Source organism: Triticum aestivum, chromosome 3A (genome assembly GCF_018294505.1).
Source record: "Triticum aestivum cultivar Chinese Spring chromosome 3A, IWGSC CS RefSeq v2.1, whole genome shotgun sequence".
In the NCBI taxonomy this organism is placed as follows: Eukaryota; Viridiplantae; Streptophyta; class Magnoliopsida; order Poales; family Poaceae; genus Triticum; species Triticum aestivum.
In genome coordinates, this window is record NC_057800.1 from 689,482,329 (window position 1) to 689,554,417 (window position 72,089).

Below are 72,089 nucleotides of genomic sequence, written 5' to 3' on the forward strand. Positions count from 1 at the left end.
TACAGACCGACCACTTGATGACGTCAAGTCGAGGGCAAGCGCTTATAAGCCGCCTTACGAGCCCAAAGTAGCTGCTTGGAATCGGTTCGGCAGGCCATAGCCGGATAACCACATCTTTCATGGCTAGTTCCGCCACCTTATGCAGTTCGATCAGCTGTTTCAGTTGATCGGGAAAAGGCACCGGATAATTCGGTGCCAAATACTGAGACCAAAAAAGCTTGTCGGCGGTGTTCCTTCCTTCGGCCCGGTAGAAGTGAGCGACATCTAATATACTGTGCGGCAGCTCGGCAAATACACCTGAGAAGTCTAGATTCGCAATCAGTAACATAGTTTTCCCTTCAAATATTTTCTTTACATGGGAAAAACTTACCTGCCGCGATCTGCCTTGCCTCTTGGATCCCCTGCAACGCGCTTTGGGTTTCCCCCTGGGCGTCGCTCGTGGCTTGGCGCGTCTTGGTGAGTTCGGACTCTTTCTCCGTTAAACTCTGCTCCAAGGCCTCACATTTACTTACGGCCTCTTGCAACTCTTGCTCAGCTTTAATAACTTTGGCTTCGTGTTTCTCACGAAGAGTCCGCTCCGTGGCCGCCTTTTTCTCGGCCTCGGCAATGGCCCTTTTGAGGGCCTCGACTTCGGTCATAACTCCTAGCACAAATTATGCGGATTATTTCATACCGAACATTTATCTCACAATAAATACACATAATACTGGTGCATACCTTGCTTATCCCTCAACTGCATTTGCAATTGGCCAATTTTTTCTTTGGCCCGCTCCAGACTTTGATTCAGTCCGGCGATCTCCGCAGTATGAGAGGCGGGAGCTGCTACAGGTATCTGCTCGAAACAGGAGAGAAATCAATGTCATTTAGTAAGTCTTCCTGAGATCATGAATTCGATCCCCTGTCCGGTTCTTTCTTTCACCGAACAGTGTATCAGGGGCTACTATCTATACTATAACACTCTTTGATAACTCATATAACATACCTCAAAGCCTTTTATAAGGCTGATACAGGCTTCGTTCAGTACATTCTCGGTCGACTGAATTTTCTTAATCACCGCGCCCATCAGGGCATGGTGTTCATCAACAATGGAGGCATCTCGTAGCGCCACCAGCAAAGCATCCGACACTTCTGGATGGACAGAGGTCGCCGGCGGAATCTTTTTCCCCACGTCTCCGGCCCCTGCGGTTCGACCTCCAGGCGCCGCCTTCACGGTTTTTTCCTTTTATCCTTGGGCAGGGTCCTGTCGAGACGAGGCATCGGTGTTTGGCACCTGTTTGGAGGAAGGGTCCTTCGGGGGCGTCCTGCTCTCCACAGCATTTGAGCTCAGCAAGTCCTCTGATGAGGATTGTTCGGTACGGGACCTCGCCGGACTACAAGAAATATACGGCTTAGGTTAAACTACTAAGCCACGATGAGTCCGGACGCTCAAACGTATTCGGATACTCACGAGTTCACCAGGGGCTGGGCCCTGGGATCCCATGTTGTGCCGTTGTCGGCGGCGGCAGGAGACTCCTCTTGATGAGGAATCTTTCCTCTTTTGGGTAGTTCGGCCTCCAAGGATGCGGAGGCCGTCCTCTTCCTTCTTCCCTCCGCAAGGGATTCATCTCCCTCCTCCTTTTTGTCCTCTTCGAAGGCGGAATGGGCTTCAGAGCCTTCGGGTATTGTGCCTGAAGTGTCGCAACGACGAAGGTCGCCCCAGGTCTTTTTAGCCCCCTTCTTGGTCGTCTTCTTCGGCACCTTGTAAGGCGCCGGGACCAGCATCTTCGTCAGAAGTGGGATGGTCGGGTCTTCGGGCAGCTGGTCCGGACAATGGATCCGCTCCGCCTTCTTCGTCCAGCTCTGGGAAAGTTGAATAAACACGCGTCAAGCGCGTCCATTGGGTCATGCCGATGGAAAAGTTTGATAAACTCACCGAACTTGCAGGGCGGGACAGTTGGTACCCGCGGTGTTCGGCGGAGTCCGGCCATGATTTTCTAGACTTAAAAAGCACCTTCCAAATATCCTCGTGCGACGAGCCGAAGAGCCTTCACAAGGTTTGGTGCCTGGCCGGATCAAACTCCCATAGATTGCGAGTCCGGTGTTGTCAAGGCAGTATCCGGCGGACTAACATCACCTGGACTACGTCCACGAGTTCAATGTTCTTACCCCCCATATCCTTAGCGTGCGCCTGGAGCACCGACAGTTCGTCGAACAAGGACCAATCCAGTCCTTTCTTGACCCATGACGTAAGCTGCAGAGGGACGCCAGATCGAAACTCGGGAGAAGCGGCCCGCTCCTTGCCGCTCGGCTCAGTGATGTAAAACCACTGTTGTTGCCACTCCTTGATAGAATCATTAAAGGTTCTTGTTGGCCATATGACGTTGGGCATCTTGCTCACCATAGCGCCCCCACACTCGGCGTGCTCACCGCCCACCACCTTGGGCTTCACATTAAAGACCTTCAGCCATAGACCGAAGTGTGGCGAAACGCGGAGAAAAGCCTCGCACACGACAATGAATGTCGAGATGTTGAGGAAGGAATTAGGGGACAAATCATGAAGATCGACCCCATAATAGTACATGATACCACGAACGAATGGGTGAAGGGGAAATCCAAGCCCGTGGACAAAGTGAGGGAGGAATACAACCCTCTCGTGGGGTTCTGGAGTGGGGACGATCTGTCCCGCCGTCGGGAGACGGTGGCCGATTTTCTTGGCCAGATACCCGGCCTCCTGAAGCTTTTTGATATCCTTCTCTCGGACAGTAGAGGCCATCCATTTGCCTCCTTCTCCGGATCCAGACATCTTTGGAAGACCTCTTGTCGGTATAGGAGGTGAACGCTCGCGCGTTGGAGCCTAAGCAGAATGGAATGAGTTGGGAAGAAGGTATGGGTGAAGAGGGTGAATTCTTGTCCCTTTATAAGGGCGGAAGAGGCGATGCGCCCCCCCTCGCTTGGTAAAACCTCTTATTCCCCAAGCACCGTAAGTAATGGCACAGTTGGGTTACCCGCGTCCGTATTGATGAGAACCCTGTAATAAGGGGAACATGATCTCTACTTTGACAGAACGTGTCAAGAAAAGCGCCCCATGTTATGTGCGGTGCTGGTTGAGAAAAACGGTTCGAATAATGACCGGGCCATGACGTAATGTCGTGCTATCTAAACACATCAGTAGATTAGATTTGTGGAAATATTATTCTCTCTACGGTGGTATGTGGAAATTATTTTGCAGAGCCGGACACTATTCTGGTGTTCAAAATCTTCTATGGAGTATTCGGAGGAAGAACCCGCCTTGCAATGCCGAAGACAATACTGCGCACCGGACTCATCGTCATTGAAGCCTGGTTCAGGGGCTACTGAGGGAGTCCTGGATTAGGGGGTCTCCGGATAGCCGAACTATATCCTTTGTCCGAACTGTTGGGCTATGAAGATATAAGATTGAAGACTTCGTCCCGTGTCCGGATGGGACTCTCCTTGGCGTGGAAGGCAAGGTAGGCAATACGGATATGTAGATCTCCTCCCTTGTAACCGACTCTGTGTAACCCTAGCCCCCTCCGGTGTCTATATAAACCAGAGGGTTTAGTCCGTAGGACAACAGACAATCATACCATAGGCTAGCTTCTAGGGTTTAGCCTCTACGATCTCGTGGTAGATCAACTCTTCTAATACTCATATCATCAAGAACAATCAAGCAGGACGTAGGGTATTACCTCCTTCAAGAGGGCTCGAACCTGGGTAAACATCGTGTCCCTTGTCTCCTGTTACCATCCGCCTTAGACGCACAGTTCGGGACCACCTACCCGAGATCCCCCGGTTTTGACACCGACAGCTATGAACAAGGGGGCTAAAAAATAAGGCAGAAAAACTAAGGATATGAATTGGACAAACATTTTAGCCACTAGCATAAATCATCAGACAGTTTTAGTTCCTTTTATCACAAACATAAACTTTACTACATGAATGTTCTCAACTCCACTTCAGGAATACACAAACTTCACTGATGCTTGTGTTATAAAAACAGGACAACAAGAACAGGTGAAACTTTGATGATTGCTTATGCATCTTCTATTTTGAAATGTTATAAGCATGACCATTTGTAAAACTCGGCAGCTTCCAGCTTGTGTTATACACAAATTTCTACTATGCATTCAAAGTTGTTGATGAGGACATCAACAAGGTGTTGTGCATATTCTCGGCCGATGGCTACTCGAGAAAAATGTATGAGTTGTATGGTGATTGTTTGAGTTTTGGAACTATGTACAAGATGAACTGTTACAATATGCCATTTCCACCATTTGCTGGCATCGCTCTGACACGGTCCCCTCTCTCGACGTCGCCCCCTATGACAAAACAAAGGTCTTAGTTGCAACCAAGTTAGGAGACATGCAGTTGTGTGCCTAGTGTGGGACATGCAACTGGCCCCATCTTCTCTCGAAGACACCCCCTCCGACAAAAAACAAAGGTCCCCGAGTTGCGTCCAAATTCGAAGACATGCAATTGTGTGCCTGTTGTGGGACATGCAACTGGCCCCATCTCTCTCAACGCCGCCCCTTCCGACAAAAGCAAAGGGCCCTCCAATTGCGACCAAGTTAGAAGACATGCAATTATGTGCCTAGTGTGGGACATGCAACTGGCCTCCTCCGACAAAATAAAGGCCCCCTCTCTATCGACACTGCCCCCTCTGACAAAACAAAGGTCCCAAGTTGTGACCAAGTTAGAAGACATGCGATTGCATGTCCTACTGTGGGACATGCAACTGGCCCCTCTCCTCGTACAAAAAAAATGAAAGTCAAGTTGCGACCAAGTTATAAGACATGCAATTGCGACCATGCTGAAATTAGAAGACATGCAATTGTGTGCCTAGTGTGGGACATGCAACTGACCCCATCTCTCTCGATGCCGCTCCCTCCAACAAAATAAAGGCCCCCAGTTGCGACCAAGTTAGAAGACATGCAGTTGCGTTCCTAGTGTGCGACATGCAACTGGCCCCCTCTCTCTCAACGCCGCCTCCTCCGACAAAACAAAGGTCCCCAGTTGCGACCAAGTTAGAAGACATGCGGTTGTGTGTCCTATTGTGGGACATGCAACTGGCCCCTTTCCCCGTACAAAATAAATGAAACCCGAGTTGCGACAAAGTTATAATACGTACAACTAGCCCCCCCTCTCTCGATGCCACCCCCTCCGACAAATTTTTTCCCTGGTTGCGACCAAGTTAGAAGACATGCAGTTGCGTGCCTGTTGTTGGACAAGCAATTGGTGCCTCTCCATATACAAAAAAAATGGAAGTCGAGTTGCAACCAAGTTACAAGACATGCAGTTGCGATCATGCTGGAAGACATGCAATTGTGCGCCTAGTGTGGGGCGTGCAACTGGCCCCTCTCTCTCAACACCGCCCCCTCCGAGAAAAAAAAGGTCCCCTGTTGCGACCAAGTTAGAAGAGATGCACTTGTGTGCCTATGTGGGACATGCAACTGGCCCCCTCTCTCTCAACGCCGCCCCTCCGACAAAAACAAAGGCCCCCAGTTGTGACCAAGTTAGAAGACATGCAGTTGAGTGCCTTTTGTGGGACATGCAACTGGGCCCATTTCTGTCGACATCGTTCCCTCCGACAAAAATAAAGGTCCCCCAGTTGCGACCAAGTTAGAAGATATGATTTTTCGTGTCCTAGTATGGGACATGCAACTGGCCCCTCTCCTCATGCAGCAGAAAATGAAACTCGAGTTGCGACCAAGTCATAAGACATGCAATTACGACCATGTTGGGAAAAGACATGCAATCAAAGGTCCCTAGTTGCGATCAAGTTAGAAGACATGCAGTTGTGTGCCTATTGTGGGACATGCAACTGGCCCCTCTACCAGTACAACAAAAATAAAGAATCGAGTTGCAACCAGCTTATAAGACATGCAGTTGCGACCATGCTGGAAGACATGCAGTTGCGTGCCTAAAGTTGAGCATGCAACTAGGCCCCTCTCTCCCGATGCCACCCCCTCCGACAAAAACAAAGACTCCCACAGTTACGACCAAGTTAGAAGACATGCAGTTGCAATTCTATGCTTCAATCTTGTACTCTGAACTTAATCCGAATCAAAAAGATCCCCTCATATCTACTAAATCATGCACACAAACATTTCAATCAAGAAAAAAACTTGGACAAAAAATATCCCCTCAGATTCTATGCTTCAATCTAGTAATCATTCTCTTATATTCCAGAAAAACAAAGAGAGTTTCAACTAGAAATATGACAAAAACAAATGAACATGGCCCCTCCTACCTAATGATATATTCAGTAATAAATCTTTCTCTTATTACAGGGGAAAGATTTCAAAATACACGCTACTCATTGAAAAAAGGTTTCCATATAAAAAAATCTAAAAAAACAAAATAAAGATACCACACTCTCTAGTGATAGATTCAATAAATTATCTCTACTGTTTCTAGTAAACTAAAATAGGGTTTCATTAAATCTAAAAAATAAAACAAAAATAACAGACTAAGCCACTCCATTCAACAAAACAAAAAAAACAAAAAAATACTACTGATTTCACAAAAATGCTACTCATTTTGATGGGTTTGGGTTCAGTAATATATATGAGGGGGGGGGGGGGTTCAATAATGTCACAAACATGCTACTGATTAAGAATAGGGTCCCATAACAAAATCTGAAAAACCAAGAATAGATACCCACTCCCCTAATGATAGATTCAGTAAGTATCTCTCTTGATTCCAGTAAAATAAGTAGGGGTTTCATTAAATAATCTAAAAAATAACAAAAAGAACAGACTGAGCCACTCTATTCCACAAACAAAAAAGGAATCCTCAGCCATTCTACTGATTTCACAAAAACATGCTATTGATTTCAGGGGGGTCGGGTTTGGGTTCAGTAACAAAAATGAGGTGGTCTGGGTCAGTAATAATCCTCAACACATACAAAAAAGAGGACACTCTACATATCACTGCTTGAATAAAAACAAGGATCGGTTCTATGCTTCAAATCATGTCTACTGCTCTCGCCCAACAAAAACAAGAAAATGGAACCCAAAACTCCCTCAGATCTACTACTCTCGTCTAACAAATCAAATGAAAAAACAAAGACAGAAAAAAAAGAGGGGGTGGTGGGTAGCACTTACTCCATCAGCAGCGTCCCCCATACTCTAGCTGGACGTTGAGCAGCACCGCAATTCCTTCGTTTGCTGCAGAGATCTTCAGATTTTGACAGAGGTAAAAGTGATAGAGAGAGAAGGGGGGAGAGGGGAATGGATAGAGATGAAATGACTGCGGCTTCCCCTCCTCTAATTTACGAGAGCTCCTCCCTGGCGCCTTCAGCGCCGTTGGCGAACGCAGCGCCCGCTGCGTAGCTTGACTGGGCCTGGCCCAGTAACGCTTGCTCGCTAGCTGGCTCCTCCCGCTCGCTGCCCCGATGGCTCACTCGATCGCTGCCCCCCCCCCCCCCCCCCCCCCCCCCCCCCTCGATCCCTGGCTCCCCTTGATTGTTTTTTTTCTATAGCTAAATTGCTACAGTACGTACTCATTTTCTTAAGGGAAAAAACCAGTTGGCTAGATTAAAAAAACAGTTGGCTACAGTACGTACTCTTGTGCTTAGAAAAAAAGTTCGTCGAATTTGCCAAAAAGTTCATCGAATTCGAAAAAAAATGAATCTGAAAAATAGTTCATCAAATTTCAAAAAAGTTCATCAATATTGAAAAAAAGTTCATCGAATTTGAAAAAAAACTTCGTCAAATTAAAAAAAGTTCATCGAATTTCAAAAAAGTTCATTGAATTTGAAAATAGTTCATTGAATTAAAAAAAGTTCATTGAATTCGAAATAAAGTTCATGAAATCTGAAAAAATAATCAAATTTGAAAAAGGTTCATCGATTTTGAAGAAAAAAGTTCACGAATTTGAGAAAAAAGTTTATCAAATTTGAAAAATGTTCATTAAATTTGAAAAATGTTCATTGAATTTGAAAAAAAGTTCATTCGGTTTGAAAAAGTTTGTTCAATTTGATAAAAGTTCATCAATTTCGTAAAAAGTTATTTTCAATTAGCATTAAGAAAAAAGGAATAAAAAGCCGAACAAAACCATTCCCAACAAAAAAGAACAATGATAAAAGAAAAAGGAAAAGAGAGCAAAGAAAAAAGAAATAGAAAAAAGAAATAGACGGAAGATGAAAAGATGGGAGAAATTTCTATTTGTTTCATGTAAGGTGGACGTAGCAGGGTGGTTAGCGTAGCGAGTATTAACCAGGAGGTCCGCAGTTCGAAACCTGACGCACGCTAGTTTTTGTTTTACAAACAGAAATCAAAGATAGAACGGGCCGGCCCAGCTACAAAAACAAGTGTACAAAGGGGATGTGCGCCCTGTACCAAATGCAAAGCCGAATAGGATTCAGCCTAATTTACCATGGGTGGCCGCTTCCCCTCCCCTGTAACAAACAGACAAACAAAAAAGCTCAGCCCACGAATAAGCAAAACGCTCGGTCCACGTAACTTGAGTGTCCCCAGCTCCTCCCAGGCGTGGCGAGCTCGGGTTTGGCCAGACATCGGATCATATGCAGCGGCGTGTAAGGTGCTGTCCAGCGAGCAACATGTCGCGTGCGTGTGTATTCTCCGCGAATCGGATCAGCGTGTTTACTGTATTTCGCTTGATCTCCAACGGGCGGAATCAATACGTACGTGCGTGTCTCTCCGACGGCTAGAATCAATCCAGCAGCTAGTCTTCTGTTTGCTCATATGAGGATCACGTGGAGCGTCCGTGCATGCTGGGTCGATGATGCCGCGCTCGAACAGACTCTGAGCTCGCGCCATGTAGCACGCACCAACCTTGCCGGTGCACCCGCCGTTGCTCTCTCCCTCTGCCAACGCGCTTCTGTGTTGTACGTGTGCATCCGTGCTGTGTGACTGTGCGTGCTACGTGCATGTGTGTGTCTGCGTGCATCACCGGCGATCCTCGCCGTGCCGCAGCTCGCCGGCCGCCTGCTCCCTGTACGTGCACCGTCGCAAGCTCCATGTCTACCTCCTTCTCATGTTGTTTGGTGTGCGCCAACTGCTAGACAAAATACCTAGCTGAGTTAAAAATGGAAAAGAAGAAGATTGTCACGTGGACAACGATGGGTGAAAACCATGCCAAGTCAGCACTAGTTTTGTTGAATTCAGGTACTAAAGTAATCCGGTTTTAGAAATTGAAGTACTAAAATTTACCCGGTTTTGGAGTTGACCATTTCTATACTTTCGACAGAGATCATGGACCAAAAACCAAAAGTATACTTACCCCTAATTATATGACCAGCTACAACTGTGTTTGCAATATGATTTCTGCCTTATGCTCAATCATTCCCTTAGAAATTTTAATTGGTATATGAGTTATGCCTTATGCTAAATCATTCCCTAGGAAATTATTTTTCCTACATGGCATAGCCACATCTCACCCTTTTCTGTACTACTCCTACCAATCCATTTCATTACTTCGTTTCAAAATGTTTCTTAGATAGAGATACAACACATCCGCGGTCAAACACGAGATAGAAATGCATGTATTTGCGGTATTAAAGCACATACTTTTATATACGAGATATAAATACATGTTATATATCTTACATTCTAATATCAAATATTTGCAGTATTAGAGCACTTGCATTTATACACGAGATACGAATACATGTATATCTGGCATTTTGATATCATGTATTTGTAGTGTTAAAGCACTTGCATTTATAAGATACCAGTATATCCAACACTTTGATATCATGTATTTGCAGTATTAAAGCACTTGCATTTATACACAAGATAGAAATACATGTATATCTGACATTTTGATATCACGTATTTGCAGTATTACAGCACTTGCATTTATACATGAGATAAAAATACATGTATATCCAACACTTTGATATCACGTATTTGTAGTATTAAATCACTTGCATTTATACAAGAGATAGAAATACATGTATATTGACAGTTGTATTCCCACATCGACCCATCTTGGACAGTCAATGCAAGATCAAACGAACATCTATTTAAAGAGCAAGCACATCGGTTACCATCAATCCCATTGTCGGTGTCAAAACCGGCAGATCTCGGGTAGGGGGTCCCGAACTGTGCGTCTAGGCCGGATGGTAACAGGAGGCAGGGAACACTTTGTTTTACCCAGGTTCGGGCCCTCTCGATGAAGGTAATACCCTACTCCTGCTTGATTAATATTGATGATATGGATAGTACAAGAGTAGATCTACCACGAGATCAAGGAGGCTAAACCGTAGAAGCTAGCCTATGGTATGATTGTTGTGTATGGAGTTGATTGCCTACGGACTACAACCCTCCGGTTTATATAGACACCGGATAGGGTTAGGGTTACATAGAGTCGGTTACAATGGTAGGAGATCTTGAATATCCGCATCGCCAAGCTTGCCTTCCACGCCAAGGAAAGTCCCATCCGGACACGGGACGAAGTCTTCAATCTTGTATCTTCATAGTCCAGGAGTCCGGCAGAAGGTATAGTCCGGCTACCCGAACACCCCCTAATCCAGGACTCCCTCAGTAGCCCCCGAACCAGGCTTCAATGACGATGAGTCCGGCGCGCAGATTGTTCGGCATTGCAAGGCGGGTTCTTCTCCAAATCTTGTGTTCCTGTAGGAATAATGTCCGATTTTTGTAATGCAGTGCTCCTCGGCTTCCATGCCCAATAATGGCCGTCTTCCACGTGTTCAAACAAATGCGAAAAGCCGGGGCGTTTTTACATCCACACCCCTAGCCGTATAAACGAGCCGCCTATTTAACAGGATGGGGATTTAGGTCCAAACCACATCTTCTCCTTTCCGCGAGTTATCATCAGAGCGCCTCCAGCAAAGGTCCATTCCAACATGACTAGCCGTCGCAGCTCCTCCCCTTGCCCCTCCGGTCCCAAACCTGGGGACTGGGAGAGTTGCACCATCCCGCATAGCAAGTTAGCGTCACTTCAGGCCAAGGGATTTCTCCCTCAGGCATACATGGTCCCGGTCCGAGCCGGTCTCGCCACCTATAATGGCGGAAAACAAGCAGAAAGCACCCCCAATCCTTCTAAAGGAGAGCGGGTGTGCCTCGTCCCCTATCTAATAAGGGGACTGGGGTTTCCAATTCATCCATTTCTCCGCAGGCTTCTGGAGTTCTACGGCCTCCAGCTGCACAATCTCACGCCCGCCTCCGTATTACATATTGCGGGTTTCGTCGCCCTTTGCGAGCTATTTTTAGGCGTTGAGGCTCATTTCGCGCTGTGGAAGAGGTTATTCTGCCTGGTGCCCCGTTCTCAAAAGGGGTCTATATACCAAGTGGGCGGAGCCGAAGTATGGCGCATCGCCGGGACCGGATACCTATCCGGAACCCCAAAGAAGGCGTCCGAGGAATGGCCTTCGCAATGGTTTTACATAGATGACGTCCCGCTACCGGACCCTATCCGGGTCGGTCTCCCTGAGTTCAACAGTGCTCCATTGAAGAAACGCTTGAGCTGGCATCCGCGAAGCTCTCAGAGAGAAAGCGACAGAGACGTCCTTTACTTGATGGGCCGGATAAGACTGTTGGCTCATTCCGGACTAACCATGATTGGAGTCATGGCCGCATGCATTATGCGGGGGGTGCAGCCACTTCAATATAGAGGCCACCCCATGTGGGATTTCAACGGGGAGGATGACGCCACACGTTATGGTCGTAAGGGGCCGGCCTCAGTTGTCGCCTTAGTAAAGATCTTATCCTCTTTGTACAAGGGAGAAAAGGAGGAATTCCTCCGCGTCAACCCGCGGGCCGGATTCAGTATGCACGATCCTCCAAGTCGGGTAAGTGAACAATTGTGCTTGCCCGTTTGTTTTATACTCCCATGGTTAGATAGGTAGTCTAACAACTTCAATGCAGGAACTGCGATAGGAGGTAAAGGATATAAGCAGCCGCCCTCCACAGCCTGAGGACCCAGAACGGTCCCTCAATCCGGACTCCAAAGAGGATCCGGACATATCGGTGGAGCTTATCGACGGGGTGTTCCATCAGCTAAGCAAGGACAATACCTTGGTAGCCATCACGGCTGATTACCCAGGGTTAATTCCGGCCTCCCAGGTGACAGAAACCGAAGTCTCATTCCCTTGAGAGAGATTCCACTCTCACGTATTCCGGTGTTTCTGACGACAACCGTGTTTTGCAGGGGATATTTTCGAGGCAGGAGGCCAAACCTGCGGCGGCTAGCCAACGAGGGGCCGCAGGGCCCCGTGGGGCAAAAAGGAATGTAGTCCGGACTGAGATGCCAGTGCAAAGGTATAGCGCACCCTCTGTTTCCCTGATGTTATTCTATCAGGGCATATTAACGTTCGTGCTATCTTCAGAACAAAGAGACCTCGCCGGACTACATCCGGAGAGGTTGCCAATCGTGCCTCCACCAGCCAGGCTCCAACGTCTGGCCAGGAAGCGGAGGCGAGCACAAGGCGCGCACCGGACGCTCCTCCGATAGAGGATGCAGACAGGCTGTCTGCCACAAATTCTGAAGTGGAGAGTGCCATGAACCACAGGCGTCGCCGGACATTTCTACGTGACGCTTGTTTCTCCCAAGAGGATTTAGATGCCTTTAATTCGGGAGATGCGTACCTCCGTGCCGCTCAAAATGGTTTAGCCAGAGCCACGAAGCAGTATGTAAAAGACATACGGGTAAGAAAATTTTGGTCAAATATATATATACCAGTAGCCCCCGAGACTTGAAACAGTTAGAGCAACTGATTTAAGGATCATTTAATATGTAGGTTCTTACAGAGAAGAATACTGTACTGTTCCAGGAGCTGGAAAAGTGCAAGGCCCAACTAGAGGCCGCACTAGCCACAGCAGGGGAGCCCAAAGAGACCCTCTCAGGTAAGATACACTTCGAAAGATTAGTATTGTGCGGTGTGGGTGCAAATCTGACGAATCATATTGCAGATGGCGCCGGACTCGATCCGGAAAAGCAACAACTCTTACGCCGGCTAAAGGCCGGTGAGAGTACGTTGACAAAGGCGAGGCGAGAGAAGAATGATCTTCAGGATGCCAACACCAGGCTGGACGTCGAACTTAAAGATGTTCGTGGCCAGCTGTCGGACTCCACGAAGGAGAATCAGCGGCTTCGACGCGGCATATTTAGTAAGTGCTTGAACGAACTTTGAAAAAAGAGTTCGGCGAGGAAGTCGACTAACAGAGTAATGTCTGTAGGTATGCTCACAGGTCGTCCTGCAGAGGAGATGCCCGGTTCTACGGGTGACCTTCTTCCCGAACTCGTGCAACTGCACGAGCGAATTCGGCAGGCGATGCGAGGCGTTGCCCAAGCCTTATGGCCTGCCCACTCCATGCCCGAGGGACTTGGAGAGCTTGCGGAGAAGCTGAAGGGAGCTCATCGGCGCTTCCGGTTGTGGAAGATATCGGCCTGCCGACAAGGTGCTAGGGAAGCCTGGGCCATGGTGAAGACCCATTTTACGAAGTCTGACCCGAACCACATGGCCAAGGTCGGACCAGTGGGGCCTGACGGGAAGGAGATCCCTGTGAGCTTAGTATACGGCCAAGTAGAGTTGGCCGCGAAGTATTCCCAGCAGGACTGTAAATTAGACAGCCTGTTAGATAGTATAGAAGAGGAATACAATCAGTCAGAATGACTATGTAATTTTGAATTGACATGTGTAATGCCTTCTAGCCGGATTGTAGATCGTTTGTCGTTGCCGACCTTTTCGCTTCAACCTCGGGACCTGACGGTCCGAAGTGTGTCCGAATACCATAGCGGTTATATAAGAACCGTGGTATGCGTGGAGACCAGGCGTAGGGGTCATTAGTGTTTTATCAGACAAGTGCCCAACTAGTTATGTTATATTACATGGTTAGTAAGAAACATCTTCCAGAGAGAATAGTTCCGTTAGGGGTTCCTTTCGCTGGGAGGCATGCCCTAAAGTGCATGTCCGGACTGCGTAAAAAGACGCAGAAAAAAGCATCTGGGGGCGCATAAAATGAGTAAAAAGATCATCTTTTATCTCACCGACCGAATATTCCCTTAAGAACGCTAGCTTTCGGCTTCACCCAGTCTGAGGTACACATCCGGCTGACCCGGCAGTAACAATCGCAGAGGTGCTCCCTTTACCGCCTAGCCGAACAATCGGGAATGTAGGGGTAAGCACAGGAGCCAGGCAACCCAGCTTGGCCAAAACTTAAGTCATATCGATGCATACAATGGTGAAGAAAAAGGTACATGCGGAAGTTTGACGCATGTGTTGGGTATAAAGCCCGTATAAATAAGCTTCTGTTAAAGAAGCCCCCAGGTTTAATGAGCGCGAGTGGCGCGTCACTAGATGAGCCTTTAAGGGCTATAAAAGAAAAGAGGGGAAGGAGAGAAATGTAAGACAGAAAAATGCAAAAAATGGACAGAGGAAGGAGACGAACATAGAGTCCGGCGCTAGTCATAGAATCTTCGGAGGCGGGTGGCGTTCCACGGGTTCGGCTCGAGTCGGTTGTCCGACGCATCTCGCAGGCGGTACGCCCCGCCAGTCAGGACTTGGTCGATTATGAATGGACCTTCCCACTTGGGCTTGAGTTTGTCCTTTTTCTTATCCGGCAGGCGTAGAACTAGTTCGCCAACATTGTAATTTTTGGCCCGTACTTCTCTGCTTTGATATCTTCGGGCCTGCTGTTGATAAAATGCAGAACGGGCTTTTGCCACGTCACGCTCCTCCTCCAGGGCGTCCAAGTTGTCCTGCCGATCGAACTCGGCTTCTCTTTCTTCGTACATGCGCACTCTAGGTGAGTCATGAATTATGTTGCAGGGCAGAACTGCCTCTGCGCCGTACACCATGAAAAATGGTGTGTATCCGGTGGTGCGATTTGGCGTGGTCCGCAGCCCCCATAGCACGGAGACGAGCTCCTCTACCCAGTGTGTGTTAGATTCCTTGAGGGACCGCACCAGTCTGGGTTTAATGCCGCTCATGCTAAGACCATTTGCACGTTCGACCTGGCCGTTGGTTTGTGGGTGATAGACGGAAGCATAATCGAGCTTGATGCCCATGTTTTTGCACCAGAGTTTTACCTCGTCGGCGGTAAAGTTTGTACCGTTATCGGTTATGATGCTGTGGGGGACGCCATAACGGTGTACAACCCCGGATATGAAGTCTATCACAGGTCCGGATTCGGCCGTTTTAACAGGCTTGGCTTCTATCCATTTGGTGAATTTATCCTCCATGACCAGTAAGTATTTTTTTCCTATCGGTCCCACCTTTAAGGGGTCCGACCATGTCAAGCCCCCAGACCGCAAAAGGCCAGGTGATGGGTATAGTTTGGAGTGCGGTGGGTGGCATATGGCTTTGGTTGGCAAAAAGTTGGCAACCAGCGCATCGTTGGACTAGGTCCTGAGCGTCTGCCCGGGCCGTCGGCCAATAAAAGCATGTACGGAAAGCCTTGCTAACAAGGGACCGAGCAGCGGCGTGGTGACCACCGAGTCCGGCATGAATTTCAGCCAGAAGGTTCCGCCCTTCCTCTTCGGAGATGCACCTTTGAAGGACTCCGGTAGTGCTTTTCTTATAAAGCTCTCCCTCATGGACTCTATAGGCTTTAGATCGCCGCACTATGCAGTGGGCCTCGTTTTGGTCCTCCGGGAGTTCCTGCCTAGTAAGGTAGGCTAGGAATGGTTCTGTCCACGGGGCGATGACCGCCATTATTACGTGGGCTGAAGGTGTAATTTCATTGGCAGAGCCTCCAATTGTGTCAGATTGTTCGGCGTCGAGTGGTGCGGCTGGATCCGGGCTGTTATTTGCGGGTTCCCCCTCCCATGCTACGGATGGCTTGAACAATCTTTCCAAAAAGATGTTGGGGGGGACTGCATCGCGTTTTGCTCCGATGCGTGCCAGGACGTCCGCTGCTTGATTGTTTTCTCGGGCTGTATGGTGAAACTCCAGCCCTTCGAACCGAGCTGACATTTTTAGGACGGCGTTGCGGTAAGCTGCCATTTTTGGGTCCTTGGCGTCGAAGTCCCCATTTATTTGGGATATCGCGAGGTTTGAATCCCCGCATACCTCTAGGCGTTGGATACCCATGGATACTGCTATCCGGAGACCATGTAGGAGGGCCTCATATTCGGCTGCATTGTTGGAATCCGTGTACATGATCTGGAGCACATATTGGACTGTGTCTCCTGTGGGGGACGTCAGGACGATGCCAGCCCCCAGTCCGGCCAATATTTTGGAGCCGTCGAAATGCATAATCCAGTTTGAATATGTGCCGTACTCTTTAGGGAGCTCAGCCTCCATCCATTCTGCGACGAAGTCGGCCAAAACTTGCGATTTAATAGCTCGCCGTGGCTTATAGGTTATATCGAACGGGAGAAGCTCGATGGCCCATTTTGCAATCCGGCCCATTGCATCACGGTTGTTGATAATATCGTTGAGTGGTACTTCCGAGGCTACTGTTATGGAACACTCTTGAAAGTAGTGTCGTAGCTTTCGGGATGCCATGAATACCGCATATGCAATCTTTTGATAATGCGAGTACCGTGATTTGCATGGAGTGAGGACAGTGGACACGTAGTAGACCGGCCTTTGAAGGGGGAATTTGTGTCCGTCCGTTTCCCGCTCGACAACGAGCACTGCGCCGACAACTTGGTGTGTTGCTGCAATGTACAATAACATTGGTTCGCCGGTGATTGGCGCGGCCAGGACTGGGTTTGTTGCCAATATGGCTTTTATTTCATCAAGTCCGGCCGTGGCGTCATCCGTCCACTTGAAGTGTTCGGTGCGCCGAAGGAGGCGATAAAGGGGTAGTGCCTTTTCTCCCAAGCGGGAGATGAAGCGGCTTAAAGCCGCCACGCATCCGGTTAATTTTTGTATTTGTTTAAGGTCCTTTGGGACATCCAATTGTGACAAAGCTCGGATCTTGGCTGGGTTTGCTTCAATTCCTCTACCGGATATAATGAAGCCCAAGAGCTTTCCGGCTGGAACGCCGAAGATGCATTTTTCTGGGTTGAGCTTGATGTCATATTTTCGGAGGTTATCGAATGTAAGCCTCAAGTCGTCTACTAGAGATTCGACATGTCTTGATTTGATGACCACATCATCCACATACACCTCCACTGTTTTGCCGATATGATTTGCCAGACATGTCTGGATCATGCGCTGATATGTTGCGCCGGCGTTTTTCAGCCCGAAGGGCATTGTGTTGAAGCAGAATGGGCCGTATGGTGTGATGAATGCTGTTGCGGCTTGGTCTGATTCTGCCATCTTGATTTGATGGTACCCGGAGTATGCGTTGAGGAAACACAATGAGTCGTGTCCTGCGGTGGCATTGATAATTTGATCGATACGGGGGAGGGGGAAGGGATCCTTTGGGCAAGCCTTGTTAAGGTCTTTAAAATCGACACACAGGAGCCAGGATTTGTCCTTCTTTGGTACCATCACCAAGTTTGCTAGCCAGTCCGGATGTTTTATGTCTCTAATGAATCCGGCCTCCAATAGCTTGGCTAGCTCCTCTCCCATAGCCTGTCTCTTGGGTTCGGAAAAACGCTGAAGGGCTTGTTTGACAGGTTTGAATCCTTTTAGGATATTTAAGCTGTGTTCGGCCAGCCTGCGTGGGATCCCTGGCATATCTGAAGGGTGCCAGGCGAAAATGTCCCAGTTCTCTCATAGGAACTCTCGCAGTGCGGCGTCTGCATCAGGGTTCAGTCGTGCCCCGATGGAAGCTGTTTTATTAGGGTCCGTTGGACGGACCTGGAATTTGATTATTTTGTCAGCTGGCTTGAAGGATGTGGATTTGGATCTCTTATCGAGTATCACATCATCACTGTTAACCGTGGAGCGCAGCGCAGTCAGTTCCTCGGCCGCTAAGGCTTCGGATAATGCCTCAAGGGCTAATGCGACCGTCTTGTTTTCGGCGTGGAGTGCTATGTCCGGATCACTAGCTAGAGTGATAATTTCATTCGGCCCGGGCATCTTAAGCTTCATGTACCTGTAATGGGGTATTGCTTGGAAAATTGTGAATGCTTCCCGCCCTAGTAAAGCGTGATATCCGCTCTTAAACGGGGCCACCTGAAACGTGACTTCTTCGGACCTGTAATTATCTGGCGTGTCGAACACCACATCTAGTGTGATTTTTCCTGTGCAGCGCGCTTCTCGACTGGGGATTATTCCTCTAAAGGTTGTGCTGCTTCGCTCGACACGGTTCCAGTCTATTTCCATTTTTTGAAGGGTTTCCTCATAAATGAGGTTCAGTCCGCTGCCTCCATCCATGAGCACCTTGGTGAGGCGAAAGTCGTCCACTATGGGACTGAGGACCAATGCGGCTGGTGCTCGGGCTGTTCGGAATCTAGGTTCATAACTTGCGTTGAAGGTAATGGCAGTGTCGCTCCATGGATTTATTGTTGCAACTTGATAGACTTCGGCGAGGCTGCGGAGTGTTCTTTTTCGCTTATTGTTTGATGCAAAAGTCTCGAAGACTATGAGAACAGTACTGGTGTCCTCTGTACTATGAATTCTACAGGGTCCATCAAGCCACCTTTCCAGTACGGTTCCATGCCCTGTAGAGGGTTTTGGTTTTTTGGTGTTTATCCCGGGTGTCCTATGATGATGCACCCTCTTAGTTCGGACGGGATTACTATTCAAGGCCGGATTATCCCAAAATTTTATTTCGGTTTTCCAGGCACTTTCCATCGCACAGTATTTTTGTACTATGGACGCCAAGTCAGCGAAGCGTGTAATATCACGATGACTTACGGTGTTAAGGATTCCCTCGTCCGTGCAATTACTGCAGAAAATAGAGATTGCGTCTCCCTCGCGGCAATCCTTTATCCTGTTCATAACAAGGAGGATCTGGCCCAGTAATGATTGACTGTTTCCTCGGGCCTCTGCCTGATTTGGGAGAGATCGCTTATGTTCGGGTGGGCGGGTGTCATTGAATCTGAAACCTCACCCAATCCAAGGTTCGTAGGCCGAAGAGTTTCCGAACTCTGAAGTTCGGATTCTTGGATGTTGTCCAACGAATCTAGCCCGTTGCCTGATCCTAAGCTCAGGTCTTGAGTTACTTCCTCCTCTCCGCGGGTATCCGGCTTGGAGGACTCGGGAATTCGGACGTAGCTAGTCCTTAAAATAGATGAAGGGTCGCCGTACTGCGCCTCTACCACGGCAACGTGGTGGGTGACTTGGGGAGAGTTAATTTCTCTTAGATCGGGTTTAAGCCCAACCTGGTCATAATCCGTAGCGACCCCCGGGGCGGCGATGCGATCCAAGAGCTCGTTTACGGAAGAGAGCTCCATTGGATCTAGCTGCTCGACGAGCTCCGAGCTGACATGTAGGTTGCTTTTGATGACCCGAGAGGTCACCGTCGGCGCAACAGCCGAACAGGCGGTCATGAGAAAACCACCTAGCTGGAGGGTTTGGCCGACAGCCAAGGCTCCCTTAGCAATGGCGCCGTCTTTGAAGACGGGAGGAAGCATCCTTCCTGATTGTGACGGCACAGAGTAACTCTCAATGAAAGCACCAATGTCGGTGTCAAAACCGGCAGATCTCGGGTAGGGGGTCCCGAACTGTGCGTCTAGGCCGGATGGTAACAGGAGGCAGGGAACACTTTGTTTTACCCTGGTTCGGGCCCTCTCGATGGAGGTAATACCCTACTCCTGCTTGATTAATATTGATGATATGGGTAGTACAAGAGTAGATCTACCACGAGATCAAGGAGGCTAAACCCTAGAAGCTAGCCTATGGTATGATTGTTGTGTATGGAGTTGATTGCCTACGGACTACAACCCTCCGGTTTATATAGACACCGGATAGGGTTAGGGTTACACAGAGTCGGTTACAATGGTAGGAGATCTTGAATATCCGCATCGCCAAGCTTGCCTTCCACGCCAAGGAAAGTCCCATCCGGACACGGGACGAAGTCTTCAATCTTGTATCTTCATAGTCCAGGAGTCCGGCTGAAGGTATAGTCCGGCTACCCGAACACCCCTTAATCCAGGACTCCCTCACCCATCAAAGCACTAATAAAGAAAAGATTAATAGTCTTGGCTATGGCGTTCAATAGAGCACAACTGTTGCTTGTTGCCTTCACTCTGGGTTTGCTCCTCATGTCCCACAGTAAGTTCAAATACTATCATAAGCTCAGCTCAAAAAGAAATACTATCGTAAGCTCATCTCACTAGCTCCAATCTATACATATCATAAGCTCATGGCTACACAATTATATGAAGTTTCTATCAGTGTATACATTTGGCCCATTGACCATGGGGGTATCATGCAATTACGTTTAGTAATACATTTTTGGGTGTTAAATTCTGTATGCAGGTGCTGAGGCTTACCATGGGTTTTGTCACTCCATTAGCAAGACTTACAAAAAAATATGCACTGACAAGGAGGACTGCTCGAAGGCGTGCATACGCGAGAACTTCTATGATGCCTTCTGCTCTGACATTGAGATTGACCATCACGTGTGCGTCTGCCGCACAGAGTGCATGAATGCACTGCCGCCACAATATAACATACCAGAGTTGGCGCCATCCAAAGGGCCATCAGAAGCAAAAGTCATGCCCACAAGAAAAGTCTCCATAGGCATGTACAATTGATTGTGTGGTTAATTTTCATGTTTCAGTAGGAATGTTCAGTTTGTAAGATGAATCACTGAAGAGTAATAATAAGAAGGAAAAACATCTTCAATTTAAGTCGTTGCTTAAGTGAATTGTGGTAAGTTTTTATAATCTCCTTTGTTGTCATGTTTTGAAGTCATTATTACTTTGGTCATCTCTACATCTGCTACAAACACAAGCTATTACTCAATCCAACAATAAACACCAACATGAAAGCCTTTAGGAACCAGACTCAAATCAACGAAACTATCAAACTGAAATTGTGTTGTCAGTCCAACTATTCGTTGATTCTCACAATTCAATAGTATAGATAGTTTGAACAAGGTGGGTGATTGATTTGTAAAAGTAGATCTCGGTTTTGGTCATCCACAATGAGGATGCCTTGTGGGGTGGGGATGGGGTGGGATAGTGGGGGTGAGAGTGAACTTAACTATCGTATCATTAGGGGATGTTTGATTGAGTGTAACATTTTGTCGGGACCCGGGGTCTACGTACGTAGATCTAGCATGTAACAAATCATATAAGCAACACGAGACCTCACACACCATTCAGAACTACTGCCACCTTACCTTGGTTGGACCGTTTGCGTCTTTTGTCTTGAACTTATATGAATATGTCGCTAGAAAATACATGACAAAGATCCCAGTTTGACATGATTAGTTGTAAACCAGGACAGGCTGAATCATAAAGAGGCTGAAGCAGTGCCACTGCAGAAAACATGTTGCTCGAACACTGTGTTCGTGAACCATAGAGAACTACAAGGGCTCATCGAAGCACAACAATACATTACTCTATAAGAAAAAGTGCCAGCGAGTGTACAACTAGGTGTTGAACTCCACACATACCGTGCATTTCAATAATCATACGCACATTATGCATGTGATGTGTTGGTACAACATGGTATGACAACATAACTCTACGACTCAAAAGTATTTATTCAAGGCTCTGAAGAGCCATACATAACAGAGTATTACAAGCAGGGGTCACATGATCCAACACTCAAGCATTCAAGCAACAAGGGCAGCAAAATATGTCTAAGTACAGCCAAGTCTAACAAATGGCTTAAGAAGCCTTGAACTAAACAAACAACCCTAACAAGGGCAGCTTTTATTAACCACAGTTGAAACTTTAGTGTGTTCCTTTATCCTAACAGAGAAAGATGGTTTCTCAGTATAAGCAGAAGGAACAACTGGATCAACATTGTAAAGTATAGTTTCTTCTTTAACTCGTACCGGTTTATTAATTTCTTCTTTAATAGGTGGGTGATATTTAAACCACTTCTCTTTAGGGAGATCAACATGAGTAGCAAATGATTCACAAAAGGAGGCTACTATCTCAGAGTCAAGTCCATATTTAATGCTAAACTTTTGGAAAGTGTCGGTATCCATGAAAGATTTAACACAATCATACTTAAGTTTAATACCAGACTCTTTACCTTCATCGAGTTCCCAATCTTCAGAGTTGCGTTTAATTCTTTTCAAAATATCCCACCGGAATTCAATAGTCTTATTCATAAAAGAACCAACACAAGAGGTATCGAGCATGGTTTGATCATTACGAGAAAGCCGAGCATAAAAGTTCTGAATAATAATTTCTCTTGGGAGCTCATGATTGGGGCATGAATGTAACATTGATTTAAGCCTCCCCCAAGCTAGAGCGATATTTTCTCCTTCACGAGGCCAAAAATTATATATATAATTCCGATCACGATGAACTAGATGCATAGGATAATTTTTTTGATGGAACTCCAATTTGAAACGATTCCAATTCCAAGATCCAATACCATCGCATAGCCTATACCATCACTAGTAGAAAAAAGGGTCAAATGTGAAGCACATTAGTGCCGGTTTGAATTTGAGCCGGCACTAATGTGTGCATTAGTGCAGGTTCCAACGGCTAGCCGGCCGCTCTCATTAGTACCGGTTCGTGGCGAACCTTTAGCACTGGTTCGTGCCATGAACCGGTACTAAAGTGAGTGGTGGCAGGATGTTGTCAGTCCGGGGCCCCTCCGGCACCTTTAGTACCGGGTCGTATCACGAACCGGTACTAAAGGTCGTCCTACATAGACCCTTCGTCCACCCGAGCTCGCTCTGTTCTTCCCCTTTCCCCTCTCCTCTCTGTTCTTTTCCCTCTTCCTCTCAAGCTCATCACACATTTTGCCCAAAATTTGTCAAGATTTGAAGGCCCCCATCCATTCAAATGATCACAAAGGTTAGCAACTTTGTCCTTTCATCTCTCATTGCTAGATTAGCTCGTGCAATGCTTTATATAATGATTGATTCTTGAGTTTAGTAATTTGGGAGGAATTATATATATGTGCTAGTATTTGATTTATATGCAATTTGAGGTCAAAAATAACACTTAGTTTGCATATGTAGGTGTGGTTTACTTAGTACCTTCTAAATATCCGTCATAACCACCGTCGATCACTCGCAACGTCCCGTCGCCAGCACCACCTTGTGGTGAGCCTATTGTTCATGAAGTTTTATATAAAAATTGATGTTTGTGTGATTTGGATATATAGTTACTCGTATAATTATCTTACTCATACGTTGTTTGTTATACATACTGCCATGGTTTTGATATCCGTCCCCATCGGCCCTCGTCTGGGTTATAATTCGGATGTGGTATATTCTCTTTTAAAACTATTCATTGCATTTCGTGTTTATGACAATTTATGCCCATCAAGTTGACATAGATATTTGTATGTAGGAGGTAGTTGAACCGGAAATTCCAACCGACCCTATTGTCGAGAGGTTAAATTTAGTTGAAAGAGAAAACGAGGATTTGAAGGAAAAATAGAAAAGAATTGAGGGGGAGAAGATGGAATTGGAGTTGCATGTTGCCGATGTCGTCGATGATCACAAGATTAAGATGGAGAAAATGCGCTTGAAGATTAGAAAGATTAGAAAATATGCCATTCATAGTGAGGCTTGGTATCATTATGCTGTTGGATCAATTGTTACCTTAGTTGCGATCTTGATCGCATTTGTTGTTGCATTTAAATTCTTTAGCTAGAGAGTTATTTGTTTGTTGCATTTAAGTGTTGTATGATCTTTATGTATGAACTTTATGTATTGTATTAATTTGGTGTTTTCGGTGTTGTGTATTGAAGATGAGCCGGCAATGGATGTACGATGACCGATGCTCTCCCGAGTTCATTAATGGCGTGCGTACTTTTCTGCTTGCGGCTGAGGCAAACAAGCGGGCGGATGGTTTTATGCCTTGTCCATGTGCTGGCTGTAAGAATGGTCACAATTACTCTACATCAAGAACCATTCACGTCCACCTGTTTGAGTCTGGTTTCATGCCCCACTATAATGTTTGGACCAAGCATGGAGAAAGAGGGGTTATGATGGAAGACAATGAAGAAGAAGAGGACGACGACAGCTATCCTGGCCATGGGTTCTCTGAATATGATGATATAACAATGAGGGAAGAAGCTGAGCCGGTAATGCGGGAAGAAGCTGAGCTGGCAATGCGGGAAGAAGCTAAAGAAGAGGCATTGGATGAGCCCGTTGATGATCTAGGTCGGGCCATTGCCGATGCAAAGAGAAACTGCGCAAGTGATTTGGAGAAGAAGAAGTTGCAGCGCATGTTAGAGGATCACAAAAAATTGTTGTACACGAATTGCGTAGGTGACAAGAAAAAGTTGGGCACCACACTGGAATTGCTACAATGGAAGGCAGAGAATGGTGTATCTGACAAGGGATTTGGAAAGTTGCTGGTAATGATAAAGAATATGCTTCCAAAGGACAATGAATTGCCCGAGAGTACGTACGAAGCAAAGAAGACTGTCTGCCCTCTAGGGTTAGAGGTGCAGAAGATACATGCATGCCCTAATGACTGCATCTACCGCGGTGAGTACGAGGATTTGAACGCTTGCCCGGTATGCGGTGCATTGCGCTATAAGATCAGCCGCGATGACCCTGGTGATGTCGAGGGAGAGCGCCCCAGGAAGAAGATTCCTGCCAAGGTGATGTGGTATGCTCCTATAATACCACGTTGAAATGTTTGTTCCAAAGCAAAGAGCATGCCAAGGCGATGCGATGGCACAGAGAAGACCGTAAGAAAGATGGAAAGTTGAGAGTACCCGCTGACGGGTTGCAGTTGAGAAAAATTGTAAGAAAGTACGGGAAGGAGTTTGCAGATGAAGAAGGAACGTATGGTTTGGTCTAAGCGCAGATGGCATTAATCCTTTTGGGGAGCAGAGCAGCAACCATAGCACCTGGCCTGTGACTCTATGTTTGTATAACCTTCCTCCTTGGTTGTGCATGAAGCGGAAGTTCATTATGATGCCAGTGCTCATCCAAGGCCCTAAGCAACCCGGCAACGACATTGATGTGTACCTAAGGCCATTAGTTGAAGAACTCTTACAACTGTGGAATGGAACAGGTGTACGTGCGTGGGATGAGCATATGGGGGAAGAATTTGACCTAAAGGCGTTGCTGTTCGTTACCATCAATTATTGGCCTGCTCTTAGTAACCTTTCAGGACAGACAAACAAGGGATACCGCGCATGCATGCACTGTTTGGACGGTACCGACAGTATATATTTGGCTAATTGTAAGAAGAATGTGTACCTAGGACATCGTCGATTTCTTCCGAGCAGGAATCCCGTAAGAAAGAAAGGCAAGAATTTTAAAGGTGAGGCGGATCACCGGACGAAGCCTCGCCACCGTACTGGTGCTGATGTACATGATATGGTCAAGGATTTGAAGGTGGTATTTGGAAAGGGTCCTGGTGGACAACCTGTTCCGAATGACACTGACGGACGCGCACCCATGTGGAAGAAGAAATCTATATTTTGGGACCTGCCCTATTGGAAAGACCTAGAGGTCCGCTCCGCAATCGACGTGATGCACGTGACGAAGAATCTTTGTGTGACCCTGCTTGGCTTCTTGGGCGTGTATGGGAAGACAAAAGATACACCTGAGGCACGGGAGGACAGCAACGTATGCACGGGAAAGACGGCATACATCAGGGTCATGCAAGCTACGCTCTTACCAAAGAAGAGAAGGAAATCTTCTTTGAATGCCTGCTCAGTATTAAGGTACCGTCTGGCTTCTCGTCGAATATAAAGGGAATAATAAACATGGCAGAGAAAAAGTTCCAGAACCTAAAGTCTCATGACTGCCACGTGATTATGACGCAACTGCTTCCGGTTGCATCGAGGGGGCTTCTACCGGAAAACGTTCGATTAGCCATTGTGAAGCTATGTGCATTCCTCAATGCAATCTCTTAGAAGGTAATCGATCCAGAAATCATACCAAGGTTAGAGAATGATTTTGTGCAATGTCTTGTCAGTTTCGAGTTGGTGTTCCCACCATCCTTCTTCAACATCATGACGCACGTCCTAATTCACCTATGTGAAGAGATTAACGTTTTGGGTCCTGTATTTCTACACAATATGTTCCCCTTTGAGAGGTTCATGGGAGTCTTAAAGAAATATGTTCATAACCATGCTAGGCCAGAAGGAAGCATCTCCAAGGGCCATGAAAATGAGGAGGTCATTGAGTTTTGTGTTGACTTTATTCCTGACCTTAAGCCGATTGGTGTTCCTGAATCGCGGCATAAGGGCAGACTGGATGGAAAAGGCATGCTAGGAGGGGAACAAATAATATGTATGGACGGACATTCTCTCACTGAAGCACACTACACAGTTCTACAGAATTCCACCTTGGTGGCTCCGTATATGGATGAACACAAGAATTTGCTACGCTCCAAACACCCGGAGCGGTCTGATCACTGGATTACACGTGAACAAACCAGGAGTTTCGCCAGCTGGTTGCAGACACGTACCATGCATGATGCCTCTATTGAAGATGACATATACTTGCTGTCCCAGTTACCATCTTCGAATATAATGACTTTCAAAGGGTACGAGATAAATGGTAATACATTTTACACGATCGCCCAAGATAAGAAGAGCACCAACCAAAACAGTGGTGTCCTCTTTGATGCAGAAACCAAGACGGGAAAGGAAACATATTTTGGTTATATACAGGACATATGGGAACTTGACTATCGACGTGGTTTGAAGGTCCCTTTGTTTCGGTGCAAATGGGTCAATATGACACGAGGCGAGGTAACGAAAGACCCGCAGTACGGAATGACAATAGTGGATCTCAACAATCTTGCGTATGCAGACGAACCATTCGTCCTAGCCAATGATGTGGCACAGGTTTTCTATGTGAAGGACATGTCTACCAAGCCGAGAAAAAGAAAAGATAAGGAAGCGAATGCATCGTACGATGAGCCAAAGCGGCACATAGTTCTTTCTGGGAAGAGAAACATCATGGGAGTGGATGACAAGACAGACATGTCAGGAGATTATGAAAAGTTTGATGAAATTGCTCCATTCACAGTGAATATTGACCCGAGCATCTAGTTAAATGATGAAGATTTTCCATGGCTACGGCGCAAAGGGACACACGAGAAGAAAAAGTTTCACACCCAAAGATCTGGGATGTGATCGGCTTCACTATCATCACTTTCTTCTGTGTTTCACACCCAGGAGGGAATCTATGTAATAGTTAGGGTAGCTAGTTATGTGTTTTGGCATTTGAAACGCGAAGAAATTTTATGTGCAAGCAAATTTTTTCATGCATTTACCGATTTTTTCAGCTAAATGACCCTGAAATTGAAAAGCATTTCAAATGAACTCATAAAAGGTTGAAAGTTGGCATGGTATCATAATTTCACCCACATAGCATGTGCAAAAAAGTAGAGAGGGTTACCGCAAAAACTGGATGCACTTCGTATACAAAATGGACAATCTCTTTCGAAGTATCAGGGTTTTGGATGAAAACTCATCCGTTACAAAGGCATTTCTTTTTTTAAATAACCTAAGCATTACCAAATTGAATATAATGATAAAACACACTAATATTAAACATAAAAAAAAGAATCACTGAAAAATCTATTTTCAAAGTTAAGTTATTCACAAACTAGTGATTCACACAAATTTCAAATAATTCAAAATTTAAACTATTCAAATTTGTAAACTACCGGTACTAACAGAAAGTTTGTAATTTTTTGTACCTAAAGCAAAAATATTCACAAAGAAACTCTAAATACAGCAAAAAAACAACTCAAAAATAAATAAAAGAAAAATAAATAAAGCAAAACATAAGAAAAAAAAAGCCCACCTACTGCGCCACAGCGGCCTGCATACGACTAGAAACCCAACCTGTTGTTAGGCCAGGATGCAGGCCCACAAAGGCCCAATAGGACCACAGGGCAGCACAGAACATTTAGGCCCAGTAGGCCTGTTTTGGAGAGGAGCTCAAGGGAGCTACCGCACTGGGGCTTATAAACCAGTGCGAACACCACTCGGCTAGCAAGGTGGGACTAAACATTTCGCACCGCACCTGCGCCAGCGCACCCCCTTTAGTACTGGGTGGTGGCTCAAACCAGTACTAAAGGGGGGGTCTTTAGTACCGGTTGGAGCCACCACCCGGTACTAAAGGGGTGCCGTTCCCGCCACTTGGCCTAGCCAAAACAGACCTTTAGTACCGGTTGGTGGCACCAACCGGTACTAAAGGTTGTTCTATATAAGAAAACACTTCAAAAAATTGTCAGTTTCTCATCTCTCCCTCTGCTTCTTTCTCCTATACGCCGTCGCCACCGCCCCTCGTCGCTGACCCCGTCGCCGTCCGTCGCTGTCGCCGTCGCCGTCGCCGTCCCCGTCATCCTCGTCGCCACGCCGCGCCCCGTCCTCCCGTCATCCTTGCCCGGCCCGTCGCCGCCCCGTCCCCGTCGTCGCCGCCTCGTCCCCGTCGCCGTCTCCGTCTCTGTCCCCGTCGCCGCCCCCCGTCGTCGCGCCTCGCCGGTGAGCTCCTGCCCCGGCCGCCATGTACCGCACACACACACACACACAATCTTTCTGTTTTTTAGTTATAGAATTATTAGAAATGTTAGTTATATAGAAATGTTTTTTAGTTATAGAAATATTAGAAATGTTAGTTATGTAGAAATGTTAGTTATATAGAAATGTTAGAAATGTTAGTTATATAGAAATGTTAGTTATATTAGAAATGTTAGTTATATAGAAATGTTTTTTTAGTTATAGAAATATTAGAAATGTTAGTTTTAGTTGTAGAAATATTAGAAATGTTAGTTTTAGTTATAAAATTTAGAATTTGCATATATGAAATCACAATCCATCATTTAAAAAATGTTACTTTACTTTTGCGGCATATAGTATTTGTTGTCGACGATGCCCCGCATCCTCGCCGTCGACCCGTTCGCGACGACGTCCTGCTTCAGAGGACCCATGTCCGGGACTGGGCTCCGCCGGCTGGCACTGGGAGGTGCTACCTTCAGGGGCGCGACGCTTGGTGAGGAACCCGGCCCCGGGTCCCGTCGTCGACCCTCATCTCCTTTGGTGGCATTCGCGTGGGCCACTTTCGGTGCGGAGGGAGCCGGCCCCGCCGGAGGTGGTACGTCGCCGTGTCAGGGAGGAGGACGAGCACGTCCATCGCTACATGGCTGCTATGGACGCCAGGTTCTCCAATACCTGGCAGGTTCTTTGGGGAGATCACCCGAGCTATGATCCAGTGATGGTTCCTTCACTTTGGTTGTCCACCGCATAGATTACTCTCTAGTATTCGATCTTTATTAGCTAGCTAGCTAGCTAGTGATGTATTCAACATATAATATTCGAGATGATTTATTCGAGATTATATATATTATTCAAGACGATGTATTCGAGATTATGTCTATTATTCGGGATGATGTATTCGAGATTATATTTGATGATGCTTATTATGTACTATGATTGATTTAGTTTTTCCTTTGGTCGAGCCAGACGAGGTCAAGAAGCTCCCAACGAGATGTATGAATTGCATCAATGGTACATGGACATTACCAAGATTTTCAATCGAGAGTCCCTCATGGTGAATGTCAGGAAGGATCATTACTACCATGAGAAAGTTGTGTCCGTTGAGTATTCAGAACTATTTCAGCTATACAATCAAGACGCACTCGACAAATCTATCGTCAGTTGCTATTGTCTGTAAGTGATTTCTTTCTGTAATTTAAGTCTCAAGCTAGTTGTAGTGATCATTTTGATCAATCATTACCTGTAATTATCCTCACTATATTCTTTTCTGTGGTATTATGCAGGATGAAGATTTATGAAATGAAAAAAGGTGGACGCTATGGCATTGGGTTCATTGACCCAAATACCATTAATGAATACACATGGAAATTAGATCCATATTACGAAAAAAGTGTAGAGGAAAGCATACTAGAGTTCTTCAAGCGCCTCAAATACAATGAAGATATACTACTTCCTTACAACTTCGAGTGAGTCACACTGTCTTGTACTACAAATTCTGTTTTTGCCTACTAGCTAGCTACAAACGTGTGTGCATGCAGATTTCACTGGATCTTGTTAATCATTAGAGTTGATGAAGGAACAGTTGAAGTACTAGACTCACTACTTAAGAAACCAACTGACTACACCATCGTGAAGGGGGTAGTCAACAGGTAATTTCAATCATTATTAACTATATCTCGGCCTATTTAATTAGTTCATCATTTCCTGATAACAACTATTTAATAACCCATTTATTCATTTTCTTTGTCGGTGGGAGGGGCTTGGGAAAAGTTCATCAGGGCCACTCCAGGCCCATGGAAACAAATTTTGAAATGGTATCGACCCCAGGTAAGTAATTAGGTAGTACTAGCTAGCTGCCATCTCTTTAATTATCATGCTTGATTTAATTATTATCTGATCAAATTCCATTCTCGTAAAGGCACTGAAGCAAGCGCCGGGGAATAACCTGTGTGCATACTACGTTTGCGAGAACATTCGCATGATGGCGTCTGAAAGGAGCAGATCTCAAAGACGGGAGTGGGTACGTTTGTCAGAACACTATTCACAATTTTTACACCATTATCGATATCTAGTCACACAACTAATACACATGCATATTGATCTCCTTCTTAACAGTTCAAAGAGGTGCGGGAGAAGCTCCTACCAGAGGACCGCATAGAAGCAATTCAAGAGGAAATAGCGGGATTTTTGCTCGACCAGGTCATAGATCCCAAAGGAGAATACTATTACCCGCTACCGCCCCCGTGAACCACTTCCTATTGTTATCGTGCTCCGAAGGCACCAATTAGGCTAATGCCACTAGCTCCGAAGGCACCAATTAGGAGAAATTGTATATATATATATATATATATATATATATGTGTGTGTGTGTGTGTGTGTGTGTGTGTGTGTGTGTGTGTGTGTGTGTGTGTGTGTGTGTGTGTGTTGATCGGTTCTACTAGAAATTCTATTTATATATATCCATAACGTGTACAATATGTAATATCGTAAAATACCAGCAAACGAAAAAGAATTAAATGGAAAACACAAAATTAAATGAAAAAAAAATCATAAACCCAACCCCCCCCAACCTTTTAATACCGGTTGGTGTCACCAACCGGTACTAAAGGGCTCCCTGCCCCCGAAGCTGGCTCGTGCCACGTGGTTGACCTTTGGCACCGGTTCGTGTTGAACCGGTACTAAAGGGGGGGCCTTTAGTGCCCACACTTTAGTGCCGGTTACCGAACCGGCACTAAAGGGCCTTACGAACCGGTGCTATTGCCCGGTTCTGCACTAGTGCATGCCAATGCTTTTCCCTTCAAAGATAAAGGGAAAACCTTCTTCATAACTTCATCTTCGGGTAAACCTGCAACCTTGAACCATCCACAAATTTGTTCTACATATATCAAGTGCATATCAGGATGTTCGGTTCCATCTCCTGCATAATGATTAGCTAGCTGTTGTTCTATCATACCCGAAGGAATTTCATATTCAATATTTTCAGTAGGTGCAGTAGGTTGAGGGGTAGCTAATAGTGGTTCTGGTCGAGGTGAAGATACCCCGAACAAACCCCTGAAAGGATTATTTTCCATAGTAACAAATAACAATAAATTCTAGCACACTATATAAATGTTTCCTTACCAAATTCCACTTACCAAAGGCGCTTCACTCCCTCGCAACGGTGCCAGAAAATAGAATTGATAACCCACAAGTATAGGGGATCAATTGTAGCTCTTTTCGATAAGTAAGAGTGTCAAACCCAACGAGGAGCAGAAGGAAATGACAAGTGGTTTTCAGTAAGGTAGCGTCTGCAAGTGCTGAAATTGTAAGTAGCAGAGTAGTTTGATAGCAAGATAATTTGTAATGAGCAAGTAACGATAGTAGCAATAAAAGTGCAGTAAGGTAGCTCAATCCTTTTGAGGCAAAGGACATGTGAAAACGGTTTCTTATGATAAGTAAAGCGTTCTTGAGGGTACACGGGAATTTCATCTAGTCACTTTCACCATGTTGGTTCGATTTGTGTTTGCTACTTTGATAATTTGATATGTGGGTGGACCGGTGCTTAGGTGATGTTCTTACTTGAACAAACCTCCTACTTATGATTAGCCCTCCCACAAGTATCTGCCACTACGAGAAAAGTATTAAGAATAAATTCTAACCATAGCATTAAACTTTTGGATCCAATCGGTCCCTTACGGAATAACGCATAAACTGGGATTTAAGCTTCTGTCACTCTCACAACACATCATCTAATTGCTACTCCACAATGCATTCCCTTAGGCCAAGTGTCATGTAGTCGACGTTCACATGACACCACTAAGGGAATCACAACATACACACTATCAAAATATCGAACACATATCAAGTTCACATGATTACTTGCAACATGATTTCCCCCGTGACCTCAAGAACAAAAGTAACTACTCACAATGATAATCATGCTAAAGATCAGAGGGGTATTAAATAGCCTATTAGATCTGAACATATAATCTTCCACCAAATAAACCATATAGTAATCAACTACAAGATATAATCAACACTACTAGTCACCCACAAGCACCAATCTGTAGTTCCGGTAACAAGATTGAACACAAAAGATGAACTAGGGTTTGAGGAAATGGTGTTGTTGAAGATGTTGATGGAGATTACCCTCCCCAAGATGGGAGAGTTGTTGGTGATGATGATGATGACGACGATGATTTCCCCCTCCGGGAGGGAAGTTCCCCCGACGGAATCGCTCCGTCGGAGGACAAAAGTGCTCCTGCCTCAAGACGGCGGCGCTCCGTCCCGAAAGTCCTCTCCTTATTTTTTCTAGATCAAAATTACTTATATACCAAAAGATGGGCACCGGAGGTGGGCCTGGGTGAGCACAACCCACCAGGGCGCGCATGGGCTCCCTGGTGCGCCCAGGTGGGTTGTGCCCACCTGGTGGGGCCCTCTGGTAGTTATTTGTTCCAATATTCTTCATATATTTGATAAAAAATCTCCGTGAAGTTTCAGCTTGTTTGGAGTTATGGAGAATAGGTGGCCTGACGTAGCTTTTCTAGGTCCAGATTTCCAGTTGCCGGAGTTCTCCCTCTTTGCGTAAACCTTGCATATTATGAGAGAAAAGGCAATAGAATTACTCCAAAAAGCATTATTATGGATAAAAACATCATAAACAACAGTAAGAAAACATGATGCAAAATGGACGTTTCAACAAGATCTATCTATGTAGAGATAGATCCCATCGTTTTATCCTTAGTATCAATGATACATACGTGTCGGTTCCCCTTTTGTCACTGGGATCAAGCACCGTAAGATCGAACCCACTACAAAGCACCTCTTCCCATTGCAAGATAAATAAATCAAGTTGGCCAAACAAAAGCCAAATATCGGAGAACAAATACGAGGCTATAAGAAATCATGCATACAAGAGATCAAAGAAACTCAAATAACTTTCATGGATATAAAAAGATATATCTGATCATAAACTCAAAGTTCATCCGATCCAACAAACACACTGCAAAAAGAGTTACATCATATGGATCTCTAAGAGACCATTGTATTGAGAATCAAACAAGAGAGAGGAAGCCATCTGGCTACTAACTATGCACCCGAAGGTCTACAAAGAACTACTCACGCATCATCACACAGGCACCAATGGAAGTGGTGAATCCTTCCGTGATGGTGTCTAGATTGGATCTGGTGGTTCTGGACTCTGCGGCGGTTGGAATTGATTTTCGTCGACTCCCCTAGGGTTTCTGGAATATAGGGGTATTTATAGAGCAAAGAGGTGGTCTGAGGGGCACCCGAGGTGGGCACAACCCACCAGGGCGCGCCTGGGCCTCCTGGCCCGCCCTGGTGGGTTGTGCTCCCCTCGGAGCACCCCCAGGCGCTGCCTTGGCCCATTGGGTGTCTTCTAGTCCATAAAAAATCTCCGTGAAGTTTCGTTGCATTTGGACTCCAGCTGGTATTGATTTCCTGCGATGTAAAAAACATGCAGAAAATGGCAACTAGCACTTGGCACTATGTCAATAGTTTAGTACCAAAAAATGATATAAAATGACTATAAAATGATTATAAAGCATCCAAGATTGATAATATAACAACATGGAACAACAAAAAAATATAGATATGTTGGAGACGTATCAGGGCTGAAGCCGACGACTAGCAATCTTTCAGAATTAAAACGACCGCACGGGAGGAAAAATAACTCTAGATAAAGGCATAAAATATATTACAAGTTTTGGTCCACAAAGCGAAGTTATAACAGCCCTGATACATCTACTCAAAAATAACATCCTCCGAGCATTGGCCCTCTGCTATTCGGGCACCCGCCAGGATGTCTTCGAAGTATCTCTTCGGCTTGCAGTGGTCCTTGCCTTCGGGTGGGCCCCACTACAACAAATATGTCAACTTGCGACTATCATTATTGGTCACTAAAAGGTCATTGTTTTTTATTTGCGACCTTTTTGTGACCAAAAACAGAAGGTCAAAAGCTGGCAGTCGTAAACTGAAATTAACAACCTTCTCTGTGAGAGGGTCGTGGAATTCCACGAACAAAACAAAAGGTCGTTGATCCTATGACCTTCTATTTTGGTCGCTAGCTCACTGCCCAGGCCACGTCGGATCCGACGTGGCTAGCTGATGTGGCAAAATTGCGACCAAATGAAAAGGTCGTTGACAAAAATCAGCCCAGTCCAATTCGGCATTTTACATGGGCCAAGCCCAACAATTCAGCCTATTTGTGTTTTTCTCATATTAATTTTGGTCTGATAGATGGGCCAAGCCCAACATTTCAACCTCGTTATGTTTGGGCCTCGGCCTTTTTATTTTCTTGGCCTTCACCTTTTCACAAATGATTTTTAAGCGATTTTGTACATTTTCCCTGAATTGTTTGATTTGTGGCCTTTTTAGGGCCCAAATAGTATTTGATTCATTTCTAATGTATCAACAATAAATGATTATCACCTCAAAAAAACAATAAATGATCAATATTTCTAGTATTTCAATCACACAAATTTTCACAAATGACGACCAAAATGAGTATATTATATATATTACAATCATGCCATAGTTTACATCATCTAGGAATTTAGAACACCCATGAACACCCAGGAAGTGATGCCATGAAGTTATGAAGTACAACACCCAGGAACATAAAACTAGCTACAAAGATGAAGCGTTCCCTTCTTTTAACTTCTTCAGCCTAGAGCTCCTGTAGAAGAATGAAAATGATCGTTATCATGGCTGTCAATTCAGAATGAAAGCAATATCTTCCAACAGAGAACAACTAGGAAAAGAATAATGAACAAAATGATCAACAGATACACAAGCATCTAGGAGTCGATCCTGAAGCATGAGGGCATGGAACAGTAGCAACCATGAGGAGTAAATATTAGCAAATATTATATTGGTGGAAAAGGTAAATACCAACAAGCTCTAAGTAGACTCCTAGAACTTGATGGCTCATACGATCATGTTTCGATAACAAATACTACTAGAATTAAGGCACTGAACATATTCTAAGAAGTATCAACATCATGGTAGTAACAATTAATAGTACCAGCTAGCAGGACATCATTTGAACAATCGAGACAACAAGTTACAGAACAAGCATGTATTGACAGGATAGTTATCAATAGTATAGAATAGAACTAAATCGAACAGAACTAAATATGCAAACGACAAGTGTACAAAAGTTGTATATACTGATACATACATGCTAACTGATTTCTGTTTGGCCTTTAAAGCATTAGTACGCTTGTTACTCTTTTTAGAGAGACAGGTATGTATATGGTCCTTCTTGCGCCTGTGGTTGCAAGCATATGCAGAAGAAGCAACTGCCGGACGACACTTATATGTGTACATTCAAAAGTAAGTACAAAATGGCTTTAGCTTCAAAACAAGAGAACCAGATGCATGCTCCGTGCAGTATTTAAGTTCAGGCAAGTGGGTGCAAACACCAAGCATAACCAGGTTTATTTCTTCTGAAGATAAAACAATTCAGCAGGGTAATTTGTACGGAGAGGTGAACTTACTCTTCTTCAAAGGCAAGATAAAACCGCACAGAGTAATAAGCCTACACAGATTACATGATCATAGTGTACTAAGCTAAATCAACAAGGGGGGCATTTCCAGGACCAAAAACAGCACCAAACAGATCATGCGATTCTAGCTACGCAAGTCCCCAAGTTGTACAACCACTCACCAGTAGAGTCCCTGCTTACTGATTCGTAAGCAGCCGATGCTATGATCCATTAGCAGGACCGACTGAACCTACCCCTACACTTCACCGCACAGCCGCACCAGCACGCAGCATAATTCGGTAGCGAGATCCAACAAAAGCCCTACAGCAGACACACACACACACACACACACACACTTCAAGGGGAAGGGGAATCAACCTGCTGCCGAGTAGACGGGGATAAGGACAGTCGGTAGTGTCCCAAATCTGGGCCTTGACGACCTTGCCGTCGACCTAGAGGGAGCGGGTGGCGAACTCGACCCCCCTGATGGTGGACTTGGACTCGAGGCTGAACTCGTTGCGGGTGAAGCGGGAGAGCAGGTTGGACTTGCCGATGTCGGAGTCGCCGATGAGGACGACCTTGAAGAGGTAGTCGTAGTTGTCCTCCGCCCGGTACCCGCCGCCATTGCTGTCGTCACGTCGGCGATCTTGTTGTGGGGGTGGGGAAGGTGGGGGAGGGAGGAGATGGGAGGCGACGAGGTGGATGGCGGCGCGATGGGGGACGGGGAGGAGATGGTGGAGAGGTCGGCGGTGGTGGGTGGGGGTGGCGGCGGTGCCTTGATCGGATCTGGGAGAAAGATGAGCGAGGGAGAGGAAGGCAGGGGCGGCGCGGTGCCACGATCGGATCTGGGGAATGGGTGGGTGGGTAGGTTAGGGTTCGGGTTTCTCGGGAGAAGCTCCACCGTTGATGGGTGTGTGATGGATGACTCAGATCACTTCGGACTGGGTGATCCGCGTGATTGTGGTTCCTCGCTTCTCATTGGCCGGTTGTTTTGTGCTGGAATCTTTAAAATTTGGACCCAAATCTTCTAAGTTTTTTAAGAAAAAACTACAAATCTGACTTGTAAAAAGGACCACAACTTTTTTCAAAAATATTAGTCCACAACTTATTTACAATTAACTAAAATGTCAAGATCACAACCGTTTACAATTAAGCTAGAAAATCAAAACACTAGTGGCGCAACACTGCTTCATTGCAACTCCGTCGGTCCCGATGATGTTGGATCACAGCATCGGCGGTCCCTGGTGATGCTCTGTTGCATCACCGGTGACTATTGCAGCATCACCTTCTGCTGCAACCCCCGACGACCTTGCGGCACCACGCATGACCGATGGCCACTACCCGGCAGCCAGCGGCGCCACGGATCACTGCCCCACACCATGAGCTTCAACGCCCCTCACATCAAAAAATCGTCGCATCAAATGATCTCATATTGTTCAAAGGGTGCATCTTGGAATGGCAAAGAATGTTGCCTAAGGAAGTTTTCATTTTCTTTGGAAGAAAAAATCATTTTCCATTTTCCAAGTGCCCAAAATGAGTATTTTGTGTGAAGGGCCTACCAAATAATTGTTGCAAAATTGGATCAAATCAATTTTGTAAAATACTAAGCCATATTTAATGCATAATTGGCCAAATGGTTGGGTGTCACAAGTTTTGATCCACCTCTCGTGATAAAGACAAATTTCTACCGATTTAGTTGAAAGCGGATCAAATTTGAACTGCAGTTGCCCCATAGTTTGCTCTTTATTTTTCTCAAAAATAATTTTTAGGTACAAAAATATCTATTTAATCAGATAAACATCAAAAGTTTTTCAAGATTCAACAACTAGCTAGGAACGGTCATGGCCGTTGTTTTGACCACATTTTGAAATGGGCATGAAAAATTCAAAAAAATCAAAAAATTGGAAAAACCTTCACATTGTGTCATTATATGTGACCAAGTTATCAGAAAAAATTATAAACTTGTAATACGGCAATTCTTTTAAAAATGTGTTCTCAAAAAACGAGCTATCATGTGTGGATCAATGGCTTTCTAGCCAAATGATCAATCTTATGGCCACATTCATGGAATAGTTTGTTCAAATGATCTCATATTGTGCATAAGGGTGCATATTGGAATCGCAAACAATGTTGCTTAAGAAAGTTTTCATTTTCTTTGGACGAAAAAATCATTTTCCATTTTTGGAGTGCCCAAAATGATTTTTTTTGTGAAGGACATACCAAATAATTGTTGCAAAATTGGAACAAATAAATTTATAAAATACTATCTCATATTTAATGCACAATTGACCAAAAATGGTTGGGTGTCACAAGTTTTGATCCACCCCTCGTGAAAAAGACAAATTTCTGCCGATTCAGCTGGAAGCGGGTCAAATTTGAACTGCAGCTGCCTTATAGTGTGCTCTTTATTTTTCCCAAAAAAATTCTTAGGTACAAAAGTATCTATTTTATCAGAGAAACATCAAAAGTTTTCCAAGATTCAACAACTAGCTAGGAACGGTCATGCCCGCCGTTTTGACCGCATTCTGAAACGGGATTGAAAAATTCAAAAAAAATCAAAAAATTGGAAAACCTTCGCATTGTCTCATTATATGTGACCAAGTTACTAGGAAAAACAATAAACTTGTAATATGATAATTCTTTTTAAAAAAGTGTTCTCAGAAACGAGCCATCATGTGTGGAGATCAATGGCTTTCAAGCCAAATGATCAATCTTATGGCCATATTCATGGCATAGTTTGTTCAAATGATCTTATATTGTGCACAAGGTGCCTATTGGAATGGAAAACAATGTTGCCTAAGGAAGTTTTCATTTTCTTTGGACGGAAAAATCATTTTTCCATTTTTCGAGTGCCCAAATGAGTTTTTTGTGAAGGACCTACCAAATAATTGTTGCAAAATTTGACCAAATTAATTTGATAAAATACTAGGCCATATTTAATGCACAATTGACAAAATGTTTGGGTGTCCAAAGCTTTTTGATCCACCTCTGGTGAAAAAGACAAATTTCTGTTGATTCAGTAGGAAGCGGGTCAAATTTGAACTGCAGCTGCTATATAGTATGCTCTTTATTTTTTCCAAAAATAATTTCTAGTTACATAAATACCTATTTAATCATAAATACATGGTTTGGTGGCGATACATCGAGGTTTGGACGGTGGCCCAGGTCCCAACTCCAAAGCACGTAAACTCGCATGCCCGCCGCGTGGTCACCGCATGACCATGGCGTTGCCTTGCGTTCTGGGAGGCCTAGGCATGTATAATGGGTTGGGCACTCCCTAGGTAGGTGCTAGGAAGAAAATGACACCAGAAGTTTCTCACGAGGAGATCGAACTATGCTTAAATATGAATTAACAGCCAAGTGTTTGATTAGCGGTACGAGAAATGCACATGGCCAATTGGCATGAGTTTTGACTGAGGATGGCCATCTACTAAGGAGACTGTCTTCACAAATTTTCAGCTCAAAAGGACGAGCCTAGGTGGTACTTGCTTTGGAACGGTCATGCCGACCATTTTGACCGCATTTTGAAATGGGCATAAATAATTCAAAAAATATATCAAATGCTTTATAATACATGGTCAATTTTTTTACATATTCTAAGATTTCTAGATGCTTGATTAACATTTTTCAAATACAACATTAACAATTTTTAATACATGGTCAAAAATTCCTCAAATGCTTTATTAACATTTTTATACATATTTTTTACATTTTTCAGGCGCACAACTAGTTTGCTCATTTTAGAATATGTGACCTAGTTTGAAGAAAAATAACGAACTTTGAAATGATGAACATTTTTATATCAATGATTTTTTTAAATTCACTATCATTTGTTGTGAACATTTGAAGAAAAAATCATGAACAATTTTGAATTCGCAATTTTTTTTCAAATTCACAAACATTATTACAATACATGGACATTTTTGTCAATATCATGAATATTTTTTATTCCACAAAAATTTTATGATTTCAGGAACCTTTTTCAAAAAATCACATTTCTTAAAATTTGGATTTTTTTCAAATCCCAAATTATTTCAAAGAAAAAAACATAAAAAAAAATAAAAAGCACACAATCCCATCTAAAAAAAGCTTCTAAATAGGCTTTGGGCCGCTGGCCCACTCGTCGCACCGCAATGTTATTTAACCCAAAAAAAGAAGGAGAGGCCTCGTATGAGGACGGCCCAAGCCCAGGAAAGGTTTATATCCTATAAGGGATGTGACTGCGGCACCAAACCAGCAAGGACTTGGTGGCGTGTTGGTGAGCAGCTTTGTGGTTGTGCGTTTGGGCGTCGGTTCGAATCCTCCTTTGCTCACATTTTTTTTTTAGTTTTCTAGTTTCGTTGGAGCCATGTGGGTCCTGCTCATCAGGCATGCAATGGACACGTAGTTGGGTGGCACGCCCCACTAGTCAGCTCAATGGTGGGTAACAGATGTGTTTCAGGGTTTCCTGCCTGTTAGTTTGGTAGTGGGACCCGCATGTCACCTACATGTTAGTTTTCTAGTTTTCTTTTTTAGTATTCTAGTTTCGTTGGAGCCATGTGGGTCCTGCTCATCAGGCATGCAATGAACACGTAGTTGGGTGGCACGCCCCACTAGTCAGCTCAATGGTGGGTAACAGATGTGTTTCAGGGTTTCCTGCCTGTTAGTTTGGTAGTGGGACCCACATGTCACCTACATGTTAATTTGATGCTGGAACCCGCGTGTCATGTAGGTATAAGGTGGTGCGGTTTCGGTCTGTGATTGGATAGGCGGTGTAGTTGAACTTTTGGTCAACATGTTCATGCGTGGGACCCATCCGTCAGTGGTAGATTTAAATCAAGTGTTATGCAGACACATAAGCGGAAATTGACACACGAGCATGAAGCAATAATTGACATATGGACATGACACATAGGCAAAACACATGGCTCCAACGAAACTAGAAAACTAAAAAAGAAAATGTGGGACCCATCCGTCAGTGGTAGATTTAAATCAAGTGTTATGCAGACACATAAGCAGAAATTGACACACGAGCATGAAGCAATAATTGACATATGGACATGACACATAGGCAAAACTGATGAGGTGGTGCTTAATCATAGCAATGCACCACAATTCACAATGCTATGACCATTTATATTGGTCGTGATCAGCTAGAAATAAGGCACCGGACCAGTGCTGTTTGCTTTACGACCATTTCATGTAAGGAAATTGCGACCTTTCTGATCAAAATGGTCGTTATGGTTTAGGGTTTGGAGCCCCTCGAACAACTTTTGACCAATTAGTCTCAAATGGTCGTATATATATGACCAATTCTTTCAGGGTCACTGACAAAAGGTCACAAGTTGACATATTTCTTGTAGTGCCCGCGGTCACCACATCGGTGGCCTTCATCTTTGCCCAATGCATCTTGACGCGGGCAAAAGCCATCCAAGCTCCCTCTATGCACGCTGGGCGCTCCACAGTATCAACCCGAGGCAGCGCATCTAAAAGCCGCCTCACCAGACCGAAGTAGCCGGACTATTAAATCCTTCATGGCCAAACCGGCCACCCTATGCAGTTCATCAGCTGCTTCATCTGGTCATTAAAAGGCGTCGGATGCTCAGGTGCAAGAAACTGTGACCAGAACAGCTTCTCGGTCAAGTTCCCTTCTTGGGCTCGGAAGAACGGTGTGGCATCGGCAGCACTCCTTGGCAGATCCACGTACGCATCTAGAGAACTCCACACCCGAGTGAGCAAAGCATATCTCTGACCTCCGAATATATCCTGCAAAAGAAAGGCCTTACCAGCCGCTATCTGCTTCGCTTGCCGGATCTCCTCACGAGCACTCCGGGACTCGACCTGTGCCTCTTTGGCCTCTTGAAGAGCCTTGGCGAGTTTGGTCGATTCGGCCGAAGTCTTCTCCTCCAGTTCCTCGCATTTAAGGATGGCATATGCTACCTTTTGAGCACTGCGTTGGTTTTCCCTTGAAGAGGAAAGGGTGATGCAGCAAAGTAGCGTAAGTATTTCCCTCAGTTTTTGAGAACCAAGGTATCAATCCAGTTGGAGACTACACGCAAGTCCCTCGTACCTACACATACAAATAAGAACCTCGTAATCAACGCGATAAAGGGGTTGACAATCCCTTCACGGTCACTTATGAGAGTGAGATCTGATAGAGATACTAATAATAAGATAAATATTTTTGGTATTTTTATGATATAGATAGGAAAATAAAGATTGCAAAATAAAATAGATTGGAAACTTATATGATAAAAGATACACCCGGGGGCCATAGGTTTCACTAGTGACTTCTCTCAAGTAGCATAAGTACTACGGTGGGTGAACAAAATACTGTCAAGCAATTGATAGAAAAGTGCATAATTATGAGAATATCTAGGCATGATCATGTATATAGGCATCACATCCGCGACAAGTAGACCGAAACGATTCTGCATCTACTAGTATTACTCCACACATCGACCGCTATCCAGCATGCATCTAGAGTATTAAGTTCATAAGAACAGGGCAACGCATTAGGCAAGATGACATGATGTAGAGGGATAAAGTCAAGCAATATGATATAAACCCCATCTTTTTATCCTCGATGGCAACAATACAATACATGCCTTGCTGCCCCTGCTGTCACTGGGAAAGGACACCGCAAGATTGAACCCAAAGCTAAGCACTTCTCCCATTGTAAGAAAGATCAATCTAGTAGGCCAAACCAAACTGATAATTCGAAGAGACTTGCAAAGATAACCAATCATACATAAAAGATTTCAGAGAAGAATCAAATATTGTTCATAGATAAACTTGATCATAAACCCACAATTCATCGGATCTCGACAAACACACCGCAAAAAGAGTTACATCGAATAGATCTCCAAGAAGATCGAGGAGAACATTGTATTGAGATCCAAAGAGAGAGAAGTCATCTAGCTAATAACTATGGACCCGAAGGTCTGAGGTAAACTACTCACACATCATCGGAGAGGCTATGGTGTTGATGTACAAGCCCTCCGTGATCGATTCCCCCTCCGACGGAGCTCCGAAAAAGGCCCCAAGATGGGATATCTTGGGTACATAAGGTTGCGGCGGTGGAAATAGGGTTTCGTGGTGCTCCTGGATGTTTTCGGGGTATATGAATATATATAGGAGGAAGAAGTAGGTCGGTGGAGCTACGAGGGGCCCACGAGGGGCCTACGAGGAGCCCTGGATTACGTTTGTTCCAAAATAAGTCTCCTGAAGGTTTCATTCCGTTTGATATCCCTTTTCTACGAAACACTGAAATAGGCAAAAAACAGCAATTTGCACTGGGCCTTGGGTTAGTAGGCTAGTCCCAAAAATAATATAAAAGTGTATAAATAAGCCCATTAACATCCAAAACAGATAATATAATAGCATGGAACAAACAAAAATTATAGATACGTTGGAGACGTATCAAGCATCCCCAAGCTTAATTCCTGCTCATCCTCGACTCGGTAAATGATAAAAACAGAAATTTTGATGTGGAATGCTACCTAGCATAATTCTCAATGTAATTTTCTTTATTGTGGCATGAATATTCAGATCCGAGAGATTCAAGACAAAAGTTTAATATTGACATAAAAAATAATAATACTTCAAGCATACTAGTTAAGCAATCATGTCTTTTCGAAATAACATGGCAAAAGAAAGTTCATCCCTACAAAATCATATAGTTTGGTCATGCTCCATTTTTGTCACACAAGAATGCTCTCATCTTGCACAACCTCGATGACAAGCCAAGCAATTGTTTCATACTTTAGTAATCTCAAACTTTTTTCAACTTTCATGCAATACATGAGCGTGAGCCATGGATATATCACTATGGGTGGAATAGAATAATGATAGGGGGGTTATGTGGAGAAGACAAATAAGAGAAAGTCTCACATCGACGAGGCTAATCAACGGGCTAGGGAGATGCCCACCAATTGATGTCAATGCAAGGAGTAGGGATTGCCATGCAACGGATGCACTAGAGCTATAAATGTATGAAAGCTCAACAAAAGAAACTAAGTGGGTGTGCATCCAACTTGCTTGCTCACAAGACCTAGGGCATTTGAGGAAGCCCATTGTTGGAATATACAAGCCAAGTTCTATAATGAAAAATTCCCACTAGTATATGAAAGTGACGAAACAAGAGACTCTCTATCATAAAGATCATGGTGCTTGAGGGAGTCCTGGATTAGGGGGTGTTCGGGTAGCCGGACTATACCTTCAGCCGGACTCCTGGACTATGAAGATACAAGATTGAAGACTTCGTCCCGTGTCCGGATGGAACTTTCCTTGGCGTGGAAGGCAAGCTTGGCGATGCGGATATTCAAGATCTCCTACCATTGTAACCGACTTTATGTAACCCTAACCCTATCCGGTGCCTATATAAACTGGAGGGTTGTAGTCCGTAGGCAATCAACTCCATACACAACAATCATACCATAGGCTAGCTTCTAGGGTTTAGCATCCTAGATCTCGTGGTAGATCTACTCTTGTACTACCCATATCATCAATATTAATCAAGCAGGAGTAGGGTATTACCTCCATCGAGAGGGCCCGGACCTGGGTAAAACAAAGTGTTCCCTGCCTCCTGTTACCATCCGGCCTAGACGCACAGTTCGGGACCCCCTACCCGAGATCCGCCAGTTTTGACACCGACATTGGTGCTTTCATTGAGAGTTCCTCTGTGTCGTCGCCTTTAGGCCCGATGGCTCCTTTGATCATCAACAATGATACGGTCCAGGGTGAGACTTTTCTCCCCGGTCAGATCTTCGTCTTCGGCGGCTTCGCTCTGCGGGCCAATTCGCTCGGCCACCTGGAGCAGACCGAAAGCTACGCCCCTGGCCATCAGGTCAGGTTTGGTAGCCTAAACTACACGGCTGACATCCACGGGGACTTGATCTTCGACGGATTCGAGCCACAGCCAAGTGCGCTGCACTGTCTCGATGGGCATGATATAGCTCTACCGCCGAACAGCACCTTGGAGGCTGCATACGCATCGGTTTCGACCATCGATTCGGAGCCTACTGCGTTGATCGAGGATCAGCGGTTGGATGCTGCCTTAGGGGCTGCAATCTCAGAGGCGATCGAGCCGAACGCTAGCCCCGCACTCTGCACTACCGGTGACTCCGAGGATCCGGACTCCTCCCCGGACTCCGAACCCCCCGCGCCCCTGCCAATCGAATCCGATTGGGCGCCGATAATGGAGTTCACCGCTGCAGACATCTTTCAGCATTCGCCTTTTGGCGACATCCTGAATTCTCTTAAGTCTCTCTCTTTATCAGGAGAGCCCTGTCCGGACTACGGTCAGCGAGGGTGGAATACGAACGATGAGGAAATTCAAAGCCCACCCACCACCCACTTTGTAGCCACTGTCGACGATCTAACCGACATGCTTGACTTCAGCTCCGAAGACATCGATGGGATGGACGACGATGTAGGAGATGAACAGGAACCAGCACCTGTAGGGCGCTGGAAGGCCACCTCGTCATACGACATATATATGGTGGATACTCCAAAAGAGGGAGATGGCGATGGAACAGTGGGGGATGATGCCCCCAAGAAACAGCAAAAGCGCCGGCGTCAGCGGCGCCGCTCTAAATCCCGCCAAAGCAAAAACGATGATTCCGGCACGGGAGATAATACTACCCCGGATAGCGCCGAAGAACACCCACCCCAGCAAGATTCGGCACAGGAAGATGGAGAAGCCAGCCCTCATGAGAGAGCGGCAAACCGAGAGGTCGAGGATGATAACTATACGCCTCCCTCCGAAGACGAGGCAAGCCTCGATGACGACGAATTCGTCATACCATCAGACCCCGCCGAACAAGAGCGTTTTAAACGCAGGCTTTTAGCCATGGCAAGCAGCCTCAAGAAAAAGTAGCAACAGCTTAGAGCTGCCCAAGATTTGCTAGCTGACAGATGGACTGAAGTCCTTGCGGCCGAAGAGTACAAACTCGAACGCCCTTCCAAGAGTTACCCGAAGCGCAGGCCGCTACCCCGATCAGAGGAGGAAGCACCTACATCACCAGCGCATGACATGGCAGACCGGCCACCTCGCGGCTGCGACAGAGAGGCCTCTCGGCCCTCCACCCAAGCCATGCCCCAACGCCGTTCAACTAAGGCACGGGAAAATGCGCCCGACCTGCGAGACATACTGGAGGATAAGGCCAGACAAACAAGATTGATCTACGGATGCGCAAGCGCCCCACGACATGTGACAATGATCTTCACTCCGGATACAACAAATCCGGCCGGGCCGAACACAACAGACATAGCTCTTCCAAGCTGCGTCGTGATATAGCCCAGTACAGAGGCGCCGCACACCCGCTATGCTTCACGAATGAAGTAATGGATCATAAAATCTCAGAGGGTTTCAAACCCGTAAACATCGAATCATACGATGGCACAACAGACCCGGCGGTATGGATCGAGGATTACCTGCTTCACATCCACATGGCACGCGGTGATGATCTACACGCCATCAAATACCTCCCGCTCAAACTTAAAGGACCGGCCCGGCATTGGCTTAACAGCTTGCCAGCAGATTCAATCGGTTCTTGGGAGGACCTGGAAGCCGCATTCCTCGAAAACTTCCAGGGCACTTACCTGCGACCGCCGGATGCCGACGACTTAAGCCACATAATTCAGCAGCCAGAAGAATCGGCCAGACAATTCTGGACATGGTTCCTAACAAAGAAAAACCAGATAGTCGACTGTCCGGACACAGAGGCCCTAGCAGCCTTCAAGCATAACATCCGTGACGAGTGGCTTGCCCGGCACCTGGGACAGGAAAAGCCGAAATCCATGGCAGCCCTCACGACACTCATGACCCGCTTTTGCGCGGGAGAAGACAACTGGCTAGCTCATAGTAACAACTTATCAAAGAACCCTGGTAATTCGGATACCAAGGACAAAAGCGGCAGGACATGTCGGAATAAGCAAAAACACCGTGTTAACAGCGACATCAATGAAGACATGGCAGTCAATGCCGGATTCAAAGGCTATAAATCCGGCCAGCGGAAAAAGCCATTCAAAAAGAATACTCAGGGCCCGTCCAGTTTGGACCGAATACTCGATCGCTTGTGCCAGATACATGGCACCCCCGAAAGGCCAGCCAATCACACTAACATGGATTGTTGGGTGTTCAAGCAGGCAGACAAGTTAAGGGCCGAAAACAGAGACAAGGGGCTGCACAACGACGACGAGGAGCCCAAGCCGCCGAACAACAATGGACAGAAGGGTTTTGCCCCACAAGTGCGGACGGTGAACATGATATACGCAACCCACATTCCCAAGCGGGAGCGGAAGCGTGCGCTACGGGACGTATACGCGATAGAGCCAGTCGCCCCAAAGTTCAACCCATGGTCCTCCTGCCCGATCACTTTTGATCGAAGGGACCATCCCACTAGCATCCGTCATGGCGGCTTCGCTGCATTGGTTCTCGACCCAATCATCGACGGATTTCATCTCACAAGAGTCCTCATGGACGGCGGCAGTAGCCTGAACCTGCTTTATCAGGATACTGTGTGGAAAATGGGCATAGATCCCTCAAGGATTAAGCCCACAAGAACGACCTTTAAAGGCGTTATACCAGGTGTAGAAGCCAACTGTACAGGCTCAGTAACACTTGACGTGGTCTTCGGATCCCCGGACAATTTCCGAAGCGAAGAGTTAATCTTCGATATAGTCCCGTTTCACAGTGGCTATCACGCCCTACTCGGGCGAACCGCATTCGCAAAGTTCAATGCGGTGCCACACTACACATATCTCAAACTCAAGATGCCAGGCCCTCGAGGAGTAATTACGGTCAACGGAAACACCGAACGCTCCCTCCGTACGGAGGAGCATACGGCGGCTCTCTCAGCGGAGGTACAAAGTAGCCTTCTCAGGCAATTCTCCAGTCTGGCCATTAAAAAGCCAGACACTGCCAAGCGCGCCCGGAGTAACCCACAGCAGGACCGCCTGGCACACTCTGAGCAAGCGTAGCAATACGGCCCTAACCCCAGCTTTCGCGACATAGCGAAACCAGTACCTCGCGTACATAACTACGCCCTTGAAATACCATGGGCACAAGGGAAGGGGCACAATAACGGCACGCCCAAAATACGGCTTAAAACGTACTAGGGGCTGCCGGATTCTTTTTTTAATTTTTTCTTACTTTCAGGACTCCATACTTCGGACGACCTGTTCGGCAATTCGACTGCCGCACAAACGATGCAAGATCCAGGGAGGCAGACAAGCCATGCCGCATTATGGAACTCCCAGGTGGTCTCTGTTACGAGCAGTATACCTGTTTTAAATACAATTCCGCGGCCTGCCCCTGGTCAGGACATACTGAATAGTCCAATATCTTTTGCTTACCGCACTATTTGTATCGTTCGGCTTTGATAAATAGCCTTTATAAAAACAATGCATAGCTTTTGTCTATTTTTTGCATTACTCTCTTTTATATATGTTCATTAATGACATGTTGCACCCATACACTATGGTACGGCAAGTACGCCAGGGGCTTCAGTACCCGTTAATATGGTGTGAGAAGTCCGTACACTTTCACAAGTGCGGCACCCCGAACTTATAGCACTATATGCATCGGCTCCGAATCATGATTTGGGTCAATAGTTGGGTTTGCCCGGCTCCTATGTTTTGGTGCCTTACGTTCCGCTATATCGGCTAAGGTAGCACTAGGAGAACCACTGCGATTGTGCCCCGGTTGAGCTGGGTTAAGCACCTCAGTGGAGAAAGCTAAAACTGACTGTCATGATGAGGCGAGAGACCGGTCGCTGTTCAAGAGGTTTTTCGAGTCCCTAAAGACTTATGCCGCTTCGAGCGAGGAGCCGGATTTTGTCCGGCCAAGGCGTGGATAGCGCCCCGAACTCGGTCTTCCGAACTAGGGGCTTCACCAAAATTTAAAATTATAAAGTTCTATGGCTAAGTGAGAGTGTTCAAGCATTATAGTCCGATTGCCTGGTTCATTGTGCTGAGCGCCTCCCTCGAAGGACCCAACTATGGGAAAAAGAGCGCTCAGGTTTATCCCGAACACCCCAGCACTAGTGGCATGGGGGCAGAAGCCGACGACTGGCCGTCTCTCAATTTTTTGATAGACGGCCGCACAAAAAATAATATTTTAAATTCAACAAGCATTGCTTAAAGCGCCTATGAACAAGTTTTCAGCGCACAGGATAAAAATGAGCGAGTTTATTCAAAAATTACATCCTTGGTACATTCATCCGCCATAAGGCGGGCACCTGCAAGAACATCCTTGTAATAGTTCTCGGGCTTGCGATGCTCCTTCCCCGGCGGCGGCCCGTGCCTCACAAGCTTCTCACCGTTCAGCTTACCCCAGTGTACCTTCGCACGGGCAAGGGCCCTACGGGCTCTTTCGATGCAGACGGACCGCTTGATGACCTCGAGCCTTGGACAGGCCTCCACCAGCCGCCGCACCAGCCCGAAGTAGCTCCCATGCAGGGCCTCTCCGGGCCACAGCCGAACTATGAAGCCCTTCATGGCCTGTTCGGCCGCCTTGTGGAGCTCGACCAGCTGTTTCAGCTGGTCGCTCAAGGGCACAGGGTGTCCGGCCTCAGCATACTAAGACCAGAACACCTTCTCCGTCGAGCTGCCCTCTTTAGCTCGGTAGAATGCGGTGGCATCAGATACGCTGCGAGGAAGATCTGCGAATGCCCCTGGAGAACTCCGGATTCGGGTAAGTAACAAGTAGTTTACTTATATATTTCTGCTTTGCATAAAGAATGCCTTACCCGCTGCTATCTTCTTCATCTCCTCCAACTCTTGGAGGGCCTTTTGGGCTTCGGCCTTGGCAGACTTGGCAGTCTCAAGGGCCGCCGCGAGCTCGGACGCTTGGGTCTTTGACTCAAGCTCCAAACTCTCATGTTTTTTCATGAGAGCCTGAAGCTCTTGATGCACCTCGCCGACCTGAGCCCCAAGTTTCTCTCGCTCGGTGCGCTCCACGGCCGTTTTCTTTTCGGCCTCGGACAGCTCCTGCTTGAGGGTCGCCACCTCAGTCGTGGCCCCTATAATAAGTAGTGCAATCCTGTTATTTTTTGCAATCACGCCTCTCTATAGGCACTTTTTCTGTAAGGTATTTTCTTACCTTCTTTCTCCTCGAGCTGCCTCTTGGCAAGGCCGAGCTCTTGCTCGGTCCGCTCGAGGCCCTGTTTCAGGGCACCCACCTCCGCAGTCAGTGCGGCGGTGGCTAGCAGCGACGCCTGCATACGCATATTGACTCTTTGTTGTTAGACTCCTGCGAAATTTAATAAATCCTCTATTCGGCTTTTCTTTCCGAACGCCAAACAGAGCATCAGGGGCTACTATCTATGCGGTAATATTTTTACATATTTTTACTTACCTCGAAGCCTGTTAGAAGGCTAGCGCAAGCTTCAGTCAGTCCGCTCTTGGCGGACTGAACCTTCTGGATCACCGTACTCATAATAGTACGGTGCTCCTCGTCGATGGAGGTGCCGTCAAGAACCTCCAGCAGATTGTCCGGCACCTCCGGTTGGACGGAGGCCGCCGGCTCAGAAGACTTGCTCCTCTTGGAAGGAGTTTGCCTACCGCAGTCCGGAACTGTTGAAGATTCCGGCGCGGTGTCCGACATAAAACCGGACTTGGAGCCCTGGGGGGTCTTGTCCCCTTTACTCGTGGAGTCCGGGAGGTCGCCTTGCAGCTCCTCCAGGACCACCTCCTCCTGCCCCAGAGCTTGTTGCGACGCCACTTCGACGTCATCCGCAGTGCGGGGGGAGACAACGGGCGGAACTGAGTTCACATCCGATGAATCCAGGGAGCCGCTCGACGACTCGTTGAGTTCAGCCCGGGGCGGGCTGCATGATTATATTCGACATTAGGGAAAGCTGTGCAACAAAAGGGATATCATGAGTTACTCTGGTATCCGAACACTTATGATTTCGTCGGACGCCTGGCCCTGTCCGGACACTCCTCTTCGTCCTCGTCGGCGTCGGGGGCGTAGTCCGGCGGAGGGGTTTTCCTCTTCTTGGACCCTTCGGCCTCCCCTACTGGGGCGGCCTTCCTCTTCTTTCCTCCCCCCGCTGGAGGGGGAGAGGTTTCTTCTTCCTCCTCCTCGTCTTCACGGGAGGAGTGCATTTCGGACTCGCCAGACGACGAGTCCGACACCACCATACGCCGGGCACTCTTTCGAGTCCCCATGGTCTTCTTCTTCTTGGCCTTCTTCTCCGGCACCACATAAGGCGCCAGAGCCAACAACTTCACTAGTAGAGCTGGGGCTGGGTCTTCGGGCAAGGGAGCCGGACAGTTAATCGATCCAGACTTCACCCGCCAAGCCTGTCAAAGGTAAGGGAGTTTAGATCCCGCATAGAGTCAAACTATGAAAAAACTTAACATCCTGTAAAAGGTGAAAATAGCTTACCTCGCTAGCGTGACGCTGTGAGCTGTATCTGCGGTCCTCGGAAGCGGATGTGGAAGCCTCGGCGCCTTTGGTTAGCACCCTCCAGACGTCTTCATACATCGTGTCGAAGAGCCTGTTAAGGGTTCGGTGCTGCACCGGGTCGAACTCCCACAGATTAAAGTCCCGTTGTTGACACGGGAGGATCCGGCGGACGAGCATAACCTGGACTACATTGACGAGCTTGATCGGCTTGCTCACCAGGGACTGGATGCATGTCTGCAGTCCGGTCAGCTCTTTTTTGTCGCCCCACGATAGGCCCGTCTCTTTCCAGGACATAAGCCGCGTGGGGGGTCCGGATCGAAACTCGAGGGCTGCGATCCATTTCGGATCGCGCGGCTCGGTGATGTAAAACTACCACAATTGCCACCCCTTCAGGGTCTCCACGAAGGAGCCCTCGAGCCATAGGACGTTGGCCATCTTGCCCGCCATGGCGCCTCCGCACTCCGCCTGGCTGCCGCGCACCACCTTGGGCTTGACGTTGAAGGTCTTGAGCCAGAGGCCGAAATGGGGGCGGATGCGGAGGAAAGCCTCGCACACGACGATAAACGCCGAGATGTTGAGGACGAAGTTCGGGGCCAGATCGTGGAAATCTAGGCCATAGTAAAACACGAGCCCCCGGACAAATGGGTGGAGTGGAAAACCCAGTCCGCGGAGGAAGTGGGGAAGGAATACTAACCTCTCATGGGGCCTTGGGGTGGGGAGAAGCTGCCCCTCCTCGGGAAGCCGGTGCGCGATGTCTTTGGACAAGTATCCGGCCTTCCTTAGCTTTTTGACATGGCCCTCCTTGACGGAGGAGACCATCCACTTGCCTCCCACTCCGGACATTGCTAGAGAAGGTTGAGGTGGGAAGTGCGGGCTTGGGCGCTGGAGCTCGAGTGCGCAGGAGATGGGTAGGCAAAGGAGGAAGAAGGCGTAGGTAAAAAGGGTGGATCCTTATCCCCTTATATGGGCGGATGCGGTTATGCGTCCCCACCTGCCTAATAAAACTCACTTGCCTCCCAAACGCTGTGGTAAATGGCGCGGTTAGGGTTACCCACGTCCGTATTGATGAGAATCCCATGAAAAGGGCACACGATCTCTGCTTTGACAAGACGTGACAAGGAAACCGCCTCGCAAAACATGCTGAGGTGGAAAAGTAAAAACGATTCGAGTAAAGGACTTGGCCGTAGTGTGATGACGCACTGCGGAATACGTCGGCAGATCTGATTTGTGTCAATATTATTCTCTCTATGGCAATGTGTGGAAACTTATTTTGCAGAGCCGGACACTACTCTTGGTGTTTACAATCTTCTACGAAGGACTTGGAGGAGGAACCCACCTTGCAATGCCGAAGACAATTTGCGCGCCGGACTCGTCGTCATTGAAGCCTGGTTCAGGGGCTACTGAGGGAGTCCTGGATTAGGGGGTGTTCGGGTAGCCGGACTATACCTTCAGCCGGACTCCTGGACTATGAAGATACAAGATTGAAGACTTCGTCCCGTGTCTGGATGGGACTTTCCTTGGCGTGGAAGGCAAGCTTGGCGATGCGGATATTCAAGATCTCCTACCATTGTAACCGACTTTATGTAACTCTACCCCTATCCGGTGCCTATATAAACCGGAGGGTTGTAGTCCGTAGGCAATCAACTCCATACACAACAATCATACCATAGGCTAGCTTCTAGGGTTTAGCCTCCTTGATCTCGTGGTAGATCTACTCTTGTACTACCCATATCATCAATATTAATCAAGCAGGAGTAGGGTATTACCTCCATCGAGAGGGCCCGAACCTGGGTAAAACAAAGTGTTCCCTGCCTCCTGTTACCATCCGGCCTAGACGCACAGTTCGGGACCCCCTACCCGAGATCCGCCGGTTTTGACACCGACAGTGCTAATTTGAAGCACAAGTGTGGAAAAAAGGATAGTAGCATTGCCCCTTTTTATTTCTTTTTTTGGGCCTTTTTTATTTGGCCTTTCTCTTTTTTGGGGACAATGCTCTATTAATGATGATCATCACACTTCTATTTATTTACAACTCAATGATTACAACTCGATACTAGAACAAAATATGACTCTATATGAATGCCTCCGGCGGTGTACCGGGAAGGGCAATGAATCAAGAGTGGCATGTATGATAAATTATGCATGGTGGCTTTGCCACAAATACGTATGTCAACTACATGATCATGCAAAGCAATATGACAATGATGAAGCATGTCATAAATGAAACGGTGGAAAATTGCATGGCAATATATCCCGGAATGGCTATGGAAATGCCATAATAGGTAGGTATAGTGGCTGTTTTGAGGAAGATATAAGGAGGTTTATGTGTGATAGAGCGTATCATATCACGGGGTTTGGATGCACCGGCAAAGTTTGCACCAACTCTCAAGGTGAGGAAGGGTAATGCACGGTACCGAAGAGGCTAGCAATGATGGAAGGGTGTGAGTGCGTATAATCCATGGACTCAACATTTATCATAAAGAACTCACATACTTATTGCAAAAATCTAGAAGTCATCAAAAACCAAGCATTACGCGCATGCTCCTAGGGGGGTAGATTGGTAGGAAAAGACCATCGCTCGTCCCCGACCGCCACTCATAAGGAAGACAATCAAAGAACACCTCATGTTTCAAATTTGTTACACAACGGTTACCATACGCGCATGCTACGAGACTTGCAATCTTCAACACAAGTATTTCTCAAATTCACAATTACTCAGCTAGCACACTCTAATATCACCACCTTTATATCTCAAAACAATTATCAAGTATCAATCTTCTCATAGTATTCAATGCACTTTCTATGATAGTTTTTATTATACCCATCTTAGATGCCTATCATATTAAGACTAGTTTCATAACCAAAGCAAATTACCATGTTGTTCTAAAGGACTATCAAAATAATATAAGTGAAGCATGAGATATCAATAATTTCTATAAAATAAAACCACCACCGTGCTCTAAAAGATATAAGTTAAGCACTAGAGCAAAATTATCTAGCTCAAAAGATATAAGTGAAGCACATAGAGTATTCTAATAAATTTCAATCATGTGTGTCTCTCCCAAAATGTGTGTACAGCAAGTATGATTGTGGAAAACTAAAAATCAAATACTCAAATCATACAAGAGGCTCCAAGCAAAACACATATCATGTGGTGAATAAAAATATAGACTCGAGTAAAGTTACCAATAGAAGAAGACGAAAGAGGGGATGCCTTCCGGGGCATCCCCAAGCTTAGGCTTTTGGTTGTCCCTGGATTTTACCTTGGGGTGCCTTGGGAATCCCCAATATTAGGCTCTTGCCACTCCTTATTCCATAATCCATCAAATCTTTACCCAAAACTTGAAAACTTCACAACACAAAACTTAAACCGAAAATCTCATGAGCTCCGTTAGTATAAGAAAACAAACCACCACTTAAGGTACTGTAATGAACTCATTCTTTATTTATTTTGGTGTTAAACCTACTGTATTCCAACTTCTCTATGGTTCATAACCTCCGATACTAGCCATAGATTCATCAAAATAAGCATACAGCACGCGAAAAATAGAATCTGTCAAAAACAGAACAGTCTGTAGTAATTTGTAGGTTTCGAATACTTATGTAACCCCAAAAATTCCAAAATAAATTTCTGGACGTGAGTAATTTATCTATTAATCATCTTCAAAAAGAATCAACTTAATTGCACTCTCCAGTAAACAATGGTAGCAAATCTCGTGAGTGCTAAAGTTTCTGTTTTTTACAGCAAAATCACAAAGACTTTCCCCAAGTCTTCCCAAAGGTTCTACTTGGCACAAACACTAATTAAAAGCATAAAACCACATTTAAACAGAGGCTAGATTATTTATTTATTGAATAACAGCAAGGAAAAATATTGGGTTGTCTCCCAACAAGCGCTTTTCTTTAAAGCATTTTAGCTAGGCATAAGATTTCAACGATGCTCGCATGAAAGACAAGAATTGAAGCACCAAGAGAGCATCATAAAACACATGACAAACACATCTAAGTCTAACATACTTCCTATGCATAGGAGTCTTATAGGCAAACAAATGATCAAGGCAAGAAAAAACTAGCATATGCAAGGAAGCGGAAAGAAACAATAGCAATCTCAACATAACGAGAGGTAATTTAGTAACATGAAAATTTCTACAACCATATTTTCCTCTCTCATAATAATTACATGTAGGATCATAATCAAATTCAACAATATAGCTATCACATACAATATTATCAACATGATCCACATGCATGCAAAGTTGACACTCTTCCAAAATAGTGGGATTAACATTAACTAAAGTCATGACCTCTCCAAACCCACTTTTATTATTATCATCAATCTCATATTCATCATGGGGCTTAAATAAATTTTCAAGATCATAAGAAGAATCACCCCAATCATGGTCATTGCAACAAGTAGTGGACATGACAAAACAAGCATCCCCAAGCTCAGGGTTTTGCATATTATTAGAACAACTTACATCAATAGAATTTATACTATCATCATTGCAATCATGCTTTTTATTCAAAGATCTATCGTGAATCACTTCATAAAGTACTTCATTGTAATTTTCAGATTCACGAATTTCAAGCAAAACTTCATAAAGATAATCTGGTGTACAAAACTCACTAGCAATTGGTTCATCATAATTGGATCTCTTAAAAAGATTAGCAAGCGGATGATGATCCACAGATCTTAGGTTCTCTGCTTAGCAATAAATAAACAACTATTCCAACCAAACGAGCAAACGAGCCAAGTAAGACATCAAAGCAAACAAAAAGACGAACAGAAGGAGGGTGAATAAAACGACAAGGGTGAAGTGGGGGAGAGGAAAACGAGAGGCAAATGGCAAATAATGTAATGCGAGGGATAAGAGTTTGCGATGGGTACTTGGTATGTCTTGACTTGTGCGTAGATCTCCCCGGCAACGGCGCCAGAAATCCTTCTTCCTACCTCTTGAGCACTGCGTTGGTTTTCCCTTGAAGAGGAAAGGGTGATGCAACAAAGTAGCGTAAGTATTTCCCTCAGTTTTTGAGAACCAAGGTATCAATCCAGTTGGAGACTACACGCAAGTCCCTTGTACCTACACAAACAAATAAGAACCTCACAACTAACATGATAAAGGGGTTGTCAATCCCTTCACGGTCACTTATGAGAGTGAGATCTGATAGAGATAATAACAATAAGATAAATATTTTTGGTATTTTTAGGATATACATAGGAAAATAAAGATTGCAAAATAAAATAGATTGGAAACTTATATGATAAAAGATAGACCCTGGGGCCATAGGTTTCACTAGTGGCTTCTCTCAAGATAGCATAAGTATTACGGTGGGTGAACAAAATACTGTCGAGCAATTGATAGAAAAGTTCATAATTATGAGAATATCTAGACATGATCATGTATATAGGCATCACGTCCGCGACAAGTAGACCGAAACGATTCTGCATCTACTACTATTACTCCACACATCGACCGCTATCCAGCATGCATCTAGAGTATTAAGTTCATAAGAACAGAGTAACGCATTAGGCAAGATGACATGATGTAGAGGGATAAACTCAAGCAATATGATATAAACCCCATGTTTTTATCCTCGATGGCAACAATACAATACGTGCCTTGCTGCCCCTGCTATCACTAGGAAAGGACACCGCAAGATTGAACCCAAAACTAAGCACTTCTCCCATTGCAAGAAAGATCAATCTAGTAGGCCAAACCAAAATGATAATTCGAAGAGACTTGCAAAGATAACCAATCATACATAAAAGATTTCAGAGAAGAATCAAATATTGTTCATAGATAAACTTGATCATCAATCCACAATTCATCGGATCTCGAAAAACACACCGCAAAAAGAGTTACATCGAATAGATCTCCAAGAAGATCAAGGAGAACATTGTATTGAGATCCAAAGAGAGAGAAGAAGACATCTAGCTAATAACTATGGACCCGAAGGTCTGAGGTAAACTACTCAGACATCATCGGAGAGGCTATGGTGTTGATGTAGAAGCCCTCCGTGATTGATTCCCCCTCCGGCGGAGCTCTGGAAAAGCCCCCAAGATGGGATCTCTTGGGTATAGAAGGTTGCGGCGGTGGAAATAGGGTTTTGTGGTGCTCCTGGATGTTTTCATGGTATATGGATATATATATAGGAGGAACAAGTAGGTGGTGGAGCCACGAGTGGCCCATGAGGGTGTAGGGCGTGCCCCCTGCCTCGTGGCCTCCTCGTTGGTTTCTTGACGTCCACTCTAAGTCCCCTGGATCATGTTTGTTCCAAAAATAACTCTCCCGAAGGTTTCATTCCATTTGGATTCTGTTTGATATTCCTTTTCTGTGGAACACTGAAATAGCCAAAAAAACAGCAATTTGCACTGGGCCTTGGGTTAGTAGGTTAGTCCCAAAAATAATATAAAAGTGTATAAATAAGCCCATTAACATCCAAAACAGATAATATAATAGCATGGAACAATCAAAAATTATAGATACGTTGGAGACGTATCATCATCCTTTAGCTCCTGCTCGACTTCAGCCACCCGAGCTTTGTGTTGGCGATGGGCGGGTTGCTCGGTTTTCAGCTCTGGAGCCGCTTTGTCAGCAGCTGCCTTGTTAGCCTTTGCCTCTTGTTGGGCTTTGGCAAGGGCGCCTTTGAGGGTCTCGACTTTGGCTTCCCCAACTGTGTTCATAATCAAAGCATTACATGAGTTAGCCTCCGAACATAGCTATTACTTATGAGATACATCTACAATTTTAACACTATGCGCATACCTTGTGTCTCATCAAACCGCTTGTTCATGTGGTTGATCTCTTCATTGGCCAACTGAAGCTTCCGATTGAGCTCAGACACTTCCGCGGCCTGGGCAGTCGCCGCCAGCAGGGAAGCATGTTACAACAATAGAACAGTATGTCAACCCTACCGAATACTATATGGATTCTTTGTCCAGCTTTTCAAACCAGACAGAGGCTCAGGGGCTACTGTCTATATACAGGTATATTCCTCTATACAAGACAAAAAAATGTTGTACGACATTACGTTGCCTACTGATGGTAGCTAGAACTACGTCGCTATTTCCCCGGAGAGGGAGGGATGATGTAGCATAGCGACAGTAGAGTATTTCCCTCAGTTATGAAACCAAGGTATCGAACCAGTACGAGAACCAAGCAACACAACGTAAATAGCCCCTGCACACAAATAACAATACCTCGCAACCCGGCGTGTTAAAGGTGTTGTCAATCCTTTCGGGTAACGAAGCCAGAAATTGGCACGGACGTGAGGTAAATTGTAGTAGATTGATAGATCGAATGCCAAATAAAATAAAATGCAGCAAAGTATTTTTGTATTTTTGGTTTAATAGATCTGAAATAAAAGCAAATAAAAGTAGATCGCAAGGCAAATATATGAGAAAGAAGACCCGGGGGCCGTAGGTTTCACTAGTGGCTTCTCTCGAGAAAAATAGCAAAAGGTGGGTAAACAAATTACTGTTGGGCAATTGATAGAACTTCAAATAATTATGACGATATCCAGACAATGATCATTACATAGGCATCACGTCCAAGATTAGTAGACCGACTCCTGCCTGCATCTACTACTATTACTCCACACATCGATCGCTATCCAGCATGCATCTAGTGTATTAAGTTCATGGAAAAATGGAGTAATGCAATAAGAACAATGACATGATGTAGACAAGATCCGTTTATCTATATGGTGGTAGATATATATCTCGTCTTTTTATCCTTAGTAGCAACGATACATACGTGTCGGTTCCCCTTCTGTCACTGGAATCAAGCACCGTAAGACCGAACCCACTACCGGGCACCTCTTCCCATTGCAAGACAAATAGATCAAGTTGGCCAAACAAAACCCCAAATATCGGAGAAGAAATACGAGGCTATAATAGATCATGCATATAAGAGATCATGCATATAAGAGATCAAAGAAACTCAAATAACTTTCATGGATATAAAAAGATATGACTGATCATAAACTCAAAGTTCATCAGATCCCAAAAAACACACCGCAAAAGATTTACATCATATGGATCTCCAAGAGACCATTGTATTGAGAATTAGCAAGAGAGAGAGAGAGAGAGAGAGAGAGAGAGAGAAAGCCATCTAGCTACTAACTACGGACCCAAAGGTCTACAAAGAACTACTCACGCATCATCGGAGAGGCACCAATGGAGGTGGTGAACCCCATCTGAGATGGTGTCTAGATTGGACCTGGTGGTTCTGGACTCTGCGGCTACTAGATGAATATTTTGATGACTCCCCTAGGATTTCTGGAATATTTGGGTATTTATAGAGCAAAGAGGCGGTCCCGTGGCACCTGAGGTGGGCACAACCCACCAGGGCGCGCCTGGGCCTCCTGGCGCGCCCTGGTGGGTTGTGCCCTCCTCGGGGCACCTCCCAGGTGCAACCTGGGCCCATTTCTTTCCTTCTGGCCCATAACAAATCATCGTAAAGTTTCATGGCATTTGGACTCCGTTTGATATTGATTTTCTATGATGTAAAAAACATGGAAAAACAACAACTGGCACTTGGCACTATGTCAATAGGTTAATACCAAAAAATGATATAAAATGACTATAAAATAATTATAAAACATCCAAGATTGATAATAAAACAGCACGGAACAATCAAAAATTATAAATACGTTGGAGACATATCAGCATCCCCAAGCTTAACTCCTACTCGTCCTTGAGTAGGTAAGTGATAAAAACAGAATTTTTGATGTGGAGTGCTGTTCATCAAGTCATAACATATTATTTTATTTATAGCATGGACATTTGGACTTCTATGTGATTCGAAGCAATAGTCTAGTTTTGACATGATAATTTAGATACTCAAGCATATCAACAAGCAACCATGTCTTCCAAAATATCAACGCTAAAATAAGTTATCCCTAGCCCATCATGCTCAAACATTGATCCATTCATGAAACACACTCGAATATTGACTACACCCAATACTTGAGCACGATCATATTGCCTCCTAGTTGCTGCTTTTTATAAGAGAAGATGGAGAATCAAAATAAAAATTGCATAAAGTAAAAGATAGGCCCTTCGCAGAGGGAAGTAGGGATTTGTAGAGGTGCCAGAGCTCAAAGAGAAAAAAATTAGAGATAAATTTTTTGGGAGGTATTTCCATCCCACCCACAAAAATGACCTAGCGTTTCCAACACTTTCCATGCTAGATATGCCATAGGCGGTTCCCAAACGGAAAATATAGTTTATTCCTTTTTCCACCATTTCTTTCACTTTCCATGGCTAACCGTATCCACGGGTGCCCTCCATACCAACACTTTCCAAGGAATTTATTATTTGACAACATAAATTAAATATATATTTTGCATTTCGGGACTGGGCATCCCTAAGACCTTTGCCTTACTCTCGTGCAATGACAAGTGAATAAACACTCATCTCGAGAATAACACATCTAGCATGGAAAATATTAGCCACCCCAACCGTTCCACGAGCGAAACGAACACACAAAAGAGAAGTTTATTTTGAAAATTAGAGATGGCACATGCAAATTTGCTTAGAACGGCAAAAGAATACCGCATATAGTTAGATATAGTGGACTCATGTGCCAAAACTGGTTTAAAGGATTTTGGATGCACAAGTAGAGATCGTACTTGGTGCAAAATGAAGGCTAGCAAAAGACCAAGAAACGAATAATCTCATGAGCAAGCATTAAGCATAATTAACACCGAATAATGCACCACAAGTAGGATATAATTTTCAATGCATGATTATTGACTTTCGTGCATGCATAGGAATCACAAACCTTAACACCAATATTAATACTGAAGCACAATTACTCATCAACATGACTCACATATCACATCATCATATCTCAAGACTATTACTAAGGATCAAATTTATTTTGTCCAATGATCTTCATGACACTTTTTTACTTTATCCTTCTTGGATATCTAACACTATGGCACTAATTTTCATGTGTTGCTTTTCATAAGCTCGAACGAATATAAGTGAAGATCATGAGCATAACAAATTTTATTTCTCTCAAAATGATCTAAGTGAAGCAAGAGAGAATTTCTTCAAAATTTTACTAACTCTCAAATAAATCTAAGTGAAAGCAAGAGAGCATTTCTTCAAAAATAACAAAGCACACTGTGCTAAAAAAGATATAAGTGAAGCAGTAGAGCAAGTCCTAGCTCATAAAAGATCTAAGTGAAGCATAGAGAGCAATTCTAACAAGTCATGACATAAATTTGGCTCTCTCAAATAGGTGTGTCCAGCGAGGATTGATGACTTAAAACACAAAATAAAACAAGCAAAGACACATATCATACAAGACGCTCCAAGCAAAACATATATCATGTGACGAATAAAAATATAGTCTCGAGTAAAATATCGGTAGTTGTTGGAAGAAAGCGGTGATGCCACTCGGGGCATCCCCAAGCTTAGTTGGTTGCTCATTCTTGGATAATAGCTTGGGATGCCGCGGCATCCCCAAGCTTAGGCTCTTGCATCCTTCCTTCATCCATCGTAAGATAACCCAAAACTTGAAAACTTCAATCACACAAAACTCAACAAAAGCCTTCGTGAGATCCGTTAGTATAAGAATAATAAACCACTACTATAAGTGTTGTATCAAACCAATTCATATTTTGTTTTTGTATTATATCTACTGTATTCCAACTTTTCTATGGCAAAAACTCATCAAAGAAAACTGTCGTGGATTTGTCACGGCAGATGTCTTAGTGTGAGGACTTAGTCGCGAGGCCAACACATCTATGTGGTAGCTTGAGAGGGGTTGAGCGGAATCGAGAGACGCAACACACGACAAGGGTTTAGACAGCTTCGGGCCCCGAGAAACATCATCCGGTAATAACCCTACATGATGTTTGTGGCTAGGTCTCATTATGATCATGAGGGAGTCGCCGGTAAGTCGGCTTTTTGTGTCTAGCCCTAAAGATTGTTTCTTCTTGCTTGTCCCTCTTTGGGGAGCCCTGCCCCTCCTTATATAAGTTGAAGAGGCGGCTTACATGTAGAGTCCTAGTAGGATTAGAACTAACTTATTCTCTATTACAAGTCGGATACAAGTACGTGTCTTGCTTCCTTGTAAAGGAAATATTCCTCGTGCCTTCCATCTTAAGTCGGCCTACAATAACATGAGTCGGCCTACTGGGCCTTGGGCCCTTGTCATCTGTCTGACCCGCCATCGGGGCCATCGTTAAGTCGCCAGGCTCGTAAGTCGTCACACCAGTGAACCGCCAGACCTGTGAGTCGCCAATCCTCCGGCGGGTTACGATGAAGTGCCAAGTCCGGCCGGGTCATACTTCCGGCCGGGTCATACCGCGGGGTATAACCTCGACATTACCCCCAGTTTAATTTGGATTTATCCATGTTAAACTGATTCTGCAAAATAAACACAAGAACAAATTTGTCAGGTTGTGCTCCGGGTTAAATATTCTTGTAAGCCGGCACCTGATCATTGTTAAGTCCTTGTCATTTCCTTTTTGATATCTACATGTACATGATCTCATAGAAAATCTTCCTTAGTAGATATGTTTCGACTTTGTCAATGTAAAAAATCCAGATACTTCTTTTGAGAAATCCGGGTCAATAGGCCAGCTTTAGAGTCAATTTGCTCACATTGTCTCTTGTAGAGAAATGTTGTAAGAAATAATCCACTTGAATCGGTTTCCAAAGCGCCGACTTAAAAAATATTGGTCTTGAAATACTCATCTAACTTTCAGCCAGCTTGTAGGACTTGTCGGTTTATCATTGCCAAAATATACGGTTTGTAAATATTGATAGCACCGGGTCATAATTGTTGCCAATGTCGGGTCAATCTGGTTTACTCAAAACTGAGAATTTGAAGATTTTTCTCCCTTATATCCATATTACCTGTAGCCCCCAAGTCTTGAGCAGAAACAAAGTGATGACTTAAGATTTGCTTCAATATAAATACTGCAACTTTGAAGAAATCCATGTTGTTCATCTTAGTCACTAGTAAAGACTGAATACTCCATATATGTATCCCCCAAGTGTCGGGTTGTCATGCTTGCAGCAACCTAGGACTTGTAATTGCCTTATACTTATAAAAACTTCAACCAGTGTAGCCCCGAAGGGCCGGGTCATTATGCAATAATGAGCAGGGACTTTATAAATATGATCATATAGACTTGAACAACAATGTGTAGCCCCCAAGAGCCGGCTCCGTAAGAGAATATTGAGCTGGGACTTTATATATACTTCTTTTGAAAAGAACATCATATGATGTAACCCCCATCATGGGGCTTGAACCCACGTCCACAAGGTTTAGAGCATACTGCTTTACCAACTGAGCAGTGGACCCTTCAATATAATGGAATAAAACTTGTGTACCTTGAATTGTTGACAGGAGCAATTAGTAGCCCCCAAGGGCCGGCTCATTATGATGTGATGAGTCGGGCCTTCAATAAGGCCAGTAAAAATGTCTTTGCATTAGGCCCCAAGTGCCATGGTGCATGCTGGCAGTGACATGGGACTTGCATATTTGATGTGATCTCAACTTGAATAATGTAGCCCCCAAGTGTCGGGTCGTAAGCCTGCAGCGACTCGGGACTATTCCTTCCATTGTAGAATAAATTATATCCATTGATAAAATAATATCCATTGCGCTGAAGCGACTTTGAAAACCTCAATCATAATATTGGTTATTGATAACCATAATAAAAATCCAGCCATGTTGGCTATTAAAGATTTGAATAATATAATCCGGTTTGGAAAACCGGTTCCTGTGATATTGAATCGTACTGCCGGTTTAGGATACTTGTGCACTAAGGGTGATAACCCAATCGTTAGAAGCCAAAACTTCCAAATGTTTATGATTGTCATATATGGCGACTTATCATCCAAAGTCAAGCTGGGTTAATCGATAACCACATATATGCTTCAGATATGAACAAAAAGTCTCAAGACAAACCCAAAAGACTGTTTGCAAAAACTTAAACCAAATAAAAATCGAGGTTTCTAATTCGAATACGATCAGTAAACCATTCCAAAGGGGTTAAGCTAGGATTCGAATACGATCATGTAGCCCCCAGTGGCTTTGGCATTGCGCCGATCAAGAGGGTACCGACAGCTATGTTCTCTTTGGTTCGAATACGACCTATGTTTGAACAGGAAGCCCCCAAATGACCTTGAGAGGTTTATAACGACCCTGATCCGAATACGATCCAAGTCGTACCCAAAAGGGGTTAAGCTATAATTCGAATACGATCAAGAAGCCCCCTAGTGAGTTTGGCAGTGTGCCGATCAAGAGGTTACCGACAGCTATGTTCTCTTTGGTTCGAATACGACCTATGTTTGAACAGGAAGCTGCCAAGTGACCATATAAATTTTGGCATCGCGCCGATCAACAGGGTACCGACAGCTATGCTCGATGAGCAGGAAGCCCCCAAGTGATCATACTAAGGTAAGCCGTAAGGCAGGATACCCATGTTTGAACCGCGCATCATGACAACAAGTTCTCTTTGGCAACCTTTAATTTTTTTGAGAAATCGAATCTTGCGAGAGATTAGTTCTTCTTGAACCGGAACTTTAAACCGGATTTGAAAGCTTCAAAACTTTGTGGGAGACAGATTGTCCTTGAGCCGGATGTTTGAATCGGATTTGAGAGTTTAAAAGCTTTGTAAGAGACAAATTTACCTTGAGCCGAATGTTTGAACCGGATTTGAGAGCTTCAAAGTTTTGCGGGAGAGAGGTGTCTCTTGAACCAGATTTTAAACCAGAATCGTTATTTTGAGCCGGAAATTTTCTGACGGCCTTTTAAGTTTTCACCAATATGGCGGTAGCCTCCGGGACCGGGTTATCTTCCCTCCAATGATCCGGAGCTCTTGAATAGGTCATGTCCTTGTAGCCCCCGAGTCTTAAGATGACTCGAGGAGTTGTCTTGAGATTCTCCATATTTGACCGTAGCAGAAGGTGTATATAATTGGTGTCGATAGCGCGATGTGAACCCACAAAAGGTTGAGGTGACTGCGGCGGTTTATAAATAATCTATATGAGCCGTGTCAGCAACTCGGCCAATCGTTCCTTTCAACTGGCTATTTGAAGTTAACAAAATTGTAGGGGCGGCGACTTGCATGCCTGCCCATTGAACCATCCAGTGCAGACGGCGGTTGATAATAATTTGCCTCCAATTTGAAAGAAAACCGGGCTACCCGAGTAGTGACTGGCTTTATGTTCAATAAATAGCTCATGCAGACATGTGCGGCCCGGTGTGTTGATGTAGACCAGGCCGCGAGAGACGGACAGCAAACATGGCCGCGGCTTTAGAGGCAGCACAGATAGATGAGTCGGCCGCGGTGTTATAAGCCGGCGTGGACGGGCGAGTTAGCCACATTATGTTGATGTAAACTGGTCTGCAGAATGGCGGCTTACACATATATTCATCGAGCTTGATGGTATGGTCAGATGCTAGCGCATTATAATGGTGGCGCGAGCTATACTTCCATGACACGGCCATAGCTTTTGTGGTGAATAATTGCTCCTGCATAAATAATATCGCAAGCCGGAGTAATTTATTCTTTTAAAGAATAAAAAATATATCAATAAAAATTGATTGGACATATTTCACCTTGATATGTTAGGCCGAAAATTATCAGCCACGGTGTTGAAGATCACAACGGTGAAGTTGAAACCAACCACGAGTGAGTCAGCCACAGAAGTAAACAAATGAGTCGGCCGAGGCATTGTAAGCCGGTGCAGACGAGCAAATTGTCCTCTGCGTTGTAAACCGGTGCGGACGTGTGAACCGGCCGCGAAGGCGGATGGGCGAGTCGTCCTTGGCGTTGTAAGGCGGCGCGGACGGACGAGTCGGCCGGCGTGTTGATGTAAACTAGACCGCGACACATATGTCCATGAAGCTGTGTGGCACAGCCGAACGTGTATCCACGGTATGATGGCATAAACAATTGTCCTGTGTGAAAATGTTACAGGGCAAATAATTGTTCTTTGACAAAAAACAATAAGTGTTTAATAAGATAAATTTAGATGGATATCACCTGACTCGCCCGGACAACAGATGAGTCGGCCGCGGCGCTGTAAGCCAGTGCGGACGGGCGAGTCAATCACGAAGACTGGTCTGAAGGTAGGTCGCTCGTGCATGTTGAACTCCGCCTTCCTTTTTTTCCCTAAACACCCGGCTTTTTGAATCGCGCGTTTGCTGTTTGAATCGCGCGTCGTGGCAGCTCAAAAGATTGTTGGAAGTGACGCAATAAAAAACACCAGCAAAAACTCTTGAGCTGAATAGATCTGCGAGCATAAAATAGCACGAGATGGCAACCGAAATGGCAGAGAGTGACACGCCACCGCGAGCCCCCTCGCCTATCACCATGGAGGACGCCGAAGTGTCATCCCGAAGGACCTCTCCAAGCCGAGGGGGGCGAGCAAGGCCATCGAGAGAGCGCCCGAGGTTAATACCTCGGTCGGCGAAGACCTAGGGGGGTGGCCCCTATGACAACTGATGGCGGGGAGCCCCAACAATCCGGGCCCCATACGAACATCGTTCCGGAGACCAACGCGGCTCTGGGATCGGGTGAGCATCCCCCTTTGAAAGAGGGGGGAGGAGCATCAGCTGTTGGGGAATGTAGTATTTCAAAAAATTCCTACCATGACGCAATATCTATCTAGGAGAAGCATAGCAACGAGCAGGGAGAGTGTGTACACGTACCCTCGTAGACCAAAAGCAGAAGCGTTTAGTAATGCGGTAGATGTAGTCGAACGTCTTCGCAATCCAACCGATCCTAGTACCGAACACACGCCACCTCCACGATCTGGACACGTTCAGCTCGGTGACGTCCCTCGAACTCTAGATCCAGCTGAGGCCGAGGAAGAGTTTCGTCATCACGACAGCGTGTTGATGGTGATGATGAAGTTACTGACGCAGGGCTTCGCCTAACCGCTATGACAATATGACCGAGGTGGAAATGTGTGGAGGGGGGCACCGCACATGCCTAAGATCAACTTTTGTGTGTCTATGGGGTGGCCCCCCTCCCCCGTATATAAAGGAGGGGAGGAGGAGGAGGTCCGACCACAAGGGGCGCCCAACGGGGGATTCTTATTCCTAGTAGGAGTAGGTTTCCCCCTTTCCTAGTCCAAGTAAGAGAAGAAGGAAGGAGAGGAAGAAGAGAAGGAATGGGGGGCCGGCCCCCATAGCCCTAGTCCAATTTGGTTTGGGCTAGGGGAGGGGGCGCGCACCACACCTTGGCCTGCCTCCTCTCTTCCACCACTAGGCTCATGAAGGCCCAATACTTCCCCCGGCGAATTCCCGTAACTCTCCGGTACTCCGAAAAATACCCAAACCACTCAGAACCTTTCCGATGTCCAAATATAGCCTTCCAATATATCGATCTTTTCGTCTCGACCATTTCGAGACTCCTCATCATGTCCATGATCTCATCCGTGACTCCAAACAAACTTCGGTCATCAAATCACATAACTCATAATACAAATCATCATCGAACGTTAAGCGTGCGGACCCTACGGGTTCGAGAACTATGTAGAAATGACCGAGACACATCTCCGGTCAATAACCAATAGCAGAACCTGGATGCTCATATTGGATCCTACATATTCTACGAAGATCTTTATCGGTCAAACCGCATAACCACATACGTTGTTCCCTTTGTCATCGGTATGTTACTTGATTTTCAATGGTGAACATCACTATGTTGATCATATCTACTATATGATTCACGTTTGACCTTTCGGTCTCAGTGTTCCGAGGCCATATTGCATATGCTAGGCTCGTCAAGTTTAACCCAAGTATTTCGCGTGTGCAAAACTAGCTTGCACCCGTTGTATGTGAACGTAGAGCTTATCACACCCGATCATCACATGGTGTCTCGGCACGACGAACTATCGCAACGGTGCATACTCAGGGAGAACACTTATACCTTGAAATTTAGTAAGGGATCATCTTATAATGCTACCGTCGTACTAAGAAAAATAAGATGCATAAAGGATAAACATCACATGCAATCAAAATATGTGACATGATATGGCCATTATCATCTTGTGCCTTTGATCTCCATCTCCAAAGTACCTTCATGATTTCCATCATCACCGGCATGACACCATGATCTCCATCATCTTGATCTCTATCAACGTGTCGTCACGTGGTCGTCTCGCCAACTATTTCTTTTGCAACTATTGCTATCGCATAGCGATAAAGTAAAGCAATTATATGGCGCTTGCATCTTATGCAATAAAGAGACAACCATAAGGCTCCTGCCAGTTGCCGATAACTTCAACAAAACATGATCATCTCATACAACAATTTATATCTCATCACGTCTTGAACATATCACATCACAACATGCCCTGCAAAAACAAGTTGGACATCCTCTGCTTTGTTGTTGCAAGTTTTACATGGCTGCTACAAGCTTCTAGCAAGAACCGTTCTTACCTACGCATCAAAGCCACAATGATTTTTCGTCAAGTGTGCTGTTTTAACCTTCAACAAGGACCAGGCGTAGTCACACTTGATTCAACTAAAGCTAGAGAAACAGTCACCCACTAGCCACCTGCGTGCGAAGCATGTTGGTAGAACCAGTCTCATGAACGCGGTCATGTAATGTTTGTCTGGGCCGCTTCATCAACAATACCGCCGAATCAAAGTATGACATGCTGGTAAGCAGTATGACTATTATCGCCCACAACTCTTTGTGTTCTACTCGTGCAAATAACATCTACGCATAGACCTGGCTCGGATGCCACTATTAGGGAACGTGGTATTTCAAAAAAATCCTACGATCACGCAAGATCGATCTAGGAGAAGCATAGCAACAAGTGGGGAGAGTGTGTCCACGTACCCTCGTAGACCGAAAGCGGAAGCGTTTAGTAACGCGGTTGATGTAGTCGAACGTCTTCGCGATCCAACCGATCCAAGTACCGAACGCACGGCACCTCTACGATCTGCACATGTTCAGCTCGCTGACGTCCCTCGAACTCTAGATCTAGCTGAGGCAGAGGGAGAGTTCCGTCAGCACAATGGCGTGTTGACGGTGATGATGAAGTTACCAACGTAGGGCTTCGCCTAAGCACTATGACAATATGACCGTGGTGGAAATCTGTGGAGGGGGGCACCGCACACGGCTAAGATCAACTTGTGTGTGTCTATGGGGTGCCCCCCTCCCCGTATATAAAGGAGGGGAGGAGGAGGAGGAGGAGGAGGAGGGCCAGCCAAAAGGGGGGCGCCCAAGGGGGGGATTCCTACTCCTAGTAGGAGTAGGTTTCTCCCTTTCCTAGTCCAAGTAGGAGAAGAAGGAAGGAGAGGAAGAAGAGAAGGAAAGGGGGCTGGCCCCCCTAGCCCTAGTCCAATTCGGTTTGGGCTAGGGGGGCGCCACACCTTGGCCTGCCTCCTCTCTTCCACCACTAGGCCCATGAAGGCCCAATACTTCCCCCGGCGAATTCCTGTAACTCTCCGATACTCCGAAAAATACCCGAACCACTCAAAACCTTTCTGATGTCCGAATATAGCCTTCCGATGTATCGATCTTTACGTCTCGACCATTTCGAGACTCCTCGTCATGTCCGTGATCTCATCCGGGACTCTGAACAAACTTTGGTCATCAAATCACATAACTCATAATACAAATCGTCATTGAACGTTAAGCGTGCGGACCCTACGGGTTCGAGAACTATGTAGATATGACCGAGACACATCTCCGGTCAATAACCAATAGAGGAACCTGGATGCTCATATTGGCTCCTACATATTCTACGAAGATCTTTATCGGTCAAACCGCATAACCACATACGTTGTTCCCTTTGTCATCGGTATGTTACTTGCCCGAGATTCGATCGTCGGTATCATCATACCTAGTTCAATCTCGCTATCGGCAAGTTTCTTTACTCGTTTCGTTATGCATCATCTCGCAACTAACTCATTAGTCACATTGCTTGCAAGGCTTATAGTGATGTGCATTACCGAGAGGGCCCAAAGATACCTCTTCGACAATCGGAGTGACAAATCCTAATCTCGATCGATGCCAACTCAATAAACACCATCGGAGACACTTGTAGAGCATCTTTATAATCATCCAGTTACGTTGTGACATTTGATAGCACACTAAGTGTTCCTCCGGTGTTCGGGAGTTGCATAATCTCATAGTCATAGGAACGTGTATAAGTCATGAAGAAAGCAATAGCAATAAACTAAACAATCGTAGTGCTAAGCTAACGGATGGGTCTTTTCCATCACATCATTCTCTAATGATGTGATCCCGTTCATCAAATGACAACACATGTCTATGGCTAGGAAACTTAACCATCTTTGATAAACGACCTAGTCTAGTAGAGGCATACTAGGGACACTCTGTTTGTCTATGTATTCACACATGCACCAAGTTTCCGGTTAATACAATTCTAGCATGAATAATAAACATTTATCATGATATAAGGAAATATAAGTAACAACTTTATTATTGCCTCTAGGGCATATTTCCTTTATCAGCTCCATCGGCGACCTCCAGTAATCCAGAGGCGCCCAACGCTCTGGAGGAAGCACTGCAACATGCTTCCATCATGGTGGAGCACCGCACCCTGATGGGTCTGGTGGTGGAGAAGGTTCAGTCTGCCAAGAGCGGACTGAACGAAACCTTCACCAGCCTACTGACAGGCTTTGAGGTATGCAACATAATGTTCTAAAAACTTTTCATATAGAGGAATATACCTGTGCACAGACAATAGCCCTTGAGGCTCTGTCCAGTTTTTAAAAGAAACCGGACAGAGGATCCACATAATATTCCGGAGAGTTAACATGATGTGCTGTTATTGTAACAGGCTTCCCTGTTGGTGGCAACTGCCCAAGCCGCAGAAATTTCCGAACTCAATTGGAAGCTTCAGGTGGCTGATGAAGAAATCGACCATATTAACAATCGTTCGACGAGACGCAAGGTATGCGTATAATTTTAAAAGCTTAGTTGTATATCAGAAGTGATATGTATATTCAGAGGTTAACTCATGTAATGCTTTGATTATGAACATAGTTGGCGCAGCCGAGGTCGAGACCCTCAAAGGCACCCTTGCCCAGGCCAAGAAAGAGGTGGAGGTGAATAAGGTAGCCGCTGACAAAGCGGCTGCAAAGCTAAAGATCGAGCAGGCTGCCCGCCGCCAACACGAAGCCGGGTGTCCGAAGTCGAGCAGGAGCTGAAGGATGCCATCAGCAAATGTGAGGCTTTGGAGGAGAAGACTTCGGCCCGGTCGTCCGAACTTTCCAAGGCTCTCCAAGATGCGAAAGAGGCGCGGATCGAGTCCCGGAGTGCCCATGAAGAGATCCATCAAGCGAAGCAAATGGCGGCTGGTAAGGCCTTTCTTTTGCAGAGTATTTTTGGAGGACAGTGGTATGCTTTGCTCAATCGAGTGTGGAGTTCTCCAGACGCGTTTGCGGATCTTCCGATGAGTGCCGCTGATGCCGCATAGTTCTTCTGAGCCCAGGAGGGGAACTCGACAGAGAAGTTGTTCTGGTCGCAATTTCTTGCATCGGAACACCCGACGCCTCTAAACGACTAGCTGAAGTAGCTAATAGAGCTGCATAGGGTGGTAGGCTTGGACATGAAGGACCTAATAGTCCAACTCTGGCCGGCCGAGCCGATTCCCAGCAGCTACTTCGGTTTGGTGAAGCGGCTCGTTGATGCACGGCCTCGGATTGATGCTGTGAAGTGGCAACCGCAGGCCCGCCCGAAGGCAAAGATCATCGGAAGCTGGAGAGGTACTTTGACAACATCCTAGAAGGGGCCCGAGTAGTAGAGGGCCAATGTTCTAAGGACGTAATATTTGATTAGA

At 45.5% G+C, this 72,089-nt stretch overlaps 1 long non-coding RNA gene across 1 annotated transcript; it reads right to left on the minus strand.

The window, feature by feature from the left end:
- Positions 1–34,834: 34,834 nt before the first annotated feature.
- LOC123063252 (uncharacterized) lies at positions 34,835–36,730 on the minus strand. The gene is made up of 2 exons (XR_006430219.1): positions 36,265–36,730; positions 34,835–35,075 (listed from the first exon to the last, which is right to left on the minus strand). It is a non-coding gene; the product is annotated as an uncharacterized lncRNA (long non-coding RNA).
- Positions 36,731–72,089: the final 35,359 nt, after the last annotated feature.